Genomic DNA, 72,089 nt, shown 5'->3' on the forward strand with positions numbered 1-72,089 from the left:
ACATGCATACATATATATTACATGTATGAATGTAAATAACAATTAGTGAATAAAACAAGCCATGAATTTGAAGAAGATTTGGGAGGGTATATACAAAGGTTTGGGGGGGAAAGAAAAGGGAGAAATGTTGTAATACATTATCGTTTAAAAGGTAAAACGAAAAAAGAATTATATTTCTATTTGAGGTATTCTTGTTAAATAATATAATAATAAAAAACTTATTTTAGTGAAAAGTTATTTAAAACTTTTTATAAAAATTGTGTAGTGTACAAATTTTCATCTTGTCTTTTATCTTCAATTCACTAGACTGATAGTTTAATAAACAAATGGTACTAACTTTCACAACTGACTAATGCATTTGGATTCCTTAGCCAAAACCACTCCCATTAGTTCTTCTAAATAGAAGATTCACTATGTCTTAGAGAGTCTTTAAAGAATTAAGTAAAAACTTGTGTAAGCCATATCTTATATAAGGAGACATATGTTATTATAAAGGACTTTCAAACCTGATAAGAAAATATACAAAATCAGTAAAAGCCTTTCCACAGTGAGCTCCCAGGAAACAAAGAAATCTGTGATTTCATAAATAAAAATAAATATTATATTAAAAACTTTCTTTATACTGAAAGGAAAAGATACTATTAGGTACTTCTCACCATGATCTATGTTGCAGAACCATGAGAGATAAACTTTTAGATTCTTATGTCTTACCTCAAATTTACACAACTTTTGAGGACACTCACACATGTAGCCTTCAGAAAAGCCAGATGATACTTCTTCAACATATTAATTTAGTCAAGAAATAAGAGTCTGATGGTGTATCAATGGATATTTTTATGTTTAAACCACAAAACTTAGCTCAGCGTCAGATAATCTGATGTCTTAGAATATTTTTTCACCATTCAGGGTAGTATCTTTTGCTATAAATATCACTCTATTAAACTTAATTATATTATCTATACTAGATATAGTATAGCTATACTTTTAAAGTTTTTATCCATGTGTATGTGTTTATCTGTGAGAGAGACAGAGACAGAGGGAATATGTGGTGTATATGGATGTCTGTGGAAACTAGAATAATGTGTTAGATACCCTGGAATTAGAGTTATAGTTATTGGCGAATATAGGGTTTGGGATCTGACCTTGGGTCCTCTGGAAGAACAGCAAGTACTATTAAATGCTAAGCCAGATATCTAGCCCTGTTCGGTTAGTTTTTTAAGGTTAGTTTTGACTTGGCACAAACATTATCATACAGTTCAACTTACTTCTGTGCATTATAGTTATGCACCTGGTTATCTACAACCAACATATATGAATCTATATTCCCAAAAGCATGCATGCGCATTCTATGGGACAGAATTATCTCTGTTAATGTAAACCCAATCAAAAGTCTGTGTTTGGGCTTTTGTAGGGCCTAGTGGAAAGCTACTGCTGTTGTTTTGCTAAACAGGCATGAGATACTAGTCAATTCATCTTCTATTTGTTTGTTTGTTTTGCTTGTTTTTCGAGACAGGGTTTCTCTGTGTAGCCCTGGCTGTCTTGGAACTCACTCTGTAGATCAGGCTGGCCTCAAACTCAGAAATCCACCTGCCTCTGCCTCCCCAGTGCTGGGATTAAAGGCGTGCGCCACCACTGCTCGTCAATTCATCTTCTAAATGTTCATGTTTAGATCCATAGATTAGATTAGTATTGGTGTCATCTTTGCTCAGAGTACCTTTTGTTTGTTTGAGGTTTTTTCTGTTTGTTTTTTTTATACAAAACTTGGGTAGTAGTTACTGCAGAGATGAATAACAAGTCAAAATGCTGAGAACATGTGACTGAAAAATGCACAGATCTAAATGGGACATCCATAGCACCTTCCCCAAGGCTCAAAGAATGTGGTGGAAACAGGGCGGAAAGAACGTAAGAGTCAGGGAACAGGGTGGGAATGTTGTCAGACACTGTCCTCTGGCCATTATATGATCATTATCTTCTTGTACTCTAGGTGTCTGTGATTACTCACAGGACATATGAACAAAATTTGATCCATTAATTTTCCATTATGGAGGCTGAGTGGAGCTCATGAGATAGCACTACTCCCCTAAGATTTCATAAGCAGCTAACATTGCTAAAGGGTGAAGGAGATATAGTGCTTTGCCATTCCCTGGAGATATATACACAGCTAAAAGTTGCTGTGAGAATGAAAAACATTTGTTTCAGTGTTGTAGCCACTACCAAGTTGCTCATGATCCTATAAGTAATCCCTCAGCTATGGTCCTGTAAGTCATCCTAATTAGATTCATTGGTTCACCAAGAAACTGTAAGTGCTGACAGTGCTGACTTCTGTGGTGTGTGTGTGTGTAATGAATATTATATACAGTATTTCAGTCTACTCATAGGATGTCATCAAATGTGGAAATGGGAAGAGAAGTGTACAATTGGCTTTTGAGAAAAACCTCTAGTATAGGGCTGTTTGTCTCTTGTCTGTATAGTGTCTGCAATATAGAACCTCAGACTTACTGTAAAAGCAGTATGTTTGTTGTTTGGAAGATACAGCTTCCTTCTTGGCAGTCAAAGGTGAAGGATAGCTCTAATGACAATTTTTCTGATGCCTTTGTTTACAGTTTTCAAAAGTCTTTATATTCATTTCACAGGATATATATATATATATATATATATATATATATATATATATATATAAATTTTCTTACTTGATAGATAATGAGGCCAAGGCTCAAATGAATGAGAGAAGTCCCAAAAGTAACATATGGACATGACAAGGCCAACAAGGCATGTTTCTGATCTTAACCCCTAGAAGCACAGGTAGATACTTCTATTGACCTGAAGATTAGTGGCATATCAAGGTTTGGAAAAAGAATTTTTGTTACTTATAAACCAACTTGTTTTCTACAATCACAAAAAGGGATGCTATTTGAGGCAACCTGTGTTTTGTGCGCTCATCTGTCCAAGTCAGAGACATTTTTGCCTTGGGTTTAAGAATGAAAGAAAGACAGAATGATACAGCGACAGAGGCTAAGAGGAAGGAATATTAAAATACTAAAAGAGAAAAAGCAAAAAAAAAGTGAGGGTGGGATGAGAATATCATAACAGTAATGACAACTCAAACTCCTAAAAAAATTAAACCAATATAAGTAAAAAAATAAATTTCTGGGCCTGGGGAGATAGCTGGGCAGTTAAGAGAACTGTCTGTTTGCTCTTCCAGGGGAACTGGGTTTGATTCTCAGACCCACACAATGGCTCACAACTGTTTGTAAATCCAGTTCCAGGGAATCCATCATCCTCTTCTGGCCTCCTTAAATGCCAATCATGCAAGTGGTGCACAGACATATAGGCAAAACACCCATATGCATAAAATAAAATAATTTTAAAAATTAATTTCTAAACTCACCATGCCTCATGGGGTTAGGTCTAAATGATGACAGGCTCAAAGGGACCTTCACTGAACACAAAGATGGTCTCACTCTCATCTTGCATTTCTGTAGCCTATCATAAGTTTCCTGAAGTTACTTTCAAAGCTAGTATCTGTGCAAGCCCATCTTTGGGAACAATGAGGGCAACTTCCTTTGGACTTACTGCTGATCCCATTTAGTGTTGCCTACTCATGACTCAGTGCTTTCCCTGCCCTGCACTCCCTTTAAAAACTTTGTATACTTTATAAACTTTGTAAACCCTCAAGGCAGGGAAGTAGCCATGCCCCCCCCCATCAGAGTAGCTCTAGCAGCCAGCAACTCCCCCTCCCTGAAAGACTTAGGGAAGTCCTGGCCCTGAACTTCATTTTTTAAAGTGAGAAGTCATTGTTTTATTTGTTCACTTTACATCCTACTCATTGCCCCACTCCTGGATACCCCCATCCTCCTTCTCCTTCTCCTCTAATCTGGTGAGCCCCTTCCCTTGTAGCCCCCACCCTGGTGCATCAAGTCTCTGTGGGGCTAGGTGCTTCCTCTCCCACTGAGGCCAGACAAAGTAGCCCAGGTAGAAGAACATATCCTACAGACAGGTAACAGCTTTTGAGATAGCCTCTACTCCAGTTGTTCAGGACCCACATGAAGGACAAGCTGCACATCTGCTACATAGGTAGGGGGAGGCCTAGGTCCAGCCCGTGTATGCTCTTTGGTTGGTGGTTCAGACTCTGAAAGTCCCAAGGGTCTAAGTTAGTTGACTCTGTTTATCTTCCTATGGAGTTTATGCAATCCTTCATCCTATTCTTCCATAAGAGTCCCCAAGCTCCAACCACTGTTTTACTGTGGGTGTCTGCATCCATCTGAGTCAACCTGCTGGGTGGCTCCTCTCAGAGAGAAACATGCTCCTATCTGCAAGCATACAGAGTATCTTTAATAGTGTCAGGAATTGGTGCTTGTCCATGGGATGGGTCTCAAGTTGGTTGTCCATTTCCTCAGTCTCTGCTCCATCCCCCGTCCCTGCCTTTCTTGTACACAGGATAAATTTTGGGTGAAAAGTTTTGTGGATGGGTTGATGTCCCCAACACTTCACTGCCTGGCTACAGGAGGTGGCTTCTTCAGACCCAATGCTGTGAGACACACGTTTACGTCACCTCCATTGATTCTTAGGTGCCTCCCTTATCCCTTTATTCCCAGGTCTCCGTCTCTTCCTGAAGATGGCCCCTCCCTTCTCACCCCCATCAGTTGCAGATTTCCATCCATTCTCATGGCCATCTGCCCATCTCTCCTGTCCCTCCCCACACCTGATCCTGATTCCCCCCATGCCCTCTCCATTACCTCTCCCACCCAGTTCCCTCCCTCCATCTGTCTCTTATGACTATTTTATTCCTCCTTCTAAGTGAGATTTAAGTATCTTCGCTTGGGCCTTCATTCTTGTTTAGCTTCTTTGGGTCTGTGAAATGTAGCATGGGCATCTTGTATTTTATGGCTAATATCCACTTATCATTGGGTACATACCATGCATCTCCTTTTGGAACTTGGTTACATCACTCAGGGTGATATTCTCAAGTTCCATGCATTGCCTGCAAAATGTGTGATGTCTTTGTTTTTAATAGCTTAATAGTATTCTATTGTGTAGATGAACCACATTTTTTTGTATCCATTCTTGAAGGGCATCTGGGTTTTTTCCAATCTCATCACCTCCTTCTCACTTACCTATTGCGGCCTACTTTTCTACACCTGCCTCTTCTCTGGAACCTGTACTTCTGATGCCCATTTTAGGTATCTTACTTGGATGATGGTTTTAATTCTAATTATGCAGTTTAGACCACTTTTCATATGTAGTTCTCATAATTTCAGTTATTTCTCATGGCCAAGAAGAGGAAAACTTGCCACTGATTCCTCTTGAATCCCCATTCCCACCTTCACTCAGTGTTGGTGCTTGAGACTCAACATTGAAATAACTGGCTTTCCTGGGACCAGCCACTAACATCCATTTGTAGACTTCAATGTGGGGTCCACATTCTTACTTCCCCAGATGCTGAGGCCAAGTTGATCAGGTTCGTCCCTGCTATAGAGTCCCTATCTACAAAACAGCCAAAAGGAGACTATATATCAACAATGGAAGCCACAATGATAGCTAAGATTTGCTTCTGTCTCAACAGTATGTGTCTAAGCACTAGAAAGGCTTTTTGTACATACATTATTGCTAGTCTGTACAATGAAGTGCAAATCATTTTTCCTATTTTATATATTAAGACACCAAGGTTAACAGGCCTAAATTATACAATGTAATACAGTTGGTAAGTTTTAAAGTCATGTATAGGATCCAGGTCTATCAGCCTCCAAAATTTATAATACTATGTAGGCTCTTATGTGTTTTAATGAATAATGACAAATGAACTCAGTAAAATTGTCTCATGTTCATAGTTAGTATAATAAAATAGACTTAACTATTTTTTGAGGTAGCCTTTAAAACTTTATTTGGTTTTCCTTAAAAATATGACAGTTTTGAAATAGTCCCACAGCCAGATATGATGGAGAGAGATACAGAGACAGAGAGACAGAGATAGAAACAGAGACCTTGGAATACACTTAGTTCTAAAAAAGATGTCTCAGTCAAATCTCTCCCCTTCAGAGCTCAAGGAATCCCACAGAGAGGAGGTAGAAAGAGTGTAAGAGCCATAGGGGATGTATTACAGTAGGAAAACAAGACCCTTGAAATTAACTGTGCAAAGCTCATATGAACTCACAGAGACTAAAACAGCCAGAACAGAGCCTTCGCAGATCTGTCTGCACCATGTCTTCTGTGTATATATTATAGCTTTCAGTTTAGTATATTTATTGGCCTCCTGAGTATGTGAATGTGTGGGTCTATGATTTTTGCACCTTCCCTTGGGGTGCCCTTCCTTCTGTTGGTTTGCCTTGTCCAACTGTAATGCAATGGTTTTTGTTTTATCTTAGCATATTTTGTTATCTCTTCAAAGCCTGTTCTTTTCTAGTGAGAGACAGAAAGGGGGTGGATCCAGATGGGAGGAAGGTGGGGGAAGAACTAGGAGGAGCAGATGAAGGGGAAACTATTCAGATTATATTGTATGAAAAAAGAATCTATGTTTAATAAAAATGGGGAAAAACCCACTGTCCTCAGGCTTCCCCCTTTCTGTTCCTGCTTCCTTCCTGGAGCTGGAGTTGCCTTATAGTTAGTTACAGCTTGTCCTTTTCTCTCCATACTGCAACCTCCTCATTTACTGGTTCAACTGTAAATTACTATTTCCTCCACATCACTTGACAGATAATAAAGAACTAAGCTGAATGCTTTGTACTGTAACTAACCTCCTGATTTCAAACGTTTAATTGGAACTGAGATTAGGAGGCTGTTGAATAACCTATAGCATTTCTTTGGAAAGATTAAAAATCTACTTGGAGAAATATCAAAGTGCCAGAAGTAGAGAAGGATAACATAAAAATCAAGGACCCTATAATTATTATTGCCATAAACTTTCACCACATTTTTACTTTTACTCCAATACAATGTAGACTTAGTGTGAAATCTAGTTGAGAGTGTCTACAATTGAACATACATTTGTAGACTACAGTATCACCATATATGAGGTGAGTCAGTAAAGTTCAAATAAAGGCAGTGACAATACTAAAAAAATCAGCTTTGAAATGGTGTTCTGTTAAGAACAGAACATTTAGGAACACAATGGCTCTAACATTAGCACAATGGCCCTATTTACATTAGGTAGTCCCTGAGATATCATGCTGTGTTTGTAGATCTACATTGACTGGAAGGAGACCACAAATACACTAGGTGCATCTGAGATGGCACAAAGCTAAGACCCAGAGCACATGGGGAGATGGAACAAAATTGCCATGGTCTCAATATTTACATATCCTTAAAATTCATGTGTGGAAACCTAGTCCTAAGTGCAATACTATTAAAAGATGGAAATATCAAAACATCATTAAGTCTTGAGTGTTCCATCCTCATGAATTGAATCAGTTCTTTTTTTTTTTAAGAGGCCTGATAGGATTGGTTGCCTCTGCCCTCTATTAAGGACAATTACAAAAGTGGCATCTGTAAGAAAGTGAGTCAACCCCCTGTACACTCCCGAACTGCTGGCACTATGATTCTAGATGGTATAGCCTTCATAATTGTAAGGAATAAAATTCAATTGTTTACAAACGAGTTGATTGATGGTAGCATGTAATAGCAGCCTGAGGAAAAAAACAAGACAAAGCTAAAGGTGTTTAGTCTGAGACTATTCCAAGTGACAAGTGACATGAGTCAGTTCGTGTCTGTTTCTATGTCTGTACAAAACCAAGAGCCTTTAAAATCTTCAACCCCCTTTTAAATTACCAAGCTCTAGAAGTACATCTGTGTTTTCTTTTTACCCCCAACACTGCTTCATTCACTCGGCTTGAGCAACACTGGACTCGTGTGTATTCCTTGAATATATTATCAGTGCTTGCCACAGTGCTTAGCTCATCTCTCAGATATGACCTGCTTAGTGAGTCTTTGTTGATCATTTTATTTAAAACAGTGATCATCATGTCTCTTCTTCAACTTTAGTATTCATCATCTAGTATACACTGTCTTTCATTTATTGTTTCCTCTGAGAAGCCTAAGGTTTGTGAGGGGATGTTTTAGCTTTCTTTTTCATTGCTGCATCCACAGTGTAGAACAACATCTGGCACAACAGAGTCACTTAATATTTGTTGTGGCGTGCAGCCTCACCGATAAGGAGAACGCCACACTCAGGATTCTTCTGACAGCATTTATTGAACAGCTCTCAGGATGGTAAGGTGGAGGGAAGGACCTCCCGCCCAGAAAGCCCGCTGCTTAAATAGCGCTCTGGGAGACGTGCCGATCCCTCATTGGCCCAATTCTATCATCCAATTGTCAAGCAGCGATTTAGCGCCTTGCACATGCGCAGTCCTCAGGCTATGCTTCCACAAAGAACCAGGAAGCAGGAAGCCAGTGCCATCTTGGCGGGTGCGGTTCCCAACAATTTGTTGGACCAAAGAATACTGCCTTTGCCTTCAGATTTGGAAACATTGTACATAAAGAAAAAAAAAGAGTAGGTAACAGAAGAATTTATGTGGACCCCAAGGAATACATTAAGTCACGTCTAGCTCTATAGGAAAAAAAAAAAAAAAGACTTCTCCAGCAATCTGTGCCCCTGGAGGTGAACAGGCATAGAACAGATATAATAGAAGTAAACAGTTCCTCAATAGACTTATTATTCTTTTGTTTGATTTTCACATTTGCTTTTGTCTTTTGAAGCAGGAACTTTCTATAGAGTCCACAATGGCCTTGAATTAATGATCCTCTTGCTTCTGCCTTTCAAGAGCTGGGTTACAGGGACAGATCATCCAGTAAACTTACTGGCTACTAGGGTCTTTTTTGTTTGGTTTTATTACTTTGGTGTGAAGAGTCATGTAAATGAAGCTAGAGCTTCGTGCATGCTATGTGCTCTACTGTTGATCTAAATCACCAGCCATTTGATAGATCTCTTCCAATACACTATTGCAGTAAAGAAAGCTAAAAGCAACAAAATCATCGTTCATTTTACAACAGCCTGAAAAACCCTAAAGGAAATAAAAAGAGAGAAGAAAGAGACTTTGGGGAGCGGGTAGGAGGAGGGAGGCTTGTACTGATCCTGTGTTTGAGGTGTGTGTGTGTGTGTGTGTGTGTGTGTGTGTGTGAAAGAGAGAGAGAGAGAGAGAGAGAGAGAGAGAGAGAGATTTGTACTGATCCTGTGTTTGAGTTGTAGGAATTCTTAGCAGAGGGAAGCAGAAGTTAAATCTCTAGATTCTTCTCCTTCTCTGTTATAGGCATGGAAAATAAGATTGTCAGATTTGTAATTTCTGGACACTACAAACTTCCTTGGTTTCCAGTACTTAAATGGGCAGAAGTCTCATTCACAAATGAGATGGAATTTTCAGTTTCCCTATTCGAACAGGGAGCTTGCAGAGTTAGAACCAAGCTACTTTAAGGTATATAAAAATGGCTATTTCTTGCCTACCAGTGTGTGAGTTTATATACAAAGATAGATATTAATTTCTTTTTTGGCTTCTTTTAATGGCTTCTTTTAATCTGAATCTGTTATCTACAGACCACACTTCCTGTTGATGATGGTGCTACAGGGAGACCTTGGGAAGGCACAGTGAACTATTTTGTGGGTTAGAAGGATGAAAAGGAAACTGTGCACTAGCATCAGGTGTAAGGAAATGGCAATAGAAGAAAGAAACTGAAGAAACAAAAGACGGAGTTCTCAAAAGCACACAAGACAGGCATGGTGTTACACATCTTTAATCCCAGCAGTTGGGAGGCTAAGGCAGACTGATCTCTATAGAGTTCAAGGCAAGGCTGGTCTGCACAGAGCTCAAAGACAGTTCAGCCTGTATAGCCTCCCTATGAAAAACAAAACAGAAGGCATAAAATCCCAAAGCACACTAGGAGCAATTATCTCAGAGAAAGAGACATTTTCCCTGCTGTGGCTATTAAAGTGATTTACAGTTAAGTAACTCTTCATGAGGATATTCTCCAACTGATGGTGAAGGTCTGAGTGGCAGAAGGATCATTTGCCAAGTATCTAGGCGCTCATATCAATTGACTCACTTCTGTTTATCCTATTTCCTCAGTCCATGTATTAGCAAGTTCATGTGGGAGGATGATTGGGCCCACCTGATTAGGTACAATGACTACAGACCTAAGCATGAGGGTGGGAATGAGAAGAAGTAGTCCACCTCAATCCTCTTGAGTCCAACAGAGGATTTAGATCCTGTTATGCTGAACCAGGCCTGGGACTGTAGGGCTAGCTTGGGTCTCAGGAGGATGGGAAATAGCAAGTGATGTATTTCAGCAACACTCTCTGATCTGGGACAAGCTGCAAGAGTCACTGCTAAAAACTATCCACACTGTTAAGCAGACCAACAGCTTTACAGTGCAATGGGGAAAATAGTGAGCTCTGAAGTCCAGTGATCTGAGTGAATTTTAGCCAAGGGTTTTAAATTTTTTAATTTTTTTTTTTTTTTTTTTTTTTTTGGTTTTTCGAGACAGGGGTTCTCTGTGTAGTCCTGGCTGTCCTGGAACTCACTCTGTAGACCAGGCTGGCCTCGAACTCAGAAATCTGCCTGCCTCTGCCTCTGCCTCTGCCTCCCAAGTGCGTGCGCCATCACTGCCCAGCTAGCCAAGGGTTTTTAATGATCTGAGTTTCCCTTTCATTTTCTCTTAAAGCAAAGATTATAACAATGCTACTCTCATAGATTTATGTGAGGCATACATGAGAAAACAGCTGAACTATCTAGTGTCTGGAATGTATCGATGATTTTATTCATGTAGTATTTAAAGAATTATTAGCAATGACCTTTGTCTTCTACTCCAGCCTGCATGGCACTGACTTGCAGTCACTATTCTGCATAGTAAAATAAGCAAATCTCTTTTACATATGCTGATTTCTTGTGTATAAAATAGCAATGAAATTACTTGTTCTGTCTTTTAGGGTTTTATAGAAGGAAAAGGTGATGGAAAAGAAAATTTACACTAGTAAGTGTTGCCTTTCCATTACTTGTTCTGGCTGAATCTAACTTGTAGAAATTTTGTAGTCTAGCTAAAACTTAGGACTTCCCCCCAGAGGAATGGACAGTTAGTAGGACCAAGACCCCTCCTTGTGGGTAGAGCAGTAGGAAGTCAGCAGATTTCCCTTAGCAGGCATTACCTATTTTGAGACCATCTATTATGTTTACTTTTGCTCTAACGGAAAACAGAAGAGAGGCAGTTTGCTATGCAGGCATAACCCTGGCTATCAAACCAGAGAAGAGCCTGGAACAGACTGAAGTGAGATTTACATGGCCTGGGAGAAGTTGGGGGAGATGAGCTAGAAATGAGTATGACCAAAATACAGGCTACATGTGTGAAATTCTCAAACTGTGTGTGTCCATATATATGGTTTTTAGCAGATTCCATCCACAATTATGTCTTCATTTGAAAATTCCCAAGGGACCACAACCAAGGCAACCATCTGTCTGTCTAAAAATGGAATCATGTTTTCCACCTATTTTGTCCAGTAGGTCTAATATACCAGTCATGTGGGCAATACAAATAGCAACAGAATCCTTCTTCAGGCCCACCGAATTTCTGGTATGGTGTAAAAGGTTCAACTTAGTTGAAAAAATCCTATAGGATGCTGGGTGTGGTGTTGCATGTCTTTAATCTTAGCACTATGAGAGTAGCCACAGGTACATCTTGAGTAGAGGTCAGCCTGATCTATACAGTGAGCTCCAGGAGAACCAAGGCTAGTGAGACTTTGTCACAAAACAAAAAGTCATGTAGGTTTCTAAGACATGGCCTAACATTTTAATTTGCATTTAAGGAAATTATCAATGATCAATTGATTGAGGCACAAAAACTTAGCAGAGGCCTGGGCCACTTCAATATCTTAATTCCACTGAATTTCCAGTGAATCCAATCAGACTAGGTAGACTTCAGCAACGCTTTTGCTTCACACACACACACACACACACACACACACACACACACACACACACCCCTTGTAAATCAAAACCCACCATTCCCTAACTGAGCAGGACAGGACACAGAACTCATTTTCTGTAAAATACCAACTCCCCTCTGATGAGATTCTCTATCTTTTAATATCCTTCTGACTTTCCTTGATTCATGAGATCCTGGGGTCACAGTCTCTTTGCTAGTTTGAGAAGTGAACTCAGGGATCTTTTCCATTTTGCTCCTTTTTGGTGGAGAGAGAGCACAACCTGAGACTGACTGCAGAAGTGCAAAGTAGTCCCTGACAATGCATAGAAACTTCAGGGACAGGACTTAAGAGTGTGGATGGTGTGACGAGACTGACTGGGATACATGGCACAAGTTGAATGAAACACCAGAGTTTCCTCTAATTTCAGTTTCAGCTTTGCTTGTTTCACCTGTTGAGTGACTCCCTTAATATCTTGTGTTTTCAGTTTCCCTTTAAGAGAAAACCCACCACCCATAGATTGCATGAATTCTCTTGTGGAACAAACAACAAGACAACACTTTAGTGACTGGAGGTCCCTCATGAGCACAGAAGTTTATTAGCATTCAGCAAATGAAATATATGTTGTAACATACAGGCAGTGTATCAAGATATCCAGATGCCAGTGAGAGCTAGGGATGGAGAGGTCACAATGCAGATGATTCCATGATGTCTCAGGAATGGGGAAGGGAAGGTCAGGCACAGCAAAGAGCTACGGTCCCCTTACTATACTGGAAGAGAGAACTCTTACACCTAGACTGGGGATATACTGCACTTTCTAATATCTTTCTTCTTCCCCCAGCCATTTTATTTAACATGACCTAAATATACATTTCTGGTTTACCCCAGCCCTTCCCCACCCCCATATACAGCAGGGAAAATAAGCACCAATAGTAACAGGAATAATTAAAGCCCCCTCTTAATAGACCCAACCCTCACAAATGTACATGCCATGTGGATTTTCTTCTTTGGAATGACAGGATGGAGAAACCGTGGATCAGGCCACCCAGCCATGACTGTAACAGTCACTATTCCCAAAAGTGCCATACTGGTTAAAGAGGCAATTCAGCCATTAAAGGCTAAGACTTACAATCAAAAAGACAAAAAGTTCGGTTTCCAAAAGTACCATCCACTTGTGAGCTGGAACCGGGAAGGGAAGGAGGAGGCAGGATGGGGAGAGATTCCCCCAAAGTAGCAAGAGGGACCAAGGAATCACCCAATGCCTTTTCTGGACCATGTTGCAATCTACTTAATTCCTGGTAAGTCCCATTCAAGAGTTTCTCCAAGGTAATGACCAATCCTTGGAGGTTGAAATAGCACTGTCATCTGTCATTCCAACTCTCTCGGTGTTGAATGAGCCCCTAATGCTTCTTTGGAGAAACTTAATAAAACAAACCACACAATCTGGGGCATGAGACTTTGCAAAAAGAAACACAAAATATAAAGAAAGGAAAAGAATAAAAGTCAAGAGGCATGAGTACTTTCAAAACATCTACACAAGAGAAGGAAGGGCTTTAAAGGAAAACAAAATTAAAGCTAGGAAACATGCTGTCTGCCAGGTTCCACACGCTAGAGTTACCTGGTATTGGTCTTCCGTACATGGGCATCTTCTGTCCTTACCGTGTGGAAAAAGAATGAATAGTGTGACACAGCCAGGTGGGAGAGGGAAAAGAGGGAGGGCCCTAGACAGTTGAGATGACATCCCTCTGCACAAGCAGCAGCAATTTTTGTGTCATCTTTTTTTTTTGTTTAAAACTGTAAACAGCACCGCTTAAAAATAAAATATATCAGAAAAGAACAATTGATAAACATTGTTTCCATGAATATAAAATGCAAACAATATAAAAATAGATAATTGGCTTTTGATATATATATTTATATATATATATATTAAAAACAACTTGGATGCAACATACACATGGGTAAACTTGAAGTATCCCTGGTAAACCCCCATGCCTCCATCTAGCAAGTGAGCCTAGGGGCTGAGGGCAGTGGTGGCACTAGTGCAGGTGAAAAAGCCACTGGCGGCAGGATGAGAGCATGCACCCAGCATTCTGAGTGTGGAAAGCTACATCCCTCCTTGAAATAGCACTAAGAGGAGGGACACTGGCATTTACTGAAACCATTATCCACGAGGCTTGTGGTCTGGTATCTAAGCTAAAGCCAGATGATCCCCAAGGCAGAGCTTCCTTGGAGAATCTAAAGCACCAAGAAATTGGCATCCTGGCTTTGGAAGAGGCCTGCTAAGTGGCTTTCCATACCCACAGTCACTGGTCCTCTGTGGACTGGGCTATCAAGAAATTCTCAGGATCAGAGCTGACACTATATAGTAGTACTGGGTAACAAGATGAAGCTAGCCTCCTTCTGTCAGCATATCTATCATCCCTTAAAGTCACATCCAAACATATTGTCCAAGGACCTGAAATGGAGACAGGAGGTTCATCTAGCCACAACCTTAGGGTGAAAATGATAGCAGCACTTCTGGTAGTTTGTAGCATATTTGGTGGCAGCCAAGGAAGTACTTGTCCATGTTTGGACAGATACCTGCAATTGGGTTGCATATCCCACTGTTAACCATGTTGCCATTTACCATATATCCTCTGCCAAATCTTCCTTCCCCTTCTAGGCTGCAAATAGCATTTGCTTTAAGATACTCAAAAGGAGTCTGCTTCTGTAGACATCTTGGCTCTCTCATTTTAGGTTGTAAATATTTTGTCCGTAGGCTAGCAGCCAGGTCAGTGAAAGGGCTTGCAGGCAATGATGTTACCCAATCCCCAAACTTCTACTTTGCCCCAGGTCCTACTCTAAGGTATGAATTTTCAAAGCATAGCAAAAATATGTCCGAGTTATAGCAGGTCCCTTCAGAGATATTGCACTGTGCTGTCCTCCTGAACTGTGAGGGCAACCCTCAGCTAAAGGTAGGTTACTTCTTCCTCTTCCAAAACAGGCTGGTAGCCCTTCTCCAGTGGGCTTATGGAGGTTGTTGACAGCTCTACTGCCTGCTGTAGATGGCAGCCAAATGTAAACAGGAACTCAAGCTACTTTGAACAGGCAAGAGGTGTGTTCTTTTCCTGTTGTAGAGGCATTTGGTGCCTACTTCCTGCCACCCAACCAGGCCAAGTTCAGCCTCACCTTCCCAGAACAGCTTTGGTAAGAGGCCAAGTGGTTAAAATCTGGGCATATGTCTCTTAGGACAATGTGGTTGGGGTAAGGAGGGCCTTTCTCACTCTCTTTCATTATCCAGTTCCACAAGAGATGCACTTCTTCGTGATGTAGCCAAAGTCATCCAAGAGAGCTGATCTGAGGTCCATGAGGGGTGGTTCCGGTGCTGGTGCCATGCAAAGTTATGAAGTTACTTCCAGGGGGTTCAATTTTACCAACCACATCTGTTCTTTTGGAGGAAAGGCACAGGGCCAATCCCAAGCTTAGAAACTGTGACAAATATTATCACGAATATATCCCCTGGCAAAGAAGTATGTCTGCAAAGCAATCTTGACTCAGAAGGCCACCAGCATCTGTTCTCAAGGTAAATTGCTGTATTTTCAGCAAGAGCCCTATTGACATCTTCACTTAGTAGGTGTGAAGATGGCTCTGAGGTGAGAAGTGGGACACAGGCAGAAGATAAAAGTTCTAGCTTAGATCAACATATCCATGCCCAAAATATTTCATATGGCATTTCCAATAAAGAACTTTTTTTAAAACAAGGTCTTTCTTGCTATGTAGCCCTAGCGGGCCTAGAACTCACTATGTAGACCAGGCTGGCCTCAAACTCATAGAACTCCAATTGCCTCTTCCTTCCGCGTGTTGGGATAAAAGGCACATACCTCCACATCAGACCTGATGGAGAATTTTAAAGAAACTGTTTCATATAGATGATTAAGGAAATGTTGAACCTGGTCAAGATAAGACTGTTGCAATGTCTTCCTGACAGCAAGCTCTTCTCTAGTGTTTCCAACTTCTAGGCTGGGCTTGGTAGGAGGCAGAGACAGGTGGATCTCTAGGACTTAGAAGCCGTCCTGGTCTACATGGTGAGTTCCAGGATAGGGAGAACTACAATGTGAGACCTTGTCCCAAAACAAAACAAAATAGAAAAAAGAAAGAAAAAGAAAGCTGCATGGATACAAGGGAAGGGAGGGTGCTGTTCGTTTCAGAAAAGATTGCACCTGCCATGCAAATCAGTCCTGCAGCTTGGCAGAGCAAGGGCACATTACAATCTTTCCTCTCAAGAAGCCTGGTCCTTTGAAAATACTAAGAAAGAACTTGGCTAACTGGAAGATGAAAGCTTTTTTAACATGCCTACAACAGGTGAGATGCCTTTGGCATCCTGTCTTAGACAAGCTTGGAACCACTTCACAAAGGGGCAAGCAAGGGTTTATTTTATTTTATTTGGGAGGAAGGGTGGGAAGAGTTTTCCCTCCTAAGCTGAGTTGCTTTTAGCTCCAAAGTCTGAGATCCCTTCTTGGTGTCAGGAATAAATGGATCTCCCTTTCTGTTTTCCTCCTTTGCATCTCACAACACCCAATGCTTTATATAGTCAAGCCCAATTTAGGTGGCTTCTCTTCCCTTATCTCAGTTAAGAGACTACATTCCTTGTGATGAGATTATGACATTTTCAGTTATAGAAAAAAGGGGAAGTTCTAAATTGCCTGCAACAGCCACAGGCTTAGGAAACAGGTTATATTATTATTCCACAGCTCAAGACCTCACAGCATTTTCCATGATCTATCTATCTTTGTATTCTGCTTGAATATGGACAGATTTAGTCACCCCATCATGAGGATTAGTGTTTTTGTCTTCAATCTAGACTATGGCAGGCCAGGTTAAAAGGACATCATCTAGTTGTGATACCAAAGTCCACAGCAACAGGGAGCGAGACACATGCTACTTGACCCACTCTAAACATAACTAACTGGGATAAACAGGTTATAGTCATTTGATGTGCTGGAAAGGAATGGGGTTAAGAAGGATATGTACCATAATTTTATATTGCTAATAGCCAGCAAGCCTCCCATCTCTGGGTGAGAGTCAGTGCAAAAATTGGCTGCTCATCAGTGGTTCATTAGTCAACAAGGGACCAGAGAAGAAGGGTTCAGCCTGCAACAAGGATGCATCCCAAGCCCTGTATACGTCAGAAGAAACTCTGAAGCAAAACTGGAGCACAGAAGCAGCAGCCTCCCTAGGCAGATGTGCTTGAGCTGATCCTGGCCAAAGATGGCAGAGGAAGGTGGGCAAACAAAGTGAAAACTCAGAGGAGTTGATCTTGGCCAAAAGGATTTTCAAGTGAAATAGCACTACCCACCCCCACCCCACTGCCCAACCCCAGACCCCCATTCACATGCTCAGGTCTCCACTCTGGAACTGATGACTACTTGGCTAGGTTTCCATTCATGGCAGTGGAGGAATAGCTGGTAGAGAGAGAGACACCTTGCTCACCCCTCTCCTTTGACAGGTCAAGGTTGGAAGCTCGGTAGTGACTGGGTTGAAGCTGAAGGGGTTCAGGCCGCACCCTGGGCAGCTGAGGGATACCATGGGTGATGCCTACAGGCTTGGCTTGAGACAGAGAGTTGGCTCCAGAAATGGAGGAGCAACTGGGCTCATCCACAGGCAGTAGTGCATCCCGAGGCCTGGCTCTCCCACTCTGGGAGGCCTGTGATTGAACGTTATAGCAAGGACCCATGGGCAGGGGTAGGTGTGAAGGTCGAGCTAGCTGAGACACAGAGTCTCCAGGTGCTCTTCCTGGCCCCGACACTGACATTGCCACAGGAGGTACACAACAGGTTGCCTGCACATATAAAGACTGATTGAAAGACTCATCCAACTGACTAGGGCTTAGCCAAGCAAGACCTGGCCCCACTGGAAGAGGACAGTGAGCCCAAGGAGGCCAGTCATAGACCCCTGGAGGTTCAGTGTAGAGAGACAAGGGACTGTCCCGGCCCCATTCTCCTTCCTCTTCTTCACCTTCTTCATCTGAATCTTCCTGGTGGGCCTGTAACTCATCAGACTCCACATAACCCTGGGCTAGTTGAGAACTGGAGAGCTCCAGCTCCAGGGTCTCTGCATTGTCAAGTGAACGGCTTCTCCTATTGAGTGCCATTGCAGCAGGTGGAGGGCGAGGGTGTACACCAGGGAGTCCTAAGTATCGAGGGAGGCTGCTAACACCCCAGGGCAGGCCTTGGTAGAACCGACTGTGATAGCTGTTGAAGGCATGTTTGTGGTAATAACCTAGCTCAAATGCTTCCAAGGAGGCTGTAAGATCTTCGTCATTGTTGAACTCAGGATTCTCTTCACACTTGCCTTCTCCATCCCGTTCCACGTCAGCAATGTCAAAAGTGACCATGGGGGGCAGCTCAGGGAGGTTTTGAGTGAAGGATGAGTCAGAATCAGAGCTGTAGGACATGCTGGTAAAAAGGTTCCCATTGCTGGTAAACTCTACCAGGGCCTGTGAGAAACTCACTGTGGCATTCCCTTCCTTCTCATCTTCTTCTTCCTCTGGCTCCTCAGGGGGTGAGTAACTAGGGTAGGCCTTCCTGGGAGAGCCTCCAAAATTTGCTTCTTTCATGTCTGGCTCAAACATGGCATCACTCTGGAAGAGCTGCATTAAACAAGTACTTTGATCTTTTTTGGAGCAAGTCCCCTCAAAACGCTTCTCCAGAGGACGGAAATCCCGCCAATCTGGTTCACTGCTGGAAGTAGCAGGGAAAGCTGAAGTGGTTCCCCGGTGGGAAGTCTGAGGACCTCCTGATGTCCCTGCCACCAGACCCATCACTGAGGGGCCTAATGGCCTCATCTGATATTCCAAGGCAGGCTTCTCCTGCCGTACCTTGGTCTCTTGGGCTCGACCCTCTTGAGAATGAACTTCTAGGGACTGGGTTTCTCGGGCTTGGACATTTCTGCCATAAGATTCCCGAGTGTGGGTGTCTCGAGCATAAGCTTCTCTGGCATGAGCCTCTCTGGCACATGCCTCTTGAGCCTCACGCTGCTCCCGGCGAAGTTCCCAGTACAGCAACTGCTTCTGGATGGTCACTAGCCGTTCTTCCTCTGTTTCCATTGCCCCGGGTGGCCGAGAAGAAAAGGGCTCCAAGTTCAAGAAAGGATCCAACATCTCTGAGTTGCGTCCACGGAGGTCATAAAGGCAGTCATCCCCAGGTGGGGAGTGCTCAAGACTGTCATCTGGCTCATAGAACTCATATAGAGCATCGCCACTATAGCTATCTCTGGGTAGACAATCCCTGTGGACAAGCCCCAGAGCCTCACCTGAATCATCCTCAAATCCTGGTGTGGTAGAGTCATAATAACCTTCATCACTATTGGGGGCAGACTCTTGCTGGTCGCTCTGAGGTGTCAAAACTTCTCCAAGGCCTAAGCTAGGATAAGACTGAACTGGGTCAAGAAGCATGTAGCCCTGGTGGCTAGGAGATAGAGCAGTATGGTAGCCCAGGTTCATATTAAATCTTGGGTATATCTGGGCATTGGCCCACAGATACTCTAAGTCATCCTCCTCCTCCCCATCCTTGACCTCTTCTTCCTCATCCTCTAATTCTACCTCCTCCTCCTCTTCTTCTTCTTCATTGTCATCGTCATCTGGCAAGGCCATCTCCTCCCCACCTCCTTGGTAGGTCACCAAGCAGGAACTTCGCTTGGTCCCATCTCGGTTGGCCCTCTGGCCACCAGAGGCCATGCTATCTGTCATGCTGTCCATGTCCTGTTCTGCTATAATGTCACCACAACCTGTCAGTGAGTCAAAGCTTTTCAGGGATGTAACATCCCCAAACAAGAGGCTTAGCTGATCCCCAACAGGGCCATTGGGTGGGTTTACTTCTCCTGTCACCACTTTTCCTTCTGTTTCTAAAGTGTGGGGCTCCTCTAGACTACTAGCTTCAAGAACAGGCTTGGGCTGCATGAGCTCTGAGGCACAGGTCCTTGTGAGCTTTTCTGGATTTTTACATGCTGTCTTCTCATTAGTTGGTGAAAAATGTTCTCTTGCTGGAGAAATTTTTGGTCCAGGGGCATCCTGGGGTTTGGCATTTTCCTTTCTAGCATCTTGAAATATCTCCTCAGAGCTGGGCAGAGAGATTGAACTCACATGCTCATGAGACCTCATTCGTGCCCCCTCAAGATCCTTGGCTCCTGGTCCACTTTGGTCAGCTCCAGAAACCTTGCTCTTCCGGTGACGGCGGATACTGCTAAAAAAACTTTTTAGGCTTTTCTTCGGCTTGTGCACAGAGGGTACCTTCTCAACTCCAGCTTTCTCTATGGCTTCAGTCACAGATGTCTTATGTCTAGAGCCTATCTCCAAAGCTCCATGGGCACTCTGGGAGCTAGGAAATTGAGAAGGTGACTTGGACAAAGGTGTAGAGAGATCTGTTTCTTCAATGACAACATCTTCAAGGCCATGAGATGTTTCACTCAGACCATCATGGGTCTTACTCTTGTTTAGACCCTTCTTAGAGCTGCCTTTCCCAGAACCTTTGCTTCGACCACCCCCAAAGAAACTAGGCAGAGTACAGATTCCTTTCTTGCCACCAAAGAGTTTCATGGCAGTTTTCTTCAGCCTACCTGGGCCCGATAAGGGTGGCTCTGATGTTGGTCCTTCTGTTGTCTCAGCTATCTTATTCTTGGCTCCCTTTTCAGCTCCCTGGTCTTGGGCATCGATAGAAGTTGATGCTCCCTTGATTTGAACAGCTTCATCCTGTTGACTCTCCATGATGATGAAGACAACTCTTCAACTGGAAATGCTGCCTTTGGATTCCAGGCACACTTATAACACGATCAGTCAGTCAGGAAGCATCACTGCGGGATCTGAAGGAGATAAGAGAGACAAAAACAGAGATAGATACTGATGAGGAAGTACACAGACTGGGTTCATTTTTAATGGGTGCTTATTGTCTCAGGATTGAATGTGAAAAGAGAGAAAATAAGTAAATGCTGGGCAAACCTTTATTCCATATGTTTGATGTGCTGGTCTAGCTTCTTCTGGGCCCCAGGGAAGTTAAAACCCTACAATGAGCAACAGACAGCTATCATTAGCTACCCCCTCACTAGTCTACTCTCTTTAGACTGTTGTAAGTACAGGGCAGAATTTGACAGAGGCAATTGTAGGTGTGTAAAAGCCCAATTGTGCTATTGTCTATGAGGACTCTTATCAGTTATCAGATTGGGGGTCAGGAAAGGGGTAGAGAGGTTGCTTCTAGAATCACTAAAGTTTTGAAAATTGTCATAGGGGAAGTTGCTCATTGAGCCTTCATTTGGGTTCTACTGGATCCAGGCCTTAGTTGAACATTAACCTGTACTATCACCAACATTTTTCTGAGAGCTGGGAAGACAAGTGTATCTACAGCTTTATCTTCTGCCTAGAGGTTCTCTTAATTGCCTCTAGGACAATGGCTAAACCTTTGGAACACCAGAGAAGGAACAACATTGAGTTGCAGGTCAGTGCTGTAATGTAGGACCAAAATGACATGGTAGTCTCAGAAAAAAAATATCCTGGCTTCTGTATCCTCTGTCCAATAAGCTTACACTACCTCTGTAAGTGTACCCCTTGTAGAGACTATGTGAGGGGTAGGTCTAGACCAGAATCTTACTGACTGTTCCTGGAAGTGGAACCAACAAATTCTACTGTAGAACTGTAAGGCAAAAATTTTCTTCTGCTTTGTTCCTCTCAATATCTTGGCACTCTTCTAGGTTGCTATCTAGAATGGGAACTTGAGAATACACAACTCTATATGACTCAGGCTCCTAGCCTAAGAGATATTTAAGTACATAAACTTGATGTAAGCTGCACAATTCTGGTCATGGCTACCTAGTCCCAACACCAATAGAACAGAAATGAAAAAAGGGCTAACCACCTTATATACCAACACACCTCATCATTCCCTTGGTTCCTAACAAGTCTGGCATTTTCAAGTGACAGTAAACATCTGGCATTTAAACCAGTGATTAGCCTGCAGAAATCTAGCAATCCTTTCTTAGAAATCCTATCCTTTCTCTGAACCCTCTTTGTAGATTTAGAGTAGCAAAGGGAGACAGAACAGCTGTTGGGATTGAGAGAGCAAGATGCTAGAAACAGGAGGGGGAAGGGAGAGAATGAGACTGCAGCAGTCCCAGAAATTGCTGGCCAGAACATTAAGTGCCACATTAAGGAGATTCACACAGTTATCTTCAGTAAAATAATGCAGTCCAGCACTGGGGCCTAAGAGAAACTAGCAACCGTACTCTAGCCTGCGATTTCATTAGACGAACCTCTCCTACTACTTCGGTTTCTATCTTCCAAACAGTTTCGTGCCTGGTGACTCACTTAGTTTGATACACTTAAATCATCAGAGTAACCTGAGTTCTAGCACTTTGCCAAACACCCAGAGTCATATCCTCCTGACAGAGTTACAGAGATAAGAGAAACACTCATCTGATCTCAGGGCAGAGATTTAAATTGCTATTTACTCAGGTTTTGCATTCCTCTGTGAAATATATCTTGACATTACACTCTCCACTCTCAGTTCTCTAATAAACAGACAGTACCTAAGCACACAAGTACCTAGAATTCTATGCCTCACGTTATAATGAAAATATAGGCCCAGAATGTATTTGAATTCCTTACTTTTTATAGTATGAATCTTCTCACCTCAGCCTTGAAATTACTAACAAGATTGTCATTATGACACTGGGGATGGGGGTGGCAGCAGTGAAGTTATATGTGAAATTGTATTGTCCAGTGTGCAAATTAAATCTCTCTGAGCATTGAGTAAGTGACAGACACTAAAGTCAGTGTATCAGACCACACCAAGAAGTGGAACTCTCAGTCCTAGCTTCAGAGAGTTTATAGGCTAGTAGAGAGAGAATCTTACCCACAGAATTTGAAGATACAGCATAATGCAGGCTTTCAAAGAATAGACTGTTATTCCTTTTTGTTTGTTTGTTTGTTTGGTTGGTTGGGTTTTTTGTTTGTTTTATTTGTTTTTATGAGACAGGGTCTCTCTACATAGTCCTGGCTCTCCTGGTGTTTGCCATGTAGAACAAGCTGGCCTCAAACTCACAGAGATTTTCATGCCTCCGCCTCCGAGAGCTGGGATTAAAGATGCCCTGTTATTTCAAACTAAGTAATGGATTGCTAGTCTTTATACTCTTTTAATGAGCCTTCAGATAAAATTAAAATGTAAAACATACTCCCTGGGCTCAGAAAAGTTACCTTGTCCCAAAATCCATGGCTGGGAGATCACAGACCTGAGGAGAGAACCTACTACTATTATTTTGCTAAATGAATTTACTACCAAACTGCTTTCTAAGAACTTTATACTCATATACCAGTGCAGCTCTCAACCCCTCTCAGAGTTTCTTTTTGCAGTAGATGGTGATTAATGAGATACTGTGGAATGCTCATCCCTCAAGATAACTCTGTATCATGCCTCCTACCCCCAAACTCAGAGATCATCAAGTACGAGAGGGTAGAAATAAGAACTAGAGGTAATGGAAAAATATTGCAGAATCTTTTCTGGATATAAGGCTATTGCACATATGAGCTCTCAGCAGCTGTGACTAAATGTGCAAGACGTGCAGTAAATCAAGTCAGCCAAAATTTCAGCACGGGTTGGTAAAGGACTCAAGAACTACCTTCCCTACATGAAGAGATACTGGTGGGTAATTATGGCTGCTATGGGATGGAAAGTCAGCTTTCTTCTCAACTGTGGCCCCTAGTGTGTTTGCCTGTGTTTCAGTGGATAGCCGTATACCCACACACAATATGGCGCCACTAATTGGACTCACTGGGATAGAAAACAAAGAAGAGGGCATGAAATTGTAAGGGGTATGGAAGTCAGGTTCTGGAGGAGGAGAGGAGAATGATAGGTAGGTATATGTATAGTCAAAATCACTATATATATATATATATATATATATATATATATATATATATATATATATCAAAGAACAGATAGGTAGAATGTAAACATGCTCTGAAAAGGAAGAAGCACCAGTCTGGACTTTGTCAAGCAGTAGGGAATGGAAATCGCAGTGATCTAGATGGGGTATATGTTAATCATCAATCAGAAAAGGAACTCATTCTAGTGGAATCAAACAGTTCTTGGCAATGATGATTAGGTGAAGAGAATCTACAAACTCAATGCCCTCGTTGGAGGATAGTCTCTCTGGAGGACAGGACGTGCTATATAGGGGCAGAGGCTGGTTCTCACCCTTCCTAATGCTGGGACCCTTTCATACAGTTTCTCATGTTGTGGTGACCCCCGACCATAAACTTATTTTGTTGCTACTTCATAACTGTAATTTACTACTTTTACGAATCATAATGTGAATATCTGTGTTTTCTAATGGTCTTAGACAATCCCTGTGAAAGGTCATTTGACCCCCTAAGGGAGTCATGACCCACAGGCTGAGAACTGCTGCTCTATATTATCACTCTGCTGTCATAGGCTTTGGGTCAAAGCGCTGGAATCCACATCATACTAGCTCCTTCACCTGTTAGGAGACACTGATCAGGCCCAGGGAGCAGTACTGGTTAGAATGAGAACATCGCCCATAGACTCAGATGTCTGAACACCACCATATGGTTGTGCTGTTTGAGGAAGATTAAGAGATAGAAAATTCCTGGAGGAAGTTTTGTCACTGGAGGTGGGTGGGCTCTGAGAAAAACTCTATGCCATTCTTTGTTTGTTCTCGCTGCTTTGTGTGTGAAGTTCAAGATATTAGCTCTCAGCTTCCGGTTGTTGCTGCCATGCCTGCTGACTGCTGCCCATGCTATTCCAATCATTATGGACTCAGTCTAGAACCATAAACTAAAGGAACTCTTTTTGGTTTTGTTTGTTTGGTTGGTTGGTTAGTTGTTTGTTTGTTTGTTTGGTTGGTTGGTTTGGTTTGGTTGGTTTGGTTGGGTTTTTTGAATGTGGAAGATTTTTTTAAACTTCGGACTAGAAAAGCAGTTGAATGGTGTAAGCAAAGCTTAACTGGCTGAGCCTGGGGACAGTGCCCAGATCAAAACTGACTCTAGAAGCCTGACTCAAGGTGTTTCAGAGGGAAGTAAAGACTTCAGCAGCAACTAGGCTAGAGAAAAGTTTTGTGTTATTTGGCAAAAAATCTGGTTGCATTCCGCCTTTGTCACAAGAACTTGCCTGAGGCTAAATTAAAGAGCAATGTACTAATTTCTTTGGTGGAGAAAATTTCAAGGTAGCAATAATATTGAATCTCTGTTGTGGTTATTCATAGTGACTGTTATGCAGGTCTACAACAAAAAATACTAAGTAGGGCAGAAGGAAATATTAAATGTATAGTTTGAAGAAAAAAGAATCACCAGGAAACTTAATGCTGCACCAGAGCTTCAAAAGCCCAAGGCTATGAAGTACGTCTCATTTACCCTGGACAGAGATTCTATTACCCTAGTATAGATCTCCTTCTTAGCCAGACCGCAGGTTATTTTTTGCTAAGCAAGGATCAATCTTGAAACTATGTTACAGCTTATTATCTCTCTCTTGCGTTTTCCCTCCCAGAACCATGCCTCCCCCTCCAAAGCTGCTCACAGCATCTTTGCCTGTGTTCCATAGAACACCTTGAAGGAGTACAACAGAAGTAGTACAGAGCTTGAAGCTTCCTTATCTAGTCGTATTTAGCTATCTCTACCTCAAGGCTTCTTCACACTCCTTATTAATCTATCATGATCCTTAAAGTATCCTTCTAGAACAGGCTATTCTGCTTTGACCTAGGGCAAGAAGAAATCCCTCAGGAGACAGAACTGGGGCCCAAAACAAAAGGAACAGCAAAGGACAAACTCTGAAGCTCCCTTAGGCAGGGACTGGCTTCCCTTAGGCTCTTGCCAAGAAACTGGTCCTGGCAAATGCAGAGCTCAACACTCAGATCTCTCAGTCAGTGTGGCTGGCTGCTTTTCAGATGGGCTGTTGGGAACCCTACCAAGATACTTGATATTCCCAGATAGAGGCTACCAGCTGCAGCCATTGTGACTGTAGCAGAGAACAGGCTATGGTAGAAAATGATGGAACCACTCAAGATCCAAGAAGCAACCTCAGGCCATTCTGGGACAAGTTAAAGCCAGCTCCTAAGGAAGTATGGTTTCCTCTTCACCTCCACTCAAAACCCAATAGCCACAGAGCTGCCTGAAACCCTTCTCTTAAGGAAGAAACAGCTTTAGCTCACCCAACCTTTACATTTTCTGTTCTTGGCCTAGCTTCAAGAGATCAGCTTAATAAACTTAGGAAAGGCTGGGCTCAGGGAAGAACCCAGGGTACAGCTTCAGAGACATGGCCTTCACCCATTATAGTTTCCAGACTCATTCCAAGAGGTTTTGTGAAGACAAGCCCACTCTTAGTTTGTCCGCTCCTTCAATATATTAGTAGAGAGAGGGTAAGGAAGATGAAAGAATGCTGAGTGTCCTCCCTTTGGAAAGCTAAACAGTTCTTCACTGGAATTAGCTATGCCACCCTGGGAGAATTCAGCAAGTTATCCAACCCATCTGACCCTCAATTTCCTGAATTGTGAAATGGGGCTATTGAGAATTTCTACATACTGAGACTACCGTAGAAGCAAAACCAATGCATGTAAAGTACCAAATGAAATTTCTGCACAGCAGAAGCTCAAATGTTATGGCAAATTGTATTAATGTTTATTCCAATGATGCACGGCTGGACAATTTCTAGCAGTAAATCCACCCCAGTCAGGGTTGACTAGAGTGTTCTCCAAAGGTCTCTAGGTATCTCTGAAACCTTCTCAGTTTCCCCTAAATATGAATCATGGTGATTATGTAGTTATCCCACAGGAAGCCTTATTTGCTCATTAGACCAAGTTTTAATGTTCAGGGAGCTAACAATGTTAGATCACATAGGAGATTCTAGATAGGATTCTTAGTCCAAACCAGAAAGAACAACATTTTAAACTGAGCTAAAAGTGCCACTGTCAACGGAAATGCCATTAACAGGCACCCTTCAACCACTTTTGGTACTTACCGGTATATATTCACTATTCCCACTCTTTCTTCCCAGTACTCCATTCATCCCTGCTACTGGCAGATGGTAAAGCCTTGTCACAGAAAAGAAAATTGTGCCTAGACTTGGGGAAAGATTTGTCTAAGGTCTCTAATGGGATTATGACAGAACTTGAGTAGCTTCTAGGCCTCTTGAGTTTCACTTCCATGACACTCTGCTTCACTGTACAGGGCCCCCAGTTAAAGAATTAGGAGGGGTGTGAATATGATCAAAACACACTTGTAAATTTTTCAAAGAACCAGTAAAACATGTTTTTAAAATATTTGGCCAGGAGCTATGTGAAGGTTCTCTTTATTCCTGTGAAGAGCTGTCATTTCCTTCCTTATTCCATCCTGTCCCAGCTCAGTTTAACTTTTCTTGAAGGAATTGTTTACTGCTGTTTTTGGTCTTACCCCATCCATTCAAAATACAACAAACAACAACAACAACAACAAACCCCCTGATGACTTCAGTACTCAGGTGCTATCTATTCAGTTGGTGACATCTTTCCTCATCAACAATGCTATCGACACTCCTTTCAAACTACAGGGCATATCTTCTGTTTTGTTTCCCTGGGAGAGAAGTTTGAGGTACAAAAAAAGGCTGAAATAGAAGGCCGACACAGTGGACAATTTTGAAAAGTTTGAATTATTTAAACATAATAACCTCTGAGATTATCTGGTACTCAAGTAGTACATTACTGGTGCCCATAAATAAGACCTGAGGTCAAAATGTTCTTGGTGTGATAGAAGGGCTCCTGGTTTGTATCCTTTTGGTGGAACAGTGGAAGCGGTGGAAAGAGTCCCTCCTACCCACTCCTGCACTAGTCTTTCCTAATTTGCAGCATTCCTGCTGTGGGACACCTTCTTTTCAGAAAACAACTCATCAGTTCCAGATGATCTCCAAATCCCAAACCTGGCCTTCTATCCCTGCCTCAATTCTCTCTGTCTTCAGTTGCCTTGTTCACACACACATCCTCCCTTATTTCCTTCTGGCAGGCTTCAGTCTGTCCACTTAGTCCGCTCACAAGGCTTCTCTGTCTCAGTCACTGCATCTACTATGAAACAGGTGCTTGGGATGCTGGTTCAGTTGTACTCTAACTCAGCTGGAGTTTGCCAGCCTGAAACTGGAATGCCAGTCTCACCCGTTTCAGGCAGAACCGTTTGAGAAAGTATCTCTCTGAGACAGAAGTGCCTTATGTGTGAAATGAAAAAAAAAAAAAAAAAAAAAAACCTACCTTTCGAGACCGTGGTTATGGATTAAAGATGATCAATGCAAAGGCAAACTGATTACTATGCTTGGAGCAGATACTACCCAATGGGCTCTTTTGATGAGGCTGCTTGCAGTCAAGGCACCTTCTATTTGTTACTCAGTCCCCACGCCAAGTCCTCCGAAAATGATACAAGCTTTCTACTCAAATCTCTTCGTCTGACCTTTAACTTTTCCCAAATGCCCACTGAAAGTTTTTCAGCTTCACTTCTCTGCCCTAAGGCCTCAGCTCCACATATACAGGGATCTTATTCAGTTCAGAAGACAGGGTACCAAAAACACAGCATGAAATGAGCTTTCCTAATGATTTCTTTTTTTTTTTTCTGTTTTATTTTGGGGTTGTTTGTTCTCTGGTGCTAGGGGAACACACACAGTACCTCATATGTGCTGGGACTCAGCCATACCCACCCTTGGGGATCCTCCTGACGCCCCAGCTTTGGTCGTTTCTCAGCTCACAGTAAGGGAGGGTCTTTAAAATCCACTTACTTGCCCCTGCCTTTGAGTCTCATCAAAGAGATATTTTGCCAAGGTAAGAGCTATGTCTTCATAGCCCCTCCCCCCAGTGTGTCAGTACTAGTCAAGCAAAGGCAAAATCAGAGACAGGCTATACCCGTTCCATCTATTCAGAAAGGCTAGGAAATACTTCCTCTTGGGGCTAAAACTTTATCATCTAGTTCATCTGTCTAAACTGGCATTTCACAGAGAAACTCGGGAGATAACATCCAGAGTTTCCCTTTTCAGTTTCAGGCAGCCTAACTTTGAGGGAGTGAGAGAGCTAGAACTCCCTTCTCTGTCTTTGGTTCTGAGGGGCTGGGATTCAGGAGTTACATATATTCCCTGATATGCAGAACAGGGAGAGGGGTCCATGCTTATGTGATAAAGATGATGAATTGCCAACATGGCTAGCTTCTTCCTCCCCCTCCAGACCTGAGACAAAAGCCTGGCAGCTTAAAACAAAAGCCTTGCAGGCTTTTTCTCCAGGTAAAAGGGCCCTTGCTGATGGACTGGCTCAACAAGTTCAAGGCCAGATCAGGACATATATACACAACAGTTATAGGTCAGTCGGCCATCTGGCCTTTCTTCAAACTGACCAATGCTAAATTAGGGAAGGGAGACCCTTCAGAAACTTAAAAAAGAACCAACCAAACAAAACCGAACAACAACAACAAAAAGAAAAACCAAACAACCAAACAAACCCCCAAGCCCCTAAGGAGACACTGAGCTATGGCTTCCTGAGTACCCCCTCTATCTTGCCATGTGTCTTTCCCTCTGTATGCTTGCTGCGTGTGTCTCTGTGTATGTTTCGTTACCCATAATAAAAGTGTTTCTTTCCTTGCTGTTTCTGTCTTCTCCTGTTTGCTGTGTTTCAGAATTTTCCCACAGCTACCTGCATGTTCAAGATTTTTCCTGCCTTTTAATTATTTAACAGGCAGAGAAAGCAAACTGATCAAGACCCCTAGACAGTAACAGTTCTACAAGTAAACTCATGAAATGATAGGCTTGCTGCTCTTTCTCTCCCTTGTTTCTTTGGACTAGTGAAGCAGGGGTGTCTCTTCCATACACAGTTTGAGTGCAACTATAACAGTTCTTGAGGTGCCAACTTTTTCCAAATACTTCCTTTCTCTAGATACTTCCAGCCTCCAGCATGCTGCAGGCCTCAATCTCTTGATTGAGAGGCCAAAAAAAAAGGGGGTGGGGGGGTGGGAGGTGTTCCCAGGATGCAATTGCCACATAAACCCAGGCAGCTTTCACTTTTAAGGACTGGGATAGTGGGAGGAGAGAGTAGTAGTTCATCAAATGTGCACTGAGAGGAGCTTCCTGGAGACCTTGGGGTACAACATAAAGGGCTACCACGAAAGAGTGATAGGCTATCTCCTCAAATTGCTGTGTGTGTGTGTGTGTGTGTGTGTGTGTGTGTGTGTGTGTGCCTTGCTTGCTTTCTAGGCCACATTTATGACCATGGGAGTCTTAACTGCTAGTCCACGAAAAGCCCTGTGTAGCTGAGAGAAGGAGGGTTAAAAGAGGCCTGGAGGATTTTTTTTTTTTTTTTTTTTAGCTTTTTAGCAAATAAGTATTTAGGCCCAGGTGCCCCGCCCCACCCCGCCCCCACTTATGAAAGGCCAAAAGGAATCTTACACTGTGAAACTTCCCTCTTGTGATAGCATGCCCCTCCCACACCTCTATTTAGAACTTTAGAGGTAGCCTGTTACCTACCTGACTTGTGGATGCTTTCAACCTCTAAGACCCCATTTAAAAACCCTTTCAAAGACTTCATTATTGGGCTGCTGGTGGTACACCTCTTTAATCCTAGCATTCAACACAGGCAAATATCAATGAGTTCAAAGGCACTGGCCTACAAAGCACATTCCAGAACAGCTGGGACTACCTAGTGAGATCCTGTCGCAAAGTAATAACAAAACCTAAAATCCCCCATACAAATACCCCCAAACAAACAAACCCCCCTCCATTCTTATCCTTGGCTCACAGGCGAATCGCCCCTCCCTCCCCCCACTCTACCCAGCCTTTGTTCAATGATCCAATGATCTTCTCCTAAAAAGATTAGATCACCTCACCGCTCCAATGCTTGAGATTTGGGAATTCCCACCACTGGGTCTTAAACTCTTTTGCACCTCTGAGCTATGCCATCTCAACCAGGCTCATTCTGCCTGTGAGCCACTCCCTTTCATTTCTAATTTTGTCTATTCTTTCTCTACCAAACTCCTGTACTTCCCAGCTGCTTTACAAATGACACCCCCACTGCATATATAGATCTCTCCATGGCAGTTTGCCTGCAGGCTCATGAATCAGCAACCAAAAGTCTGCAGAGCCCCAGGGTTTGAGCAGTCCAGACCCTGATAATAGAGGGAACTAATTATGACTTTCCTTTTTAATGTAGTAACAGCCCGATCCACATCAGGCACATTCTATATGTATCTGAGCCTTAGGCACCTTTCCTTTATGCTTCATGGATTAGGACAAACACAAGTTGGGAGCTTAAAGGTCTTTTCTAAAGTTCTAAAAAAAAGACAGAAAGTCCTTCTGGAACATTCATTCATTTACTGCTTTATAATTCTAGGATCCTAGAGGGTTATAGCTGAGACCTAGGTTTCATTTAGCCATAAGAGGGTTCTGAGAGAACCTAAATATCTATAGAAGGGAAACAAAGCAGAGTCGGGGAAACTTGATTGCACAGGAGTTCCGAGAAGGAGGGCTGCTCATCAAGAAGCAGCCTGAGACGCCCCAAAGAGAAAGTTGGTTGAGAGCTGGGGCCTGAGAGGGAGGGGCTTGGACAGGTGGAGGATGAGAGTGTTTGAGTGTGGGAAAGGAAGCTGCTGGGCTGAAGTAAAAGCAGGAGAGAGCTTGACTTGGGGAATAAAAGACCAGCTGCAAGTATGTGTTGAGGTCTGGTCAGTTAGGTAGGGGTGACAATAACGAACTACCCCCAATCCTGGCTAATGTATTTTTAAAAAAGGTTCCATGTTAATGTTACCAAGTAAGGGATTTATTTACTGGGTCTCAATGCCCCACTATAAAGATGTCCAGCCTGCAAAGTCCCTTAGTCAAATCCCTTCTCTTATTCTTCAGGAATGCCTTAATAGTCCAAACTGGTGCACAGAGTAGGGCACTCGAGGGAATGGGCTTTGTTGGAATCTCCACTGGTAGGACAGAAAGTCCAACAATGCAGTGCCCTGGGTCCAGTCCTTATCAGTGCTGCTGAGGCAGGCCAGCCAGAGGCGCAGAAGATGTTTGTATTCGGACAGGGCTGTCTAGACTTCTCTTAAGGTGAGTCCATCGACAGGGAGGATAGTTCTGCTGTATTAGTCCTGTTGCTACCTCTGCCTCCCAATGCTCATCTGGCAAGCTTAGCCCCTCAAAGGGGAGCTCAGGAGAAGTCACGCCTTTGGGCGGTCACCAGTGTCAGAGGTGTCTGCAGCAGACAATGACAGCAGTCTGGCAGGCTGAGTATTTTAAGTAACTGAGAAGTTGTAGGATTTGTCTACCTTACGTACACCGCGTGTTCTTTACTACAATGATGGACCCCTCCACCTCTAGCAGGGAAATCCCCCCTACAATGTTGTGCCTATTGCTTGCTATTTTAAACCTAAGGCTGGAGAGAAAAAAAACGCGCCCTATGCCCTACAAGGGAAAAGAGGCGCGTAGGGGGTGGGGGCGGCAACAAAGCGGCCTTGCAGCTCTAACCCAAGGACCAGTAAGAGCTCCTGGTCCAGCCCGCCTGCAATGGGGGTGGGAGCCAAACGAGAGACCGGAGGCCCATGAGGGGGTGCGGCTGGTTGGGACCACAGGACCAAGGTTCCAAGATAAGTGTGAAGTTTAGAAACCCAACTGTGCTCCCTTGAGGAGGAACAGACTGTGGATATCTTAATCCACCCTAAAGCCAGTCTCAGTCTGGCCGTAAGCGAGCGCGCCAGCTTCCTCTGCAGAGGAGAGACATAGGAGATGCACCGCAGAGGGGAGGGGCCACAGCAAGGCCTCTCGGGTGAGCAGCACCGGCCTAACAGCTGTTCCAGCAAATACACTACAAACAAAGCTAAGGAGTTCCCGGCCTGCAAATACATTCTTTGGGTGCTAGCTAGCGGCGCCCTTCCCGGAACCAGGCAACAGCACGTGTGGGCCCATCCCAACCTCCCATTACAACCTAGAGGCGTAGCCCAGGATAGTCCGCCCGCCTTCCGGCCCTCCCACCCCACCCCCCAGCCACGGTCGCCTGTACCCTAAAGACTAACGGCCACTGGGCCCCTCACTGGACAGTACGCAAAGCGAGTTCCAAGAAAGACCAGCAAGAGGCTGGGACTCCGACCAGCCAGGCTCTGGTTGCCCTCGTCCAGGAGACCAGAGCAAAGCATGCGGGGATGCACTAGACCTTCAGCAGGATGGCTCCTAGCTGTGCGCAATGCTTACCCTGCCAGGTCCAGCTCCCGGCGCTGTTATTGTCTGCGGCGCTGCTCGAATCTGAGCTGGAGCCTCTGTTGAGAAAGCCGCCACCACCGCTCCTGCCGCAGCCGTCACCGAGGCTACAGCAATCTCCTTCACCGACTACCCTTCTCCAGGCTCTGGGCAGCTCCCCCATACCCCCTTCACCCCGGACTCCACAGTTATAGGGTGGGACGTCCGTGATATGATTGGCAGTCATACGGTCCAATCACCACGGTTGGAAGGCATGCCCTCGCCCGCCCACTGTTTTCCTTGGTGCTTCTCTCTTTAAATGCAAATAAGCCGGGCGTGGTATTGGCAGGGGGCGGAGAGGTTGCCGAACCCCTTGCAGGGGCTCCCCACTTCCGCTCCCACGCGGGGCGGGTTTCAGCGTGGCTACACACCCTACTCCCGGAGCTAGTCCCGCCCAGATGGGACTTGCCAGGTTCTTGGAACTCGGTTTCGATTTTGCATCTATTCCTCATTCCGTAGCTTGGTTCTTTTGCTACTGCTCCCAGGTTGCTACCAAAGAGTTTCTCCACGCAGTTTGAGACTAGCTGGGAGAAGTGGGGCTGAGAAGTAGGGAGCCAGGGATTGTGGGGCCTGCAGAAACCTTTAGCCCTGTGGCTGGCCAATTATTAAGTATGGCCGCAGGGCCAGGTGCCTGGTCTTCCCAGAGAGGAAATCACCTGTCAGGAAAGTGAGCTGCCTCTTGGTCCTCCCACCGCCACACCACCTGCCTCCCCAGTCCTGCACTTTCCTAGCTTGCTCAAGGCCCTTAAGGAAGGCAAGACTGAGGTCAACTGCCGTCAGTCACCAAAGAGCCTAGTGCTGTCCAGGAAAAAGGAAGCAGCTTCACCTAGGTTACTTGAACTGCTAGTGACTGGGACGTATTTGGAATATAGACCTATGCTTACCTTTCAGGGTACCTTTCATTTTTCTTCCTTAGGAAAATAGCTGTTTTTTATAGTTTACTGTTTCAATAGTTTGCCTCTCACCCAAATTCCATACCTTCCAACGAACATAGAATGGTTCTCAAGATCTCCAGAACACACTTCATCAATTGTGAGTCTGGTCTGTGCAGATCCCTTTTCTAGATAGGGAAAGAAGTTTTGTCTGAGCCCTAACCAAAGGTCATACTGAGGAACAGTGAGGAGGCCCGTCAGACCAGCCTTGCAGGCTACTGTGTCTGGAATGTGGCAAGGGGCCAGCCGAGCTTAGGCCTCTAACTAGCCTAAAGACATTAAGTGGCATTAGTAACTGCCAGTGCCAGGTGAGCTGGAGCAACAAAGAATCCGGTTGTATAACTAGCTCTGGAATGCACAGAAATCCCAGCTTGAAAACTCTGTTAATATCTAAAAGGGGAGGGAGAAGTGGATTGAGGGTGAGGAGCCTGGAAGGATTAGAGAACAATGACAGTCTCCACCCCCACCCCCAATGAAGAGTGGCTTGTTGCTCTGTTGGATCTTGTCTACCTTGTAAAGACACAGATGCTAAACTAGTAAGACGTGGACTGCTGCCACTGCCTGTGTGAAGCTAAGGAATTGAAGTGGCTGTTAAGAGCTGACATCTAAGGAGCTGAGGGGCTTTGCAGCCCCATGGGGGGAAGCAACAGTGTCAACCAATCAGACACCCTGGAGCTTCTGGGGACTGGACCACCAACCAAAGAGTACACATGGAGGGACCCATGGCTCCAGCCACATATGTGGCAGAGGATGGCCTTGCTGGACATCAGTGGGAGGAGCGCCCCTTGGGCCTGAGGGGGTTCGATGCCTCAGTGTAAGGGAATGCCAGGGCAGGAAAGTGGGAGTGGGTGGGTGGGTGGGTGGGCACCCTCATCTAGGCAGGGGCAGGGGGATGAGATAGGGGGTTTCTGGAGGGGAGATCTGGAAAGGGGGTAATATTTGAAATGTAAATACGAAAATATCCGGGGGGAGGGGGGAGTTGGCATCTACTTTCCTTTCTGCCTCAGACTTGCTGTGAGACCTTGGCCAACCTGGTCCCCCTTCTGAGCCAATCCTATTTTCCCAAAGAGGGAATAAGCTCTATCAGTTCAACTTAATCTAGATATCTTCACCAAAAATTAGCAATATGAACCAGAATCAGAGTCCTAGTCCTGGGTCTCAATCAATGTTGAATGGAAACCTGCTGCTAACTCAATATATAATAACTCCACTGCATAAATCGTTCCCCCTAGCCTGGTTTGAATTGCTGGACTATAACATTTCCTTGGATCTCTGCTTTCAGGCTTTGCAAAGTCTTGATTCTCATTTGTTGGGCCCAGCATGCCTTCACTGCTTTTTAAACACCTCTATCATACTCTGCTAACCTGTGTCTCTATCATTTGAAACTTGCTCACATTTCACACAGATCCTTGCTTTTTAAAACCAGACCAAGATTATTTGGAAAAGATACTTTTAAAATATGGAGTCCAGGGAAACAAAAGACAAGACAGTCCTGGCTTTGGGAACATGTGCAAAACAGCTAGATTGTGGGCTCAAAAAAGCCCAGGGCACTACTGTGACCCGTGGGCAGCAGGAGATAGTCCGGCATGACCCTTTCTCAGTTTTCAAACACATCACCTTTGTTAGACTTTGTTACACAGTATCTTCTAGCTCTAGTGAAAAACCTATGTCATGTTCAGTTGATATGCCTGGGAGGCCTGCTGTTTTCTGAAGAGAACCAGGGAAAGAGTTTGTCTGGGGGAGAGGGGAGGTGGGGTAGGGTGGAGACTGAGAGGCAGGAACAGAGGGGAAGCTGCAATCTGGATGTATTGGACACGCCTTTGTGAGTGATAGACTTCAGGCTGAGACCTGAAGTAACAGAACAAAAGAGAAATAAACAAAAGGCCTAAAAGCACTCTTTGAAATGCTAAAGCTTTCAAATTGGACCCTTGTTTGTTCCAAGTCTTAAGAGAATATGAATCTGTTACAGCACGTACAGTACCAAGAAGGACCTTGAGAAGGGATGGTCCAGTTCCTCCATGATATATCACTCCTGTCTAAAGAGTTGAAAGTATGAATAAAAAAATGCCTTGTTTCAAATGAGTCCTCTAAAGAGCCCATCTCACACTGACTGAATGGTGATCAGATCCTTTAAGCAGGCCAGGAAGCAGAATTTCCTTCTTGTTTTAAGTTTCTTTATCTGTAAAATGAAGACCTTCACTTTGTTACACAGTTTCTAAATCCAGTGACAAACGTATGCCAGGTTCAGTTGATAAATGCCTGGTAGGCCTGCTCTCTGCTCTTTTCTGAAGGGAACATAAGGAGTGAATCTGGAGGAGTCCGGAGGTGGAGTTGGGTGGGGATTGGGAAGAAGGGCTGGAGGGGAAACTGCAACCCAGTTGTATTGAGAAATGGGGGGGGGGGGGAGACCTATGAAGACAGCTGAGAGTTGTGTGGAGGCACAGTCGTGCATGAATGCAGTGCCCACTACTTTGCATTCCATGGATATCTCTTTCAGCCTAGGCCTGCTAATCTATATTAGAAGTTTCCATAGTAATCTTAGGGGACCTGAGGATGAGATTTTGAGTGGAGCAGAAAGCTAAATCAGTTATCAGGCAATGGTGCTTTGGAGCAATACAAATGGGATACTTTTTTACAAATTGGTAAGGAGCATTAGGGGGAAAAAGTTCAATAGAAGATTGCCTTGGTAATGGAATCAAGTCAGAAAAGTACAGGAAGGATTCCTACCCAAAGTAAAAAATGCCCAGTGCTGTGAGCCGGTACACTGGGCTGAGTAAGAGCTAAAATTCTGATTGGCTACCTTTGTATTTGTAATAGTGGAGAGAGAGAAAACAAGCTTAAATTAGACTAGAAACATAGATTGGAGCCAAAAATGTAAAAGAGCATGACTAAATGGGTATACACGTGCCCAGTTAGCTAATCTCATCATTTCCGTGGAAGCAATAGAGAAAGTACAGTGGCTGTGCAGCAGATTCCCTGGACTGGAATGCCAGTGTATGCTGGCTGGTTTTATGCAACTTGACACAAGACAGAGATACCGGAAGGGAGGGAAACCTCAATTAAGAAAATGCCTCTGTGTAGAAGGAAGGAAGATCAGGGGGGGTGGATGCTTCAGTCCAGCATTGAGGGAAGAACAGGACAATCTTGGGAGATGAAAGGAGAGGGGGACAAGGGAGAGAGAAAGGAGGAGGAGGAAATACGGGCGACAGTATCAGAATCTGGAGGACAATTGAGAGGTACAGAGGATTAGGAAATGGAATAAAAATAGGTAGGAGGGGGGATGAGGAACTGGGGATTGTCACTGGTGGGTCCCAGACACCAGAGAAATGTGAGGTCTCCAGGACCCAGTGGGATTGATTTTAGCTGTAATGCGCAGAGAAGAGATAGAACCTGTGGAGACCACCTCCAGTAGATAGGCACGGCCCCTGGTCGAGGGATGGAGCCACCCACCCATCTCAAAGTTTTGTTTTGTTTTTTTTTTTTTTTTTTTTTTGAACCCAGAAATGTTCCTGTCCAAAGGAAGAATGGGGACCAAAAAAATGGAACAGAGACTAAAGGAAGAGCCAATTGGGGAATGGCCCCACCTGGGGATACATCCTGTCTGCAAACACCAAACCCAGACATTGTTGTTATGGTCAAGAGGTGCCTGCTGAAAGGAACCTGGTGTGGCAATTCCTTGGGAGGTCTGGCCAGCAACTGACTGATGTAGATGTGGATGCTTGGAGCCAATCATCAGACTGAGCTGGCAGAAGAACTGGAGGAGCAGAGCAGGGTTGCAACCCCATAGGAAGAACAATCAACCAAGGAGTGTACATAAAGGGATCTTTGGCTACAGATACATATGTAGCAGAGGATGGCCATGCCCAACAACAAAGGGAGGGGAGGCCCTTGGTCCCGGGGAAATTTGATGCCCCAGAGTAGGGGGGATGCTGGAGCGGTGGTGCGGGAGAGTATGGGTGGGTGGGGAAGCACTCTCATATAGGCAAAAGGGAGGGTGGAGGGCATATGTGGGTTTGGGGGGGGGGTGTTAGAGGAGTAACCGGGAAGTGGAATATCATGGGATGGGGGGGTTGGTGGAGGGGATAACAGGGAAGTGGGATATCATTTGAGACATAAACAAATGGGATGGTTAATAATAAAAAAGAAAAAAATTAAAAAAGAAAATGCCTCCATACTATTTGACTGTAGGCAACTCTGTAGGATTTTTCTTAGTGACTGGTGGCAGAGGGCCCAGCCAATTGTGGGTAGCTGGAGCTGAGACATTGGTGGTGATTAAGAAAACATTAGTATCATTAAGGTAAAAGATTCTGGGAATTGTTTCCTCATGATTAGCACAAACAAGCTATGTTCCAGAGGTTATCAAGGTTGTACCTTGTGCTGACAACTGAACTTGGTAGTGTAAGAGTCACGCAATCCATACTGGATTATATATAAATATTTGTAGCGTCAGTTCTATGGACTTCTGATGTTTTGAAAACCAACTATCCATGTAAGGTAACCTGGACTGTGTCTGTTCACTCCTCTCAGCTATTTCTAAATAAAATATGGAAAACACCCTAACAATAAACTCAAAACCATGAATCTCATAACCAATCCTGGCTATTTACTTTGAGAGAAAAGATCTGAGTAGATGGTTTTCAGCTGACATTCATTCTAAAGCCAAAAAGCCAGGATCAAAGTAAGTGTTTTAGTTAGAAGAGATGACAGAGGTTCTGGTTAGTCAACAGAATGATGGACTGGGTATTAGGACTATCTTGTACCTCACTGGTACAATTAGGAATAAGTATGCTCTAATTGTATTTTGAGAGAAAAGTTCTACTTTAACAGGAAGAGTGATATGTAGGAGGAGCTAAGTGGGAAGGAGTACTGAGAGGAAGAGATGGAACAAAGAGAGAAGATGAAGAAGAGGAGAAGCTAGGTGATGAGAGAGAGAAAGAGAGAGGGGGCATGGAGGCAGATGTTCACATGTCTCCACCAGTCAAAGATAGTTTTTATATCTAGGTTGGGTATTGGGTTGCGCTTCTGATTGAGCATTACCAAACTTATAAATCCTTTGATTAACATTTTTTAAAAAATCGTATATAAAAGCAAAAAGGAAAGGGGGGGCATGGGACAGGGGTTTTCTAGGGAGGGGAAATGGGGAAAGGGGATGGCATCTTAAATGTAAATAAATATAAAATAAAAAAAGAATATGCAGACCAAAAAAAAAAAGTGTAGCCCAGTTGCAGCAAGAAATCCCAGCATTTTGGAGAAAGGAGTACCGTGGGATGACCACCAAGAACATCGGCAGGCATGAAATGGAACTGGCTGGGGATGAGAAGACGATCTGTGTGTTGGGAGAGTGGAGGCAGAAGAGTGACCACAACCCTCTTCAAGGAGCTCAGAAGATCTTGAGTGGATTTCTAGACATTGGAAACTAAGTGACTTACACAGTTGGAGTTTGGTTTTGCTTTGTTCAGAATTGTCACTATTGCTCTGGCTCCCCCCTTGAAGTCAGTTATTAAACTTATTCTTGATTTTACAGGACCTCACAGTCAAGAGACGTTTAGCTTTTAAAGAGATTTTAAATTTTATAGGGACTATGGATTTTCAGAGAGACTAGGTATTATAAAGAGATGGAAGTTTTAAGTGTTTGAAGTTTGACTGTGGGAATTTTAAAAATCTTGAATGTTTATATTGCAATGTTGATATTAAAGTGTAATCTTGAGGATGAACAAGAAAGGAAAGGTTATGGCTTAATAGGTGATATGTGTGTGTCAAGTTGACAAGGGGTCAGTTGTTGCTGGCTAGTTTATGCCAACTTGACACAGATAAGAGTTATCTGAAAGGAGTTCTCTCAATTAAGAAAAGGCCTCTATAAGATCTGGATGTAGGAAATTTTTCTTAATTAGTGATTGATGGGGCTCACCCCATTGTAGGTGGTGCAATCCCTTGGCAGGTGGACCTGGGTTCTACATGAAAGCAGACTGAGGAAGCCATGGGAACCAACACAGCAGCACTCCTCCATGTCTTCTCTGTATCAGCTCCTGCCTCAAGTGCCTGCCCCAGCTTATGTTCCTGTACTGACTTCCTTAAATAATGAACAGTGATGTGGAAGCATAAGCAAATTCTTTTCTAAATGGCTTTTGGTCATGGTGTTTCATTATAGCAATAGTAACTGCTGAATAAGACACAACTCTATCACTTAGGGACAGCACAACCTATCTGGGAAGGTGAATCATCATTCTTGAGTCTTAATTTCTCTTCTACATTAATAATGATACCATCCTTATTAGTTATTTCTCTGTTCACTGTAATAGAAACAACTTAAAAGGAAGGTTTTATTTTTAACTCCTAGTTTGAGAGGGTATAGTTCATCAGATTGACGAAGGCATGTCAGCAAGAGTAGCTCATGGCCATAGTAGCATATGCTAGTTATATAGTGCTGACCAAGAAGGAGAAAGCTTGTCCCAGAAATCGAGTCAGGCTAACCTCAGTGCTTGCTCCAAGCCTCCCAGTTCCTCTAGCTAGGGTCCACTTTCTAAAGGTCCTATATCCCCTCAAAACAGTGTCAGAAATGGGAGAGCAAGTACTTAAACACTTTAGGGGACATTTCACACTCAAATTATAACTTCTGCATTAAACCCAAAGGCTAGTGGCCATCTTACAATGTAAAGTACATTCAGCTCAATTTGATAAATCTTCATAGTCTGAGCAGCCCCAGTGTTGTTCAAATTTAGTCTCTTGTGAGACTCTTAGCTATGAGCTATTGTAAAATGATTATGTACTTTAAATATACATAACAAAGAAAAGGTGACCCATTCCAAAATGGAGGAATAGACGTATGTTAATGAAATAGTGGACAAGCTGGGAACTTCAATCCCAAATCTCAGGAGGCAGAGACAGATTGAGCTTAGTGAGTTTAAGGCCTTTCAGGCTTACACAGAACCTGTCATAAATAAATAAATAAATAAATAAATAAATAAATAAATAAATTAATAAATAAATGTGTGTGTGTGTGTGAGAGAGAGAGAGAGAGAGAGAAGACAGAAACCCTGCAGCACAAATACCAAACTCTGCTGTTTTATATTCATGTCTGGGCCTTATGATGACAACCTTTGGGCTCCAAGGAGCTTTATACCCACAGCTCTGCCACCTACCATGGATTACAGGCTCTTGCTTAGGCAGACTCCATTGAGTGCTTGCAGTTTTCCTAGGTAGACATTCCATGTTTTTGGCATCTCAACATCTTGGTGCTTCCATTGCAACTTAAGACTTAACCTTCACAGTTTCATACAATAGCCTATTTTTTATTGATACTGTAGGGATGAAGTGTATATCATGGCACAATTATGGAGATCAAAGGATATCTTTGTAGAGTTTTCTCCTTCCACCTTTATGTGGATTTAGAGATTACAATTAGGTTGCCCGGCTTGTGTTGTCAAGCTCCTTTTACTCACAGAGTCATCTTGCTGGCATCCATACAATGGCCTCTAAGGAGTTTCTTGCAGAGAAATTTGATTCTGAATACATTTGCTAGCCTTAGCAACTTTTTGAACCTTGGTGTAATCCTCTATGACCCTGTGACTCTTGCATTCCTCGTGTGTGCAAAATGAGCAATATGTGGATAATGATGGCAATTTCTATTTTTAGTGTGAGCTATAATAGTCTACCATCTTTTGGCAGCAGATGCAGAGGCCTATGTGGGCCTTAATGACTGAAGCTTGGAAAATAATTATCTAGAGGTTTGCCTCTTGGATAATCCCAAATCCAGTCAAGTTGGCAATGGAAAATAACTATAATAGCCCTGGAGCTTTCAAATGGGTAGAACGTTATTCTTATTGTCTTAGTGCAGAGTGCATAGTTTGTCTTCATTTGCACTAATCACTTTAACAGTTACAACCTCTTAGTCTCTATCTGCAGCTAGTTTGTGCATGGCTTTGAAAGAGCTCACACTCCTTTCTAGCACTCCTGTCCTTGCCAACTGCACATTTTTCATATACTTTGGCTACACTTTTTGTTCTCGAGCATCATAAATCTGCTGTCTGGCTAAGAGCAATGAGGATGAATGCTTTGCTGCACTGAATTTTTCTGCAAACAACTTAATCCATTACTCTTGTGTTCAGCCTGAACATTTTAGGACATGGGCAGAACATGATCAATTCTTTGCCAGAATATAGCACAAATAGTTTGTAGCCAAGTTTCTGGTTTCCATCAGCCAATCCACATTTCCATCAATATTCTAGTTTTTCAAATTCTGACAAGAATTTATCATTAAGCTCTGTTTATAACATTCTTGGACTTCTGTAGCCCACAGTTCCAAACTCTTCCATATTCCTCTTACAAATCAGTTGGCAGGGCCTATTCACTGAGAGAACACTACATTGTGTTGGGTCTTCCGGGAGCCAGAAGAGCTAAAAGAGGACCATATGTGCTTTTAATTGATTACTCCATCTCCCTAACCCTAAGAGGTGCTGTTGTAATCAAGAAGTTGAATCATATCTCAAGAAAGTGGCATTTGAGTGAAGACTGTAGGAATTGAGAAAACAAAACATAAGAATATCTTGAAGAAGGCTGAGGCAACAAAAAGTATAAAAGCCTTGAGGCAATCCAGCTCTTTCTAATAAGATCAACTACATTAGATGGGATATTAGAGAAATGACAAGACAGATAGTTCAGCTGGGATAGAATGATGAAAGGCAAAAGGAGAAGAGTGGGTTAAAGAAGATATAGAGGCAGGTGATACATGGTTTTGTGGGTCACATGAAATACTTTTGAACTTGCTGGATCTGTGGAGATTTGTTATTTGGTGAAATGTCTAGGGATGTGTTGCAGCAAGACAAAAAGTGAGGGGATTAGGAAGCAGGCTTTATTAATGATCCAGGTGAAAGACAGTGATGGGGTGAGAAGGATTTGGATTCTGCATGTGTTCTGAAAACAGAGGTAGCTTAACACTCTGATGCCTTCTTAGACAAAGATTGTGAGAGAAACAGTACCCACAAGACTCTGAGATAAAAGTAGAAAATAGATCCTTGGGTATGAACTTAGAAATTTACTGGAGATATGGGCAACACTAACTGGAAGCAGAAGTAGGATGTACATCTACTAGTATGGATCCAGAAAATAGTTTCTTTGTTGCTAAAGTTTGGTTACAAAAGGTGGTGACTGGCACAGGTCATGGAATGCAGGTTGTTTTTACATGTTCAAAGAATGTGAATTTGGTTGTATGCAAAGAGAAAAAAATCAATTAATTAGAAGACAACGAATCTGTCTCAGTGGATAAAGGTGCTTGCTCTCTAAGCCTAATACCCAAGTTCTATTCCTACAACTCACTTAAAAGTTGCAAGGAGAGATGAGTCAACAAAATTATCCTCTGATTTCCACATATGTGCTGTAATATACACTCAACAAATAAATCAAATATATGTTGTTTGAAATAAAAAAGAAAGCAGGCTAATCTGTTGAGAGTGTGTGTGGCCGGTGATAGATGGGATCCATCTTTAAAGATGAGTTAGTCTTGGTTAAAAGGAAGACTAGGAGGATTCAGTAAGTATGTTGACACAAAAGTTTTCATACATACCTGCTCTGGAAAGTCGGAGACACTATAGTTCAAATTTGATAGTGAGAAGGAAGTCAGTAGGTGGGGGGGAGGGGGGATTTTAAGAAAGGTTGATAATATTACACAGGGTCAGACATAACTATTTTAGAAAATGGCTAGTTAATAAATGCCCAAGTAGTATGTTATCTAGGTAGTTACATTCTCTCTGTTCTGTAGGTTTGTGAGGGCCTTCTCTTTTCTTTGAACCACTTAACAACAATAGATCTCAGTTTTCTAATCTATAAAATGGCCATGAATATGATAAGCCTGTTAAATTAGATGAGTTAATCTACACAATGTTTATTTGAGCACATTCCCCAGCAAATAAGAACTATTTGAGTGAAAGTAACTGGTGAAAAATATTATACTTGATCAATACAGGATAATTTTATATACAACTGAGAATATAATATTTTTATTAAATGTAGTATGATTACATCAAGATGATTGGCATATCCATCAACTCTTTTCCTATCATTTTTTGGTTTGACATGTAAATTTTAATTATTTTGAAAAATATGCTACAGAATTGACTACACTCACCCTTGAATACAACAGATCTCAAAGTCTCCTGTCTTTGTGAAAATTATATTCCTTTGATCAGTAACTCCCCATTCCATTTCTCTCTATGCCCTCAGTCTCTGGTAACAACCAGTACTCATTATGTGAAGAGAAATAACTCAGGCATAGAAAAGGAAGCACTCAATGATCTAACTTATGTGGATTATAAAAATAAGTTGATATCTCATAGAAGTTAAAAGCAGAATCATAATATTAGTTATAAAATGGTCAAGAAATTCTGCTTTTTTAATTCACACTAACTATACATAGTATTGTTGAACTATATAAACATTTCAAAAAACTAGACAAACTGAAATTTTTACCATAAAATTATAAATATTTAAGGAACTAATACTCTTAACCTGATTTAAACATTAGATCATGTATAAAAGTATTGAAATATCATGCACTTCATATATTACATGTACATTTTATATATTTACATATAGATAAAAATAAACGTAAGGTTGAAATGTAAATAAAAAAAATGGCCAGGAAATAAGTCAAAGGAAGGAGGATGGAGAAGAAACCAGGGGTCAAATGATTTCTGATATACAGTACTTTAGCCCAGAATAGAGAAACTATGTGGAGCTAAGCCATAAAGTTCTAGGAATTTAATTTCTAGAAAAGAGGAAAATTCTGACTAGAAAGAATGACTAATCTTTAAGTGAGGCAAATAGTTCTAAGACAACGTAGTAGCATTGAAGCAGTTTAACTACAATCCTGGAGTGGGTGGTCACTGAACCAGATCCTACTCTTAGACTCTCATGCACTGCTTTTATACTGAATAAAGAAAGCCTCCTTATTGGACTGACTATCAAGGAGCTAGTAAGCAGGCTATAAGCTGGATGATAGATATTGGTTTTGTTCTTTTTTTCCCCAAAGAGGGAAGCATCTAGAGCTCCCCTAAAGAAAAGTACTTAAGACTCAACCTTGTGAAAGTTGGCAGAAGCAACTGAGGGAATGGAGGTACTAGATTCTTCCCGCTGAGGGCCAGCGACAAGAAACAAAATGCCAAGGGGAGATTGTATTTAGTAATGTTGTCTCAACTCACTTGTCACACCTCATAGGGAACATACTCTCGGAAGAGTTTGTAGAATTTGAGATGATCTAATTCAACCCTTGACCTATTGTCTACAAGGGACTAGTGAGATCTGGGGAGAAGAAAGGACCAGAGCACTAAACTTTTCATAGGCAATGGAAATAGAAAAAGAAGACAGAAGCAGGCTAGAGAGCTGGTTTCCCCCAAACATAGACACTCAATTTTGCCAGTGTCTCAGTAACCTCGTGTACTAAAGGACTGTTTCAGACTCTCTTTATTGTTCAAAATTTGATATGCACCAATAATAGTCTCAATTTCAAAGGCTTTTGAAATACCCAGTGTCCATATGTTTTCATGGGTCAACCAGAAAATATGTCTCATATGCCTAAAAGAGGCCACTCTACTTGTGTCCTATTCAAATGTGTGTACTTTTCTAGACCCTAAACCAGATGGAGACACTGGCATTAACTTCTAATTCCCAAAAGCTTTAGGTTTGTGGATAGTCAGCATAAGCTGGAATAGATCCTAGAAAAAAGATTTTCAGAATCCCACTTGGATTCTTTCACATTCTTAGATTTTTCACAACCTTTAAACTGAAAGCCTTGTAGAGAAGGTAGCACAATTGGTCCATTTTTTTCTTCATTTTTGAGCTGTCAAGATCCCTGTGCTTGTCAGGACTAGACTTATGGCCAACCCTCCCTATGGCTAATCAAACCCTTTCCCCAGTGGTCCTCCCCAATTCCCACATATAAACAGAAGACACCACAGCCACCAGAAATTACTTTGCTGAGGAATTTATTGTGGAGAATAAGACACCAGAAAAGTTATGAGGTGTATTATTCTCAATCAACCTGGGTTCCCAGGTGTATTTTTGGAGGTATCATGCATTAGGTTACTGAGAAAGTTAAAAACTTATCATTGATACTTGAGGTAGCTAATCAACACAGGGGGATATCCAGCTGGTCGATGGCTTGTGGCTGGTTGGCCCGGCACAGGGATCTGCGAATAACTAAACGGGACTGGGACAGGAGTGACCGTGGAGTGGCTGCAACAATGAGAAACAGATTATGAGCATCGAGTCTCAGTGTACTTATTCTGTTCAGATGTACATCTATTCTGCATGGCTATTATAGTAATGCCCTCTCCCCTCTAAGAATTGTCCCAACCATCTTCCAATGCATGGTAACATATACTGAGGCCAATAGAAGAGAAGCTCAGGGCATCAAAAGAGTCAGTCACTGGCAGATCTAAGACCAGAGATTGTATAGCTTTCTGTACACCTCATCTTAGTGACCCTTTCACTCTTGTGGAATCTTCAACCTTTACTCAACAGGGACTCCAGGAGAATAATGGAGATATTTCTAGATCAACCCAGAGGGAAGGTCTTAGATAATGGTTTGGAACCCTCAGACCTACAATAAAGAAGCCTATGAGTATGCCTGATCACCACTCACCTCGGGCTTGTAGCAGCACTTTGATGCCTTTATCGTCTTGTGACGTTGTTGAGTCCAAGGCAGAGATGGAAGGTAGATGTTAGCTCCAAAATCTATTAAAAGCTGGATGTACTCTGGCTCACAATGATGATGAAGGCAGATTTCAAGGAGTGTGCGAGGATGTGGAACGCGACGTAAGAGGGCCTGGTCGGTGCAGTTGTAATCAGGATCTGCCCCATAGAGCAAAAGCAGGCGGAAACAATCGAGGTGCCCATAGACTGCAGCCAAATAGAGAGGACCAGAACATGAAGCTATGTTCGATGCCCAGACTGGCAGTTTAGCTTTAACATTAGCCTCTGCGCCATGCCCTAGGAGCTCCTGTAAGATGGCGAAAGCCCCATCACGTGAGGCAGTGAGAACAGGAGAGCAATTGTTGTAGATGCTACCACTAGGACAGGCACCAGCTTCTAAAAGCATTCTTACACACTCCAGATGACCGTGACTAACAGCAGTGAAAAGTGGTGTTTGTGCTTTGACATCCAAACTATCAACATCAGCACCATGTTCCAGGAGGACCTTCACACAATTTAAGTGACCATAAGAAGCTGCCAAACGCAAGGGTGTGCCAGGTATACCCCAGCCACTCCTGCTGTTGATGAACCGTTTATAGCGTTCCTGGTGTAGAAGATGGTCCAGGGTACAGGAGTCATTGTCATATACTGCTTGATTGAGGGCCTGCTTTTCCCCTGTGTTGGTGTCCTCCTCCTCCTTTTCAGGTTGTAGAAGAGAGAAGATCTTGGAGATATCCATGAGGTTCATTCTGGTTTATTGGAGTAGCACTATTCTCATTGTAAGGAGGAGGAAATTCCAGATCTGAGGGTAACAAAAAAGGGAGGAGAGACTAAGCATCCTTATCAATGCCAGACTCTATGTTTGCTCTCTGAACTTCACCATTAGAGTACTTACCCATGGGTGTCCTGGTTCCCAGTTTCAATTTTATTTTAAGACACAAGATGGTTGTCAAAATATGTCATTTCATAACTTGATGATTTAGCATATACTGTTCTGTACTTAGTTACTTACTACTAGGACCATTAACAACCATGAGGCCTAATCCATATCTCAGGTCCTCATCATCTATCAACCTAAATATCCATGACATATCTTAGCTCCCTATCTCTCACTGCTCCCATTCAATTTGATCAAGTCAAATTTTGTACCCTAGAGACTCTTCCAGACCATCTATCTTTGAGTTTCATACCCCTGCTACTACTTTATCTAGGCCTCCACTGTCTTGTCTCAACTGTTATAGTTATCTCCTAACTAGTTTCCTAAAATGGTAACATAAAAATACAAGTATGGTCAGGTGTGTTGGTGCATGCCTTTAATCCCAGCACTTGAGGCAGAGAGGCAGAGAGGCAGAGAGGCAGAGAGGCAGAGAGGCAGAGAGGCAGAGAGGCAGAGAGGCAGAGAGGCAGAGAGGCAGAGAGGCAGAGAGGCAGAGAGGCAGAGAGGCAGAGAGGCAGAGAGGCAGAGAGGCAGAGAGGCAGAGAGACAGAGAGGAAAGGGGGCAGAGAGACTGAAAGGGGCAAAGGTAGATGGGTTTCTGGGAGTTTCCGGCTAGTGTGGTCTACAAAGCTAGTTCCAGGACAGCCAGAACTTTTACATAGAGAAACTCTGTCTGTGGGTGGAAATGGGCAAACAAACATAAAACAAACATGGTCTATTCTAAACCAGTTAGTAAATTCTCCTTTCTTTGTTTATTTTTTTCCCTTTCAGTACCAGGGATTGATCATACAGCTTTGTAATGCTATTGCTTGATCACTGAACTACATTCCCAGCATTCTTTTTATGTTTTAATTTTGAGGCAGAGTTGGATTTGATCTTGGAATCCTCCTGCCTCAGCCTCCTTAGTGGCTGTACCTCCAGTCCAAAACAATGCCTTTTGTTCAAGTTACATATCAAATGCTTTATTTAGCCCATCTCACACAGCTTTGTCAACCTATCCAGACTTGTTTCAAATTATACCCTGAAATACAGTAATAAGAAATGAAAAATGATACCTCTTCCTTGTACATCATCGTTCTTTCTGCTACTTACATGTCTTTTGAGTTAGTTCCTCTATAATTTATGTTCTCATGACTCTAATGGTCATCATACTATTGGCACTGTAACTTATATAGGGATCTCTTTTTGCCCCCATAGCAGATGAAGAGGTCATGTAGAGGTAGTGGTAAAACGTAGGTCTGGAGTTGGGTTTCAATCATGAATTTACTACTTACATAGTAACTCTGTGGCTTAATGGCATTCTTAATTTCTCTGTATGAGCCTCTTTATCACTACAGAGAAGTTATTGGTAGTAATTCAAATAATTGCTTAAAATATGCCAGAACATAGTTCTCAATAGCTGACTGGATGAAGCTCTACCTTTATTAGTTTTAAAGACATATAGGTCAGATTGAATTGGAAGATGGCAGAATAGGGACAAACAGTACTCTCCTGTCTTCAGGAATCTGAAAGAAAACATCTGATTCCTGACTCAAAAAAAGAAGTTAAGAATCATGGGAAAGCAAAAGAGGATCATAGTAAAGAAAGGACTGAGAGGTTAGAAAAAGAGAAATGTTTACTGTTAGATGTATAAAAGAAATAAAACTTTGCTACCATCTCAGTAGATTTTAAAAACACTTGAGACAATGTCCAACATTCTTTTATGATAAATACCCCCAAAGAAACCAGGAATATAAAGAATACAACTCAATATAATAAAGGCTATATATGACAAACCTATAGCCAAATAGGGAAAAGCTCACAGAATTTCCATTAAAAACAGATAAGAGACAAGGGTTTTTTTTTTTTTTTTTTTTCCATTTTTGGTAAATGTAGTCCTTGAAGTCTCAGTTTGACCAATAATACAAACAAATAAAAGGAACACAGATTTTTAAAAATGTAAAAATCAACTTATCTGCACAGGCAGAAGTCAACTTAACTGTATTTTCAGACCATATGATGCTACATAAAAGACCTTAAAGACTTTACAAAAAAAAAAAAAAAAAAACCCTCTCAAAACTGATGAACACTTTCAGTGAAATAGAAAGATACAATATTGACATATAAAACTCAATAGTCTTCTTGTATACTGATAATGAACATGCTGAGAAAGAAACCATGAAACCATCCCATTCACAGTTGGTTCAAAGGATATATTAAAATAAACTTTTGACAGAAGAGTCCTTATTAGTGAAAATTTATATAACTGAATTTAAAAACTGACTAAGATAGAAGAAGATGGAAATACCTCAGATGATCATGGATTAAAAGAATTAATATTGTGAAAATGACCATTCAAAGTATATCAAAGACATTAATGTAAGACTTGAAACTCTTAAGCTTCTAAAAGAAAAATAAAACTAACACTTCACGAAATTGGCATTGACAATGATATTCTGAAAAGGACTTCAAGAAGACAGAAAATAATGTACCAAAAACAGTGTACAGATTCAATTAAGTTTCAATCCAAATTCCAACAATATTCTTCACAGAAACAAAGAAAATAATCCTAAAATTCATAGTGAGCCACAGTAGACCTCCCAATAGCCAAAGTAATCCTGGATAAAACTACCTATACTACAAGTATCAAAGGCTGAGTTTAAATTATACCACAGAGCCACAATAACAATATCTGCATGGTACTGGTTCAAAACAAGACACATAAACCAACAGAATAAAAGACCTAGAAATAAATCTGCATCACTACAGCCACCCGATTCTTAACAAAGGTGCAAAAAAAAAAAAAAAAAAAAAAAAAAAACCCAAACAACCCCCCCAAAAAAACCAAACCCTAAATCACAGGAAATATAACCTGTTCAACATTTAGTGAAGGAAAAATTAGATATGCACATGTAGCAGAGTGGAGCTAGATCCATATCTCTCAACCTATATAAAACTCAATTCAAAGTGTATCGAAGACATTAATGTAAGACTTGAAGCTCTCAAAATGCTAAAAGAAAAATAAAACTAGCGCTTCAATCAATTGGCATGACAACGATATTCTGAAAAGGACTTCAATAGGACAGAAAATAATTACAAAATGTGACAAATATAATTATATAAAATTAAAAGGTTTATCTCAGCAAAAGAAACTATTAATAGAGTGATGACACATTTTACAGAATGGAAGAACATATTTGCTATGCATCTAACAGACTATGAGAGAAAATCAAAAGAAACTCAGTAATACTCCTCATGGGTACATACCTGAAGGACCCTAAATCAACACACCGGAAGTATTTACACTTCTGTGTTAATAATAGTACTACTGACAATAGCTAAGTTGTGGAATCAAGCTAGGTATCCAACAATAGATGAATGGTAAAGAAACTCTAATTTATATAAACAATGTAGCTTTATTAACTCATAAGGAAGAACAAGATTATGTTACCTAAAAGAAACTGGATACAACTGGACATTATATTTTCCAAAATAAATCAGATTCAGAGAAATATATTTTCTCTCACTTGTGGATTCTAAAAGTTTTATATAGATGCATAAAATCATTGAAGTATATATTTCAAAGCAGAAGTAGACTTTCTGGGAGAATGAAATGAAATAGAGAAAGAAGGTTGTAAGGGGCTGGGGAAAGAGGATAGTCCTGCGAATGTGGTTAAAGGACACAACAGATTTAGATGAAAACACCCTTTTGAAACCAAACACTGTGGGTAATGAGTATGTGCTAACAAAGCAAATTTAAATTATGCTAAGTACTGATTTTTCTTTTCTTTTTCTTTTTCTTTTTTTTTTTTTAAGGCCAAGTCACTCTACGTGACTCTAGCTGAGTTGGAATGAGGTATGTAGACCAGGCATAGAACTTGCAGAGATCCACCTCCCTCTGGCTCCCCAATGCTGAATGTTACACCACCACACCTGGCCTTAATTATTGATTTTGTTGACTATTCTCTATTTTGTGGTTAAATTTCCTTATCTATAGGCACAAATGACAGGCCATGCTACATGGGGATGTTAGGAGAAATAATTATTCCGATAATATTATTTTCTTTCTATTTCTTCACAATGGGTTTTCAACTACTTTACAGAAAAAAATAGAAAAGCAACTATAATATATATGTTGTGTTTTTCTATGATAATTGCTCCCTACTTAATATTTTAAAAACTTAGAGCTAGAATGAATCTTATAGATAAGTTAATTTCTTCACCTTAGAGATGGGGAATTTAAAGATTAGAGGGTACTTTTCTAATGTTATATCATTGTCATTATGAATTATTTTATTATCATGAGCCCAGAATACATCTTTAACCTTGTACTTTTCAAATATATTTCACATAGTTGCGTAAATAATACCCTCATACTTTTCAAATATATTTCACATAGTTGCGTAAATAATACCCTCACTTTGAAAATGTTAGAAACTGGAGCTTGGACGTCAATACATTTGAGAAGGGCCTTACATCAACCAGATGCATTCTACCAGAGCTCGAAATAAAAATCTAGACGTTCCTGGTTTCCATAAACCCCCCTTTTTAGATTACAACATACATGCCCTCCTCTCCTTTTCTTCATGTTTAGCTACACTGCAGCTTTTAGCCTTTAAGTGCTATAATGAATTCCAAGAACTTTTGTAATGGAAGTTTCATTCACATATTCTTTTTTCCTGACATCCCATAGGTAGTCCCTTCTTATTTTATTTTGGGGACTTGGGGCTGGTGGGGGAGATGCTGAAGTTCTCACCTACATCACACAATTCGTCCATAGTACAGTCCATGATATAATGAACCTCCAGAGAGAAATGAAGCTACAGCTCAATTAAATACGGACAAGAAAATTCAGCTAGTCTATTGTGTAGCTTCACGTTGCTCTAGATTATTAATCAAGGTTCATATCTGGGTTCTGTAAACAAAGACCTTCTTTTTAATCTCCGTAGTGAAGGTATTTGAAAGATTTTCTTTGTGACACTGATAGTGATAAACTCAAAGACTGTGGCTCCTTTTCATTGTGCTTTGATACATAAAGTAAAATATATACAATTAAAGGAGCAACTATCTTGAAATATTGTTATCAATGCATTTTAAAAATTATATAAAATAGTAAACAACATGATCTATTAATAATTTGTAAGTGGTGGTTGATGGTTGATGTAATTCAGGACCTCTGCCACACTGTAATATGATATACTTGTGATTAATTCTGGTACGACCAAGTCACACAAATGAGTAACACTACCACTACTTGCTGCCTACATTCATCTTAGAAGAAGATGGCAAATTTCAGTCAGAGGTTAAGAGTTAGGGAAGAAAATTTGTCTCGTTTGCTTATTTTCCCAAGTTTTTAAAACCTTTTATATTTTATCTAAGGTCCTCTTAGAATCTGTAAACCCGGTGTAAGAACTCTTATAGGGGAGTTTGGTTTCTGTGGGCGCTAGAACATTCCTTCGGGTATTACTAAACTATTTTTAAAGCTTCACCTTCTTTACTCCAACTTGAGGAACTCTGTCCTTATGCCCTTAATCCCACTCTATTGCAGATAAACACATCTTCTAAATAAATAAGTGCAGTCACATACAGTGACCCGTGCCTGTAATCAAGTACTACCTAGGAAGCCTGAGGCAGGATTTCCAGTCTGAAGAAGTTCAAAGCCAAACTACTCAGTAGAGTGAGACCCTGTATCAAAAAGCACCACCACAACCACCAAAATCAAACAAATATTATTTAAAAATAAAAATTAAATAAAAAGCTGAAACAAAAACAATACGAAACCAAGTAACAGAGTATTACAGACACACTTTGGGACAGATAAGGCAGGAAGCTGACGTGAAATCATCTCTCCCTTTCTACCTTCTAAGCACTCCCCGATGCTTGGTCCAACAAGAAGAGCAGGACTTTAATGTCCCAGAAGATAGAGCTGAAAGTTAAGTTTGAGGTACTCACAAGACTTCAGCTGGAGCTCATGCTCAATGGAGAGTTGCAGTCCTAGTCTCTCTGTGAAGCACAAAGGTCCTGGTGGGCCCTCTTCAGAGAGCCACTACCACCCCAAGCTGAAGCTGTTTGGGACCTCTGTTCCCACTGGAAAGACTAGGCATTGGTCCCTAGGCTGATTTATTCTAGGTGGCTATTTTTAGTCTGCCCTCCTTCTCCCTCCCTTGACTGTGTTATCTTGCCAGTGACATTCTGGGAGTGATCCCAGCGAGAGGAAGGGGGCTGCCACAGGGTAGTCCTAGAAGGGCTGATTGACAGATAGGCATCTGGTAAGGCTAAAACATGCTCTCAGTATGTCCTCACATACTCTGCCACAGTGCTCACTAGGACACTCAGATAAGTGCTCTGAGCAATAGACATTCCTATGAACCACAAAGGGGCCAGAAAAACCCCAGCATCAACTAACTTGCTCACCTTCTTCTGCGCTGAAACCTTTTTACTTTCTCCTCTCAAATGAAACTTTCTGTATTTTCCTTTTTTAGGGCTCTGCAATATATCACCCCATTATCTATAGAGTGAAGAGAAACATTAGTAGGGGGAAACTTTATACTGGAATGAGCTCTCTGTCATCTTTTCTAAAGCTTAAGCAAATCTGTCTTACCGAACTTCCTCATCTACTTATCTGCCAGGTTCAATTAAAATGCCCACCACCTCCCACTGTTCTTACTAAGAGGTAACACTACAAGATCAATGTGTGCAGCACTAGGAACTTAGTCAAATCACAGTTTTTACGTGTATTATTTCTCTCTCTCATTACTTTAAATGATGGAAATGGTACAAAACCCATTTTTACAAATAACTGCATCATCAATTTTAAATGTTACATACAAAAGTGGAACCAGCATCCTGCCTCCCTCTGGGATAAAAACCAGTCTTTCTGACAGGATTTGTGGCACATTCCATAGATAGGAATTTATATATGGTACTATAAACCTAGTCAAAAGCCTGTGGCTTAAGAGGTCATAAGTCCTAGTGGGAAAGCTTCTGTTGCTTTTATAAATGATCATGACATTCCCATCACATTGTCGTCTAAATAACTGTTTATGCCTACATATCAGTGCTGCTGTGAGCTTTTATCAGAGAAGCTTCTTTTTGCAGTGACCACCAGGAACTGCACAAACTCAACTGGTCAAGGCGCTAAGAATAGTGATTGTTGAATGCTGAGCCCCAGATGCAACATCAATATCACCCCTTTCAAAGCTAAGGGAATGGAGTGAAAGGAAGGTTGGAAAGAATGAAAGACTCAGAGTAAGAGAGGGGAATGGTAAGGAATTCTGCCTTCCTGGCATGACACTTGGATGTTGCACTCCAGAATTCACAATAGATATGATTACATGCAGAACGCTGGGCTCCATCAAAAGCCTGTCTATAGCAGAAGGAGCTTATGGGAGGATTTGTAACACTTAATGGTTGCTAGGGAAGAGGAAGACATTTGTGGTAAGGTTCCCACATTCCTGTAAACAAACTCTCACCCATGTTACTGGGTAACTAACCCCAATGAAACTCACAGGGATGGACACACACACACACACACACACATGAAGGAGAGACAGAGAGACAGAGAGAGGGGGAGGAGAGAGACACAGAGATAGAGGAGAGGAGAGGAGGGGAGGGGCAGAAAGGGGAGGGGAGGGAAGAGAAGAGAAGAGTCATGAAAGTAAAGAGAGACACTTGCTGAGAAGAGGAAGAGGATCAATGCGAATAGGCAAAAGGCGTGAGGATAATGAGAGCTAAAGAAGATTGAGATACATTGTGAAAATGTACATGCATAAAAATGAAATAATGAAACCTATTGCTGTGTATAATTAATACATTTTTAGTTCTTCTTTTGAGAACTTTCTGTCCTAGTCATTTTTAGTTCTTCTTTTGAGAACTTTCTGTTCAGATCCTTTGACCATTTTTAGAGTTCTCTTTATATTCTATATATTAACCTTGTTAGTGTTTAGGTGGCAAAGGTCTCTCCCATTCTGTGGGTTTACTCTTCACTCAATTGTTTCTTTAGTTGTGCAGAAGCCTTTTAGTTTCACGAGGCCTCACTTGTCAATTGTTGGCCTCAATTCTTGGGGAAATGGAGTCCTATCAGAAAGTTCGTTCTTACACCTATATCACATAGGGTACTGCCTATGTTTCCTTCTAAGAGTTTCAGTGTTTCAGGTTTCATGTTTAGATCTTTGATCCACTTGGAATTAGTTTTTGTGTGAGGTGATAGATATAGGTCTAATTTCATTCTTTTGTATGTGGACATCCAGTTTCCCCAGAACAATTTATAGAAGATTATTTCTTTTCTCCAGTTTGTTTTTGGCATATTTGGCAAATATCATTTGGCTAAAGTTGTTTGGGTCCTTCATTTTGTTCCATTGGTGTACACATCTGTTTTAGTAACAATGCTATATTGTTTTTATTACTATGGCTCTGTAATAAAGCTTAAGACATGGAATTTTAATCTCTTCAGTATTGGTCTTTTTGTTCAGAATTGTTTTGGACCACCCAGGGTCTTTTGTGGGAAATGATGCAATAGTATTATAATCTCAAAAATATTTTTAAAGACATAGGTGTCTAATCGATACATTAGCAAATGAAGTGAACAAATTTCTTAAGAAAGATAAATGGACAATAAACACTTGAGAATTTTTAAACACCTTTAGACAAAGGAAAAAATCTAAATTAAAACTTAGTCATAATGGCTACCAAGAGTACGTATGATAATAAATGCTAATGAAGATTTAGCAAAAGGTGATTCTTATTCACTGCTGGTGAGAATGTAAGCTGACATGTCCTTGAAACACAAGGAACAGAACTATCATATGACCCAATTATGCACATCTTGGGTATACACTCAGTATGATAGAGATCCCTGAACATAAATGCTTATTTCCACACTATTCACAATAGCATGATATAAAACTAGTCTTTGTGTTTATCAACAGAGTAGTGACTAAAAGTGTGACACACAAAATAGTTTTATTAAGTCTAAAGAGAAATAAAATGATGTAATTTGAAGGAAAATGGAAAGAATTGGAGATCACCATGTAATTAAACAAGATAAATAAGCCATATTCAGAAGGACAAATTCAACATGTAGGACCTAAATTTGAGTGGTGTGTGTGTGTGTGTGTGTGTGTGTGTGTGTGTGTGTGTGTAGAGATGAAACTATGAAGGATGAAGAGAGAGCTCTAATGGGGCACTAGCAGAGTGTAACAAGAGAATAATGGGAAGAAAGGAATCTCATATGAAGAATCTAAATTAATGCATATGTGTACATCTTTATGTTAGGAAAGAAGAAGGAGGTAGTATTTTATGGGAAGATAACCAGAATGAGGAAAGGAAGAAGATAGCAGTGGGATGTGAGGTATGAGCAAAGTATAAGTATATATTTTTTAAAGGACATAGCAAGATAGTATATAAAAAAGAATATACTGCCATCACCAGCTCTAGTATATATGGTAACATATGGAATAATAAGTCTAAAAGTATAGGTCTTGTAATTCCTAAATCTGCCTACACCAAGGCTCCAGAAATTCTTTAATTAAAGACCATTTTTTCCTACTGTCCTATTAGTTTTTGTGAGGTTTCTGCTCACAAACTTGTACTTTGATAAACCATGATTCCTTTACAAGATTTTATGCGTCTATCCCTCCAAATTAAGGGCCCGTGTTTTGTCCTATGATCTTGTTACTGGCCTAACAAAAATTCAAGATATTCTTGAGATACCTTTGTTTCTCAATCTGGCAATCAAACTATTAAACAATGGCTCCTAAAGAAATAGGAATTGCCCTAAGAATCTTATGTTGGTAGAAGAAAAGGCACCAGTCCAATGGAAAATGGATCTCCCAGGAAGAGATTTCATAGAGATTTAACAACTTGTCAGATCACTTTATAGGAAGAGACTGGAGCCCAGTCAATAAAGGGGAAACGGCAGGCAGGGCCATACCTTGTCCGGAACAGCTCAAATATGGATATATATCTGGCCCTCTATTTAAACTTTAATCTTATTTCAAGACCTCAAGATGGATTTGAAGAAGTTAATAGATCTCTTTGTCAGTCTTCCCAATGTAATCACATTGAATAAATATCCTTTCTCTGTTTCCCACTAACTGGCTTATTGAGGATAGGTAATAAAACTTGGCCTAGAGCACAGAATGTGACTCCCCAAGTTTGATGTCAAACTCAGTTCTTTAATGGATTTAAGTAAAGTTGTTAATTTTGTTTGCTTACCTCTTTTCTTCTTCTTTTTTTAAAGATTTATTTACTTCATGTATATGAATACACTGTAGCTGTCTTCAGACACACCAGAAGAGGGCATTGGATCCCATTATAGATGGTTGTGAGCCACCATGTGGTTGCTGGGAATTGAACTCAGGACCTCTGGAAGAGCAGTCAGTGCTCTTAACCACTGAGCCACCTCTCCAGCCCACCTCTTTTCTTCTTATATAAACTGGAATGACAATTTCCAAGACTTTCCCATGCTAAATTACAAACAGGAAAGCATTTTAAGTTTTTACAGTTCCTTTGAGGCCTCATAGATTATATAGAATGTTTTGATAACAAATCGACTAGAGAATTTTGCTGTTATCTTTCTGTTACAAATGTCTAGTTTTACGACTTGTGGTGAGAATGTCCAATCTGCATGACTATCATTCCTTTAAAGTTGTTGGGACTTGTTTTAGGGATAAGGATATAGTTTCCTTTGGAATGCTATATCAGAGCTTGAAAACATGTATTCTGCTGTTGTTGGAAACATATACCAGATTTTGTTGGCTAGAGAATCCCCCCATTACTATATTCTAAATTTTCTATTATTTTTGTGAGTTGCTGAAATATGAATATTAGAGTTTTTAACTATAATTATGTGTCTATTCCTTATTTCACTTCTATCAGGGTTTGTTTTTATGTATTGTTGGTTTTGTATTCATTTTGGGTCATAGTGTCTATTTCTTTCTCTGGTTAGTTTTTCATACTATCTTTTATTATTTTTCATCTTCCTGACTAGGCCTCCTGAATGCTGGTTAAAACTGTTCATCCTGTCTTTTTATTTTATTTTATTTTATTTTATTTTATTTTATTTTATTTTATTTGCTTTCTTTGGTTTTTAGAGACAGGATTTCTCTGTCATGGAACTTGCTCTGTAGACCAGGCTCAAACCTTAGACAGCTATCTGCCTCTGCCTCCTGAGTGCTCAGAGCGAAGGCTTGCACCACTCTGCCATTCCATTTTTGACATAGATCAGATCTTAATGTGTACCCCAGCCTGGTCTTAAACTTGAAATTCTCTGAAATTTATTCTCTCTCTCTCTCCTCTCTCTCTCTCTCTCTCTCTCTCTCTCTCTCTCTCTCTCTCTCTCTCTCCCTCTCATTTATTTATTTATATATTATTTATTATTTGAGCCTAGATTTCACTATTTACCCTAGTTGAAATTTTCTAGTATGAAAGTAATGGTGGGTGGGTGCACACCTTCATAGAAGCAGGAGGAGGGGGGATGGGATAGGGGGTTCCTGGGTGGTGGGGGGAATGGGGTAAGGGGATAAAATCTGAAATGTAAATATAATATCCAATAAAAAAGAAAGAAAAAAAAAACAAAAAAGAAAGTAATGGTGAGTCTCCTGTCTCTGCCTAATGAGTGTTGGAATCACATGTGCTATCAAATCTGGCTTTCTAATACTCTTTACTGCCAATCTACCTATGCTGATGCTGAATGTCAAATGAGTTACTTATATTCAATATATGGTAAGTTTTGCTTTAACAGTCTCTGCTATCGTCTTGTAGTATATGTAAAATATTTTAATCTAGATACTAGTTATGCTGATTCTCATTCTGTCTTCATAAACATTACCTGATATGATATTTTTTTTAGTATTATGCACTTGCATTATTTTTGTAGAGGTAACAAACAATATTAAGATATGCCTACACTTAGTATGATATGTGACTAATCACAGATAATCAGTTTTAATGTTTTACCACTCTTTAAAATATAGAAACATGACATCAGTTTAGATTTCTTTACCTCCTTTAGATAACATTGTCTTAGTTATCAAAGGGTATTACTACAAACAACAACAACAATACCCCCCAAACTAAGGTTTGGAGGCCCAAAGACTTAGACCGCCCCATCTAGCGATCCATCCCATCTGCAGACACCAAACCAAGATGCTATTGTTGATGCCAAGAAGCACTTGCTGACAGGAGCCTAGTATAGTCCCCTGAGAGGTTCTGCCAGAGCTTGACCAATACAGATACAGATGCTCATAGCCAACCATCAGACCAAGCATGGGGACCAAAATGGAGGAGTTGGGGCAAGGACTGAAGGAGCGGAAGGGGTTTGTAACCCCATAGGAAGAACAACAACATCAACCAAACAGATCCTCCAGAGCTCCCAAGGACTAAACCACCATCCAAAGAGTACACATGGAGGGACCCATGGCTCCAGCTGAATATGTAGCAGAGGATTGCCTTATCTGGCATCAGTGGGAGGGGAGCCCCTTGGTCCTGTGAAGGCTCAATGACCCAGCATAGGGGAATGCTACTGCACTGACGCTGGAGGGGGTGGGTAGGTGGGAGAGCACCCTCTTAGAAGCAGGGGGATGTGGAAGGGATAGGGGGTTTAACTGGGAGGGCGATAACATTTGGAATGTAAATAAATAAAATAACCAATTTAAAAAAGAAGAAACCTTGAAAGCCCCCAAATTTTATCACATATGCTGGAGTTGAGGTCTCAATCCTGGCAGTCTGACTTATGACCTATCCTGTAGTTTCTATTAACAAAAGGCAGTGTCTGGGCCATCCTTCCCTACTCTCAGCCACAAAAACTGTTTCTCAGGCCCTGCAAGGTACACTCCTGAGCCCTTGGATACTAAGCTGCAGGGTTTGATGGCACTAGCTTCTCAAAGGTTGCTGTTGTTTTGAAGTCAAATCTAGTCTATTCTTTCATTTTCCTCCACCAATTCATTTCTTACACTTAGTGCAGAACCCTGGAAGGGCTTCCTGGTAGATAAAGCCTGACCAGGCTCCTTCCTTTGCTAGCAGCTTCTTTTCACTTCCCATCTCTCATCTTTCCTGAACCTTCCAAGTGTCATCCCTCTTTCCAAGCTCACTGTGGCTGAACTGAACTGTGGCTGCTACACAACCCAGAAACCTCAACCCATGTGGGACCATGACTACCAGCAGCCTTATTGCAACACGAGTGGAGAGAGTTTTTATCTACACTCATGGCCTTTGCTTTGTTCTACCATTTCTTTCAAACTTCTAAGTCCAGCTCCCAAAATTTCTCTCTCACATTTGATCTGACCCATGATCACTCTCCCTATCAAACATTCCTCCAACTCTGCTTCTCTACACACACCTCCTCTTCTCCCACATCCACATATCCACAATCTACCCACCACTGTCCTTATTCTCTCCCTCCAGCCCTGGAGCTCATCCTATATTCTTCAAGTCTGAACTGCTGTCCCATGGATCTCTTTTTCTTTGACACAAAAGGTCCAACTGATATCTGAGAACTCTTCCCTCCCAAAGGACTACCTAAGTCCTGCCCAGAATAAGAACATGGTTCTGGACTGTAAGATTCCTGATTGTTTCAGGTTATCCCAGGTGTGCTACAGTTGTATTTTGTCTGTACTATGGCACCAAATGGGAGGGTTCAAGCAAAAACAGTGAAGGCAGAAACAGAATAATCATTATGTATAGGTTATGTTTGTCCCAAACTGTCTAAACTGGATAAGAAGCTGGCTTGAGAGATGGAATTTGGCTCTTTGACTATATTTTCTCAATGTCCTCCAAATTCCTTATCCTGGGTCAGGAGAAACAGAAACGACAAAACAGCCCAAGAAGTAAAGACATTGTGACCATATGGACAGCTAATGGATGGACTATTTCTACTGCTGCACAGTATTATTTTCTTATATAGAGATGTCCATACTAAAACAACTCTAGTACAAGGATAAGAAGGTGTAACAGTTGAGCTGCTGGCACCCTTTCCCTGATCCTGGTAATTGTATTTTCTTCTTCTCTGTAACAAGAAAGGTTTCCTTAGTGCTCCTCTTTCTAACACTAATGTTTGTATATCATAGGAAGCAATTTTGACTGTTTGGTAACGAGAGACCTGTGGATAGAAACTAAAACTACATTGTTAATCTAAAGCTTGGCTCCACAGTAATGTTAACCTCACCCTAGTCAGGGTGTAACCTGATCCAAGTGACAGATGGTGGGATGTTCCTTAGTGAGATTTGGAAAGTTACTCTCCACCTGGAGACAGACTAATCTTTGGATCTTTCAAAACATCTGTATTTCCTACCCTTCCCTTGTCTCTTTCTAAACTGAGAGAGAGAGAGAGAGAGAGAGAGAGAGAGAGAGAGAGAGACAGAGACAGAGACAGAGACAGAGACAGAGACAGAGACAGACTCAGTATTGTTTTAAACTAAAAGTAAATAACTCTTATGTTTCTTCCCTCTGTCTCTGACAGCTATCTGAGAGACACCTCACACTGATTCTAGCCATTCTAACAACTACATATAAACTCGGCTTCCTTGAGCTAAGACCATGGAATTCCTTGCCCTGTTCATTTGATATTTTGGTCTTATCTGCCTAGGCCATAAGTGCCAACTCTTCATATACCCATATACCCATACTAAAACAACTAAAGTATTCTTTATTAAAGAAAAAGTATGTAACAGTCCACATTCATTCTGTGAGATGGTGAATCCCAGAGGGACTTGTGCTCTGATGACAAGTGGGCTCACTTTACCATGGAACTGAGCTCACCATGAACAGAAAGCAACCATATGGCTTAATACCACCCCGGCTAACAACAAAATGTAAAGGATGAATGTCATATGACATCAACACCATCTTCGCTGGTGGAACCACATGGCATAAAACAAAATGGCAGCACCAAAAGGCTCCCTCCGTCCCACTGAGCCCTCAGAGGGTCACTGTGCCCCTTTTTATATTAGGCTAAGAAGGTAACACCAGAGCTTCAAGTTGTTTTATTTTTGTCATTTCGAATGTTTTGTTTGTTCTAATTTTGATAATTTTTTCCATGATACATTCATAGGCTTCTCCCAATCTCGACTGTTCTCCTTAAAATAAACAAATCAAACATATAAAATCCCAAAGAAACAGAAAACCAATCGGAAACTAACAAACAAAACCCCCAAAGTTATATTAAATGGTGATAGGGCTTGCTTTCTAATCTAATTTTTTCCTTTCTATTTCATCAGGAACAATATGTAACTTCCTGTCCTCCTTAACAACCCCCCCCCCCCAATATTTTTAGAGCTCATGTCAGGCCAAGGGCTTGTTATTAGCTATCACTTGTTCAGGCTACTGCTCAGGATTCATTGTTGAGAGAAAAGATTATGTTGATTATATCACAGCTAACAAGCAAGATCTTAAGCCATTATGTAGCTTTAAAAATAAAGTTCTATTTCTTTGACAGCAGGTTCTTCTCAACTTGAGTTGTCCTACAGATGAGGTTAAAAGAAAACCAGTATCTAGCACATGGAAAGCATGGCTTCTGTTCTGTGGTGCTTTGAATAAAAATGGCCCCCAGAGGCTCCTGTATTTGAATGGTTACTCATCAGGGTATGGCATTATTTGAGAGGACTATAAGGATTAGGCAATGGGGCTTTGTCGGAGTAGATATGATCTTGCTGGAGGAAGTGTGTTACTGGGAGTGGGCTTTGAGGTTCAAAAGTTCATGCCAGGTCCACTCCGTCTCTGTGTCTATCTCTGTTGTCTCTGTCTGTCCCTGTTACTCTGTCTCTGTCTCTCTCATGTAGCTCTCACCTACAGCACCAATGTCTATCTGAATGCTGCCATGCACCTCACCATGATGAGAATCGACTAAATGTTTGAGACTGTACGCAAGCCCCCAATTGAATGCTTTCATTAGAGTTGCCTTGGTCATGGTGTCTCTTCACAGTGATAGAACAATGACTGAGCCGTGTTCTATCCTCTATTAAACAGCTGTTCCTCTAGGTGTGCCTTCCTAAAATGATCATAGCTGGATTTGTTAAAGGTTTATTCTTCACAGAAAGATGAAATAGACAGGGCCACCCTCAGCCAATTGTATACAATTGGGCCCTAATAACATGAGACCTCAAGATTTTATGGCGAATCTCAGGTGATAGACTGGGAAAGGCTAGAGAAAGGAAGATTTACTATGTGGCTAAGAGAATACCGCATATATACAGAGGGTAAAAAGTTCTCAGTGCCATTGCTTTTGAGTCATCAAAACTCCTGTCAGTAATCTCTCACCAATTCTTTGTAAGTAAGCCAAATAAACTCATTGGTTTCCCTGGGGGAACTCTTATGAAATGGGACTTTGGTTTGTCAGTGGAACCTCATGAGCATGGGATATAATATAGACACCATTTAGCTCTCCTTACCACCACACAGGAAGAAAACAATCTCACATAGATAGCAATTTAACTTATTAATGCTATTATGTCTCACAGTATCAAGAAAGGAAAATAGTAAATAAATGGAAATGCTAGAAGAATATCAGCATGGACTTTGTTTCAGTAAAGAACAGAGAATTATATAGAAAATTAAAATGTCTGCATGTTTCCAGAATGGAAGACTAGATAGATTACACAAGTTATGAAAGTCTGAGAAGATACTTAAGGTACATAAAGGTTGAGACTTAGAGATAATGTATATAATATTAAAGTTTCTAAGGTCAAAGATCAACAATTACAAGAACTAGATGAAATGTACATCTGATAAAAGTTTATTTAAAGTGTCTAAAATACAATACAGTAGTTAAAAGTAGTTGATAGTTAAAAGTTAAAATATTATACAGTAGTTAAATGTTTTAAAGTACCAAACTGTTGTAATTGACCTTCTAGGTGTTCAATAACCTTATTTGGAACTTTATACTAATGTGATCAGAAGACCTTAAAGGGAGAATATTTCCTCCTTGTCCTCTAAGTTAAATGCTAACTAATGTCCATTCTACCAAGAGGATAGTCAAAACAGAAGAAAAAATTTTGGCCTACATGGTCTTAAACACCCAGCAGAAAAGTACAACCAAAATCAAAATGATCAGTATGTTTGTTTAACAGTACTCAAATACTATACCTAACCACATGAGATGGACCCTCCTCTTAGGCACTGCAACTCCTGCCTCTTCTATATTGCCCCTTTTTCTAGCTATGAAGCAGTTAAAGTGTCTGTTCTCTGAAACTTCTAATACCAGTTAAGTTCAGATCAGTTTGACATCCTTCAGGATCAAATTGATTCATCTACTGCAATGGTTCTCCAAAATTGAAAATAGTTATATTTCCTGACTAGTGAAAATGGAAGGATTTGTGCCCTTCTCCAGGTGTAATCTTGCTTTTATACCAGAAGACTCAACATGGTTCAAGACAGAGTCCAAAGACGTAGGTACCAGGCCAAAAAAAAAAAAAAAAAAAAAAAAAAAGGATGGGCTTTTTGTTCTCTCTAATCCTGGCTCTTCACCTTAATCACTCCTTTACTCCTTATCCTCACACATATGTTTTTACACTGTCCTTTAAACGATTTATAAACGTTCCCCTTGGATGAATAACAGCTATCATTAGATCCACTACACAGGATAAATTAAAAACAATGCTTCTCATAAAGTCACTCCAGAACAAAAAGCTTCTGAAAGAAGCCCCTTCTGCCAGCACAGAAAACAGCTTCTCATATCTTTTATATGTAAAGGTATAAAATAAAGGAAATCACCTACACTGAAACTGTTTTTTTTTTAAAAGGGCTATAAAACAGGCCAAAGGCTTTAAGAAGCCCGATGCCCAAGGAATTCTAGAAAACAAACAACCCCCATAATGCCTTTTAGTCTGAAGGAGCTCTGACTTATTTCTCTGCAGTTTACACAAAAGGGGCAGTTTCTGAGCCAGTAGAAGTCAGTCTTATGGTGAGAATTTTGGTTTCTTTAAAAATTACAGACACTAACTAACTAACTAAGCCATCAAAGGTGATTAGAGAGAAGGAACTGGGTGGAAGAGGGGGTGGGGAGGGAAACAGGGAGAAAGAGAGAATGGATATTGGCAGGGTGGGGGAAGGGACTCATCTCCAGAACTCTAGGACTTGCCAGAGACCTGGGATGGGGAAGGCTCCAAGAAGTTTATGTGGGTGACTCTAGCTGAGACTCCTAGCAGCAAGGGATATGGAACTTGAAGTGTCCACCTCCTGTAGCCAGGAAGGACTCTCAGTGGAGGGATAAGGGCACCATCCCACCTACAAAACATTTGACCCAAAATGTGTCCTGCCTACAAGAAGTACGGGGACAAAGATGGAGCAAAGATTGAGAAAATGGCCAACCAATAAGTGGCCCAACTTGAGACTCATTCCAAGGTCAAGCACCAATTCCTGACACTATTAATAATACTCTGTTATTCCTGCAGACAGGAGCCTAGTATAACTCTCCTCTGAGAGTCTTTACCCAGAAGTTGGCTGAAACAGATGCAGACACCCACAGCCAAAACATTGGACAGAGGCCAGGAAGTCTTATGGAAGAATTGGGGGAAGAAGTGAAAGCCCTGAGGGAATAGGAACCCCATAGGAAGACCAACAGAGGCAACTAACCTGAACCTCTGGGAGCTCTCAGAGACTGAGCCACCAACCAAAGAATATACAGAAGCTAAACCTAGGCCCCCTGTACATATGTAGCAGATGAACAGCTTGGTCTTCATAAGGGTCCTGAACAACTGGAACAAGCAATATTCCTGACTCTATTGCCTGAGTTCCCCTAACTGGGCTTGCTTTGTCTGGCATCAGTGAGAGAGAATATGCTTAATCCTGTAGTGACTTGATTTACCAGGGTGCACTGGTGCCTAGGAGGGGGCCTCCCCTTCTCAGAGAAGAGGAGGGAAATGGGGAGGGGCTGTGTGAGGGGGAATGGGAGGAGGAGAGACTGGGAGGAGAGGGGGGCTGCAGTTGGGATGTAAAATAAATAAATAAATAAATAAATAAATAAATAAATAAATAAATAAATGGAGAAAAAGGTCACACAAATATTATAAGGGTATGTTTTCATTTTAATTCCAGATGTGAGATATGAGCCTGCTTCAGATTGTCCACAGCAGCTGCCTATGATTTATGTCATGCTATACTAGGGGCATGATTTTGCCAGCTGCAGATAGTTTCTGTGATTGTGTTTGGAATTCTAGGAACTTTCAGAGGGTATATAAATGCTAGAGCCCCAATAGATAAGTGGTTTTTGGTAGGTTATTGGTTGCTTGTTGAGTTGTTTTTGATTGTTGTTGGTTGCTATTGGCTATAGTTTGCTAAGTAGTTGTGTGTAAAGAAGAAACTACAAGAAGAAATTAGACATCCTGATGGCAAAGATCAAACTTTCCCCAAGAAACTCAATGTACCTACCTAATCAGCAGGAAAAAGCCGAATGATTATATCACCCCCTTTCTGACTACTGACTTTATTCAGGGATATCTTTCTTTTCCCTTCGATTCCTTTTTCTCTCTTATCTGTGTAAGGGGGTTGAAAGGGTGGAAGAAAGAGGATGGAGAAGGGTGGAAGAAAGAAGAACCCACAAAGTATCCAAAGTCTGGCTACAGAGTCCCTCCACAATCCCTACTCTCCTCTATAAAAACTGATTCTCAAGCCCTGTGTCATATATTCTTCTGTACCCTTGGATACTAAGCCAAAGCATTTGGATGTGCCAGCCTCTCAGGTCATGCATGCTCTTGCCATTTTGAGGTTGAACTGAGTCTGTTCTTACATTTTCCCGTGATGACTTTCTTGCAGTTATTGTTTCAGTTATCAAATATGGTTTATAAAACCACTTTTATTAGCTGTAATCCCAGTGGAAATTTAATTTTTAGATCCCTTACTGATGTTATTTTGTCCAATTTGTTTATGTGTTACTAGTAAAATTCTTACCTGTTTTCTTTGTGCTGTTTTTTAGGGTTGGAAGAGCTTTCCTTATTTCCACTGAGTCTTAGCTAGGGCTGGGATTGAAGGTACTGATGAACAAAAATGTTTCCCTACCTTTTTTCTTGTTTTCTTTGCAGGCTGTGGAGGTGCGGAGAGCTTCTTGAATCACTGGTTATTGTGGCTATCCTCTGGCTGACTAGGCAATCCTAGGTGAAGAAGGTTAGAGATAAATGTCCTTAATTTGGTTGTTGTTGAGATTGGAATGTAAAATGCTCACCATACTCTACATGTATAAGCCAAATAAATCCTTTTTTCCTGAACTCATCTTTGGTTCCAGTTTTTAATCAAAGCAACAGAAACAAAACTAGAAGACTTAAACCCAAGGCCTACTCACAACCATAAGCATAACCCCAACCCTAACCCTTAAACTAGTCCTATCCCTAGGGTTAATATTAACCCTATACCATGCTAACACTATAATTCAAACTCTAGACAAAATATTTATCCTAGCCCAAGCTCCAACTATAACCCTAACCCTAAAACCAGTCCTATTCCAAATGTAAACTCCAAACCTACAATTAGCCTAGCTCTAGCCCTAATACGGTCTTGAAAAACAATATCTAACCTTCCTCCAATCCTAATCTCAAATTTAGACCTAATCCTAAGGATAGTCTTAAATCTAAATTTAACCTTACAACTATCCTAGTTTAGCCCTAAGCAAAACCCAAAGAACTACCACTATCTTTATCTCTAACTCTAACCTTAGTCTTAACCAGAACTTCAGCCTATACCCTATCCTTGCCCTAGAATTAACCCTAGTCAAAGCCACAGCCCTCTTAACCCTAAAAGATAACCCTTTCCATACCCCTACCATATACTTATTCTTTTTTGTTGTTGTTGTTTTGGTTTTTTTTTTTTCCCCCGAGACAGAGTTTCTCTGTGTAGCCCTGGCTGTCCTGGAACTCACTCTGTAGACCAGGCTGGCCTCGAACTCAGAAATCTGCCTGCCTCTGCCTCCCAAGTGCTGGGATTAAAGGCGTGTGCCTATTCTTAACCTTAACCTAGTGACATTAAACATTAAAGTTAATCTTATCCTAGATTTATTTCTTACCCTAACTCTGGCTATAGCTCAAATCTGATCCTAACCCAAATCTCTAGCATTAATCTTAATCCCATCTCTAACCTTAACCCTAATCCTAATCATAGGCCTAAACTTCAGCTTGGGTTATACACCAAGATTGTGTTTGTCTCAAACAAACAAGCAAAACCAAAAATGACCTCCCAGAATAGATGAAAATATTTACGTATCTGTATAGGCAAAATTAATCTGTCTTAAATATTACCATGAAACTAACTCTAGCCCTATTCTTATTCTAAACTTAGACCTATCCTTAGTCCTAGCTCAAAGCCTAACCCTTGCCCATAGTCCTAGACAAATATAAAATTAGCCCTAACATGAACCCTATTCCTTGCTCCAACTTTTGCCTTAGATGTAACTGTAGCCACAGCCATAACAATAACACTAAATACAAATAAATAGAATTAGACCAAATCCCAGGCCCAACGTTAATTGTAGCATTAGCCTTAGATGCAATTATAGCACACTAAAACTCTAGCCATAGCCTAACATAACCCAAAGTCTTTCTTAAAAGATTAATTTTTATTTTATGTGTGCAAGTGTTTTGCCTGCCTAAAGAGGATGTCCAATACCCTAAAACTGAAGTTATAGATGGTTGTAACCTGCCATATGGGTATATGGGTATATAGGTCCTCTGAAAGAGCAGCAATTGCTCTTAATTGCTGAGCCATTTTTTCTAGCCTGCTTGTGAAAACTTTTAACCTAGCCCCATTCCTAGTAATAGTCTGAATCCCAGAACAATCATAGCCTTAAACTTTACAAAAGTCAAACTCTTGCCATACCCATATCCCTAAATGCTCAACCTAGTTCTATTTCTAGAACTGATCCAAACTCTAGTCATAGACATAGCCCTAACCCTAAACCAAAAACGAGCACTAAACATACCCCCAAATCCTAATTGTTACTGTAAACCAAACCTCAGCCCTAGCCACATGTTAGCCATAGCCATAGCATGAACCCTAACACTAACACTACACACAACCCTAGAACCCTATTCTTGGGCTGGAACTAACATTCATCAAAGCCCTAAGCCCAACCCTATCCCCAATTCTAATCAGAAACCTAACCCAGGACTAACTCTAGAATTAGTTTTATCCTAACCTTAACCAAAATCCTGAGTTTAATCCTACACAATACCTATTGTGCTGGTTGGCTTTTGCCAACTTGACACATATCTGGGAAGAGGGAATGGTGATTGAGAAATCACCTCCATAAAACAAGCACGCTGCCCCCTCACCCTTTCCCATTGAGCTCCATCTCTTTCCCTCCTGAGGAGTCCTGCCAGGCCCCAAGAACATCCAGGCACTCCAGACTCCAGGAACACCCAGACTAGACCCTGCCCTGCCTATCCTCTTCCTGCAATCCATCTGGGGTACAGCCAACAGAAGTGAGCTGTGTTCTGTCTTCTAAGCTCCATCTTGGACCACAGCTCTACCTCCATTCCTGGGGAGGCCTGCAGGACCCTAGAAACATACAGTTCTACCTGGGGCATAGCCAGCATTGGTGAGCAGAGTGCTGTTCCTTGAGCTCAACTGTCAGGCTCAAGGCTTTGCCTGTCTCCCTGATGAGTCTTGTTGGCATCAGGGAGATCCAGCCAACACCAGGGACAACCAGGTCACTAAAGGCCAGCATAAGAACACAATTAACAAGAACCCTGGCAATATGGCACTACCAGAACCACAGCAAGCCCTGGATATCCTAACACAGCTGAACCACAAGAAAATGACATTAAATCCAAGCGTATAAAGATGATAGAGGCCTTTAAAGAAGAAATGAATGAATCACTTAAAGAAATACAGAGAAAAAAAACAATCAAACAGGTGAAGGAAGTGAGTAAAATGGTTTGAGACCTAAAAAAGGAAACAGCAATAAAGAAAAAACAAACTGAAGGAAACCTGGAGATGGAAATCCTAGGGAACAGAACAGGAACAACAGACACAAGCATCACCAACAGAGTACAGGAGACGGAAGAGAGAATCTCAGGCATAAAAGATAAGACCGAAGAAAATAAAATGTTAGATATACAAAGTTTCTGACATAAAATATCCAATAAATCTTGGACACTATACAAAGACCAAACTTAAGAATAATAGGAATAGAAGAATAAGACTTTTTGACTGTGAGATGGCAACCCTATTTCTCCATTTGATGCCCTGTCTTTCTACTGCAGGCGGACTCTATAAGTTCCATCTCCCCACTGTCGGGCATTTCATCTAAGGTCCCTCCCTTTGAGACCTGAGAATCTCTCACCTCCCAGGTCTCTGGTACATTCTAGAGGGTCTCCCCCCCCCACCTCCTACCTCCCGAAATTGCCTGTTTCCTCTCTCTCTACTGGCCTTCAGGGCTTCAGTCCTGTTTCCCCCTCCAATACCAGATCATGTTCCCCTCTTCCCCTCTCTGTCCCATTTCCCATCCAGGTCCCTCCCTGCACCCCACCCATGATTGCTTTCTTCTCCGTCCCAAGTGGGATTTAAGCATCCTCACTTGGGCCCTTCTGCTTGTTAACCTTCTTGAGTTCTGTGGATTGTATCCTGGGTATTCTACACTTTTTTGGTTAATAGCCGCTTATTAGTGAGTACATACCATGCATGTCCTTTTGAGTCTGAGTTACCTCACTCAGGATGATATTTTCTAGCTCCCTCCATTTGCCTGCAAAACTCATGATGTCCTTGTGCTTAATAGCTGAGTAGTATTCCATTATGTAAATGACCCATAATTGTTCCTGCCTGAAAGAACTGCAGGGTCAAAAATGGAAAGAAGAACCCAAGGGAGAGGAGGTCCAGTGACAGGCCCAAATTGGTATCCATCTCAAGGGGAGGCCCCAAGGCCTGACACTATTACTGATACCATGGTGTGCTTACAAACAGGAACCTAGCATGAGTGCCCTCCAAAAGTTGCAACAAGCAGCTAAAAGAATCAGATGCAGATATTTACACCTAATCAATAGACAGGAGCTGGTGACCCCTGTGGTTGAATTAGGGAAAGACTGGAAGAAGCTGAGGAGAAGGGCGACCCTATAGGAAGACCAGCAGTCTCAACTAACCTGAACTCCTGAGATCTCTCAGACACTGAGCCACCAACCAGGCAGCATATACCAGCTGATATGAGGCCTCTGACACATATATAGCAGAGGACTGCCAGGTCTTGACTCAGTGAGAAAAGATGCACCTAATCCTCAAGAGACTGGGGGCCCCAGGGAGTGGGGAGGGCTGGTAAGGGGGTGGGGTGGGGACATCATCTTCGAAACAGAGTGGGGGGAGGTATGGAATATGGAACAGTCAGAGGGCAGACTGGGAGAAGGATAAAGACTGAACTTTAAAAAGAGATTAAAGAATAATAAAAAAAATGGAGACTTACAGCTCCAAGGCCCAGAAAATATTTTTAACAAAATCATAGAAGA

At 41.5% G+C, this 72,089-nt stretch overlaps 2 protein-coding genes across 2 annotated transcripts; both read right to left on the minus strand.

Moving 5' to 3' along the window:
- Window positions 1-12,465: 12,465 nt before the first annotated feature.
- Amer1 (APC membrane recruitment protein 1) lies at window positions 12,466-33,308 on the minus strand. The gene is made up of 2 exons (XM_034485669.2): window positions 33,100-33,308; window positions 12,466-20,734 (listed from the first exon to the last, which is right to left on the minus strand). Exon 2 carries the CDS (start codon window positions 20,637-20,639, stop codon window positions 17,301-17,303), a length of 3,339 nt encoding a protein of 1,112 aa, XP_034341560.1. The 5' UTR covers window positions 20,640-20,734; window positions 33,100-33,308; the 3' UTR covers window positions 12,466-17,300.
- A 12,740-nt stretch (window positions 33,309-46,048) lies between these two features.
- Asb12 (ankyrin repeat and SOCS box containing 12) lies at window positions 46,049-53,770 on the minus strand. Its single transcript, XM_034485880.2, is given in 5 exon segments — window positions 46,049-46,209; window positions 46,212-46,301; window positions 46,711-46,765; window positions 46,768-47,562; window positions 53,629-53,770. Coding segments are annotated over 4 exon segments (924 nt in total). The 5' UTR covers window positions 47,509-47,562; window positions 53,629-53,770; the 3' UTR covers window positions 46,049-46,171.
- Between the last annotated feature and the right edge of the window lie 18,319 nt (window positions 53,771-72,089).

Source organism: Arvicanthis niloticus, chromosome X (genome assembly GCF_011762505.2).
Source record: "Arvicanthis niloticus isolate mArvNil1 chromosome X, mArvNil1.pat.X, whole genome shotgun sequence".
In the NCBI taxonomy this organism is placed as follows: Eukaryota; Metazoa; Chordata; class Mammalia; order Rodentia; family Muridae; genus Arvicanthis; species Arvicanthis niloticus.

Excerpts from the sequence above, each read along its gene's own strand:
- Amer1 (XM_034485669.2), bottom strand. The coding sequence starts at position 20,639 with ATGGAGAGTCAACAGGATGAAGCTGTTCAAATCAAGGGAGCATCAACT.